At 42.7% G+C, this 70,481-nt stretch overlaps 1 protein-coding gene across 1 annotated transcript; it reads right to left on the bottom strand.

The window, feature by feature from the left end:
- Positions 1–9,796: 9,796 nt before the first annotated feature.
- On the bottom strand, positions 9,797–37,578 carry ALDH1A3 (aldehyde dehydrogenase 1 family member A3). The gene is made up of 13 exons (XM_066592868.1): positions 37,410–37,578; positions 32,815–32,919; positions 27,158–27,298; positions 26,828–26,957; positions 24,352–24,413; positions 24,123–24,251; positions 23,222–23,335; positions 22,229–22,331; positions 20,024–20,208; positions 19,641–19,805; positions 17,148–17,305; positions 15,076–15,150; positions 9,797–13,992 (listed from the first exon to the last, which is right to left on the bottom strand). The coding sequence occupies exons 1-13, from the start codon at positions 37,503–37,505 to the stop codon at positions 13,920–13,922; spliced, it is 1,536 nt and encodes a 511-aa protein (XP_066448965.1). The 5' UTR covers positions 37,506–37,578; the 3' UTR covers positions 9,797–13,919.
- Between the last annotated feature and the right edge of the window lie 32,903 nt (positions 37,579–70,481).

The following is a 70,481-nucleotide window of genomic DNA, read 5'->3' as shown; positions in this document are numbered from 1 at the left end:
CCAATAGCTGATCTACAACACCTAGATCATCTATGACCCAGATCACCTATGCCTCCCCCCTTTTGAACCGCAATACTCAATGGAAAAAGAGTCATTGCGTTCAAACTAGTAAACCAAGAGGCACAAAAACAAGCACTTTGTAGGTCAAGGTGACATTGTATGCAGCGAAGTCTGAGCGAAAATCTCCTTAAAAAAAAATTTTTTTTTATTTCAGGTCGCAGTTAGCATTTTTTAACACAAGGGGGCGCCACACAATTCAAATTTTACGTCACCCAGTGTAATAGTATTTCAGGGTATGGCCAGCGTTTAGCTTTTACTCTCCTGTCGGAATATAATTATAGCTTCAGTGTAGACTGACACTAGAATATACAAAAGGCTTAAAGAAAAACTAAAGAATACGGATGACTTAACATCCTACTCTGGGCAATTCAGTCCCTCTTTCTTCACATAAAAAGTAAAATTACTTCACCAAATTGCATGAAAAAGTTTGCTGGGTGACTATAGGGAAATTATTCCATCTGTAGGAGCCTTCCATAACATCATCTGTCTGAGCATCCATTGGAGAAGCGGGCAGTGGAAAACAGAGCCCCTGGGAACATGAGAGAGCGTCCCCTGTCATGTATTCCCGGCCTCTGCCCCCCATGCATCAACTCCAATCTTCCATGCGCTATAAACCAGCTTAGTCATCTACTATGTCCCAAGCTGCATCTCCACAAAGGTTTGTTTCCCTGAACTTATCACACATCCAAAGTGGCCACATCTTGGAGCGTAACAAAGTCTGGTCAAACAAAACCTTACTTCAGACAATCATGATGTTAGCACTGGATACAGTGGCATTGGGAAATATAGGCTTCCCAAATGCAGCAAAATGGCCGCCAGAGGCAGAAAGGGGCGGGGCTACAAATCTCCCAAGTGAGGCAAAATGGCTGCCGGAGGAACGGGCGGGGCCAGGGGCAGCAGCACTCCCAGGTGAGGCAAAATGGCTGCTGAGTAGCAGCACTTCCAGGTGAGGCAAGATGGCTGCTGGAGGAGGAAGGGGCGGGGCCAGGTCCTGTCCCGGATGGGGAGGGACCGGAAGTAACATCACACACCCTGAAAGTGAGCACATGGGGGGAAGTAACTTCAGGGTGGGGGCAGGCCTCACTACATTTACTGCAGAGTCACACTATGTTGGATTGTAAACATTGCAAGCACGGCCGCCATTACAGGGAGGGGCCGCAGTCAACACAAAGACATTACATTGTTCATAAGCAATACACATACCCCCCTACATGCTTTCCCCTCTTCAATCTCTTAACTACATTATACCTCCTTCTAGCAATCTAAAAACACATTTCTTTCTGCTAGGCTTCCTGCTCATCTTCTGAAAACTTTCTACAACCTATCTTACCTGTCCATGACCTAACATTTCTTTCTGCAACTTTTCCTGGTCCTTCTCTTTGTATAACATTTCTACATGTTCAGTAAACTCTGCTGCCTTCAGCAACCAGATGACAAGCTCTCTGACCTTTGGCCTTGCTCACTTTGCTCAACTCTATGCTACCTGCTTATTCTAGCCTATTCGAAGTTTCTGCACACAGTACTGTTTCTCTTGTAAAATCTGCTTTCTTCAAATCCTTCCCATATAACCTCTTTCCCACTCAGATTACAATGCACATTAATTCTACAAAACACAGGGAACGACAAAGTAAACAGAAAGGGTTAATTGGAAAAAGCTTTCAGCTCACTCTTATCAGCAGCCCTCCCCCCAACAATAAACACTGCACATTCTTTCTATAATACCAGACAGACGGGATTACTGGAGAATACCCACAACGGCTCAAGGTATATATATATCTCATCCACCTTTATATCAACCCAAGGTATATATCTCATCTACCTTTATATCAACCCAAGGTCTACTAGCAATCCCGAAGAGCACTTCCTGTACACGTCTTAGACAGGACATTTAGCTATACACAGAGACTGACGATTATTTTCAATGACCAAAACCTCAATAATATTCTGGAGAAATCAGCCGTCACAAAGCACGACTATACTTCATACGTATATACCTTTCCACATATGAGAACATAACACGCTCAATCATAAAGTTAAGTATACGTATCATAAATCTTCCTAACCTCACACTAGTTTTACCTAGGAGCACGTGTCACTGGCGTGTTCCCTCAGACTTAAACAGCCGAGTCCGCCCTCCCGACACATTAACCCTCACAGAATTTATCTCTTGGTCTTGTATACACAATTTTTAACCGTCTCAGACATAACAGCATACACAGCGTACAAAATACCCCTAGACAGGTAACGTGGTGATTTTCCCGAGTGGACAGAACTAGAGTTATTACCTGTCTTTCAGTGAAGGTCCAGTCTGGCTCAGGAACAGGCAGAAAAGCAGTCAGAACCCAGCTTTGACACAGGTAGATAAAGCAATCTTACCGTGTTCTGTAGATTTTCGGGCCCCTGAGTTCTGCGTGCCATCTGCCGATCTCTGTACGTTCCAGGCTGTGACCTCACAGATCCACTCGCTCACCCAGGGACTCCAATTGTGCTGGATTACGGTTTTCTCCAGCAGGCTTTGGGGTATTTTGTCGCTTTCCAAATTGTGTGGAAGCAGTATGCGCACACTGACCAAGTCAAACACAAGGTATGAATCTCATGTTAAAAATGGCTCTCCGTCCAGAAACAGCCAGACAGGGCCTTTTATTGTACAGACACACAATGGGCGTGCAACAGGTTACATCAGTAACATATAGGATTCTCATTTGTCGGATCATACAGAATCCCCCACCTCTCTGCCCACCTCTCTGCCCACCCTCTCTCACGTCCGCCATAGTATGGACTTTGTATTCTTTAGCATGCAGACAACCTTAAGGAATTCTGTGTAGTTGACAAGATGTGTTTAACTAGCTTGTGTTTGAAGAGTGGAAGGGGGCCTAGGTAAACACACAGGATATACACGACACTATGGCCCTTTAACTTCTTAGAAACTGGTTGAGCAACTTCGATGTATTTAGAGCAAATACATCACCCATCCATTGGCTAGCAAATACCATGATTAGATTGTGTGTGTCCTTTGAACTCCTCAGAGCTGAAAGTCATTACAATAGCAAAATACATTTGGGTTATATACAAATAGCGATAGACATTTTATACTAAATAATTATCATGTCTATCACAAGTTTATTTTTTTCATTTCATGCCTATATTCATATATTTTAGAATCCCAGAAAACACCCTTAAAGGCTCCTGTCCATTTGCAATTGTGCAAAGCGTTGCTCGTTGCGATAATCGCGGCGCACCCTCCTGTCCACGAGCGGAGAATCATAGTGATTCTCCGCTCGCGGGACTCAAATCGCGGCATGCTGTGATTTGCCACGATTCTCAGCAGTGAGCCAATCTTTCAGATAGGCTCACCGCACAGAACTGATATTTCGCCTCGCCCGTGGACAGGGGGCCTAAGGCTAATTCCACATGGGCGGTCACGATTTTGCCACGAGAAGCTTGTGGCAAAATTGCATCTTTATTCACTGCAATTTGTGAGCACGATAAGTTGGCACGATTTCTTTATCGCAAAAGTCAATCAGACTTTGTAAGGTCAAAATCGCATCACAATGCGTGTTTGCAGCATTGCAATGCGATAAAAAGAAGCCTCCATAGGAATACATGAGAGAGAAAAAAAAAATCGCACATTGCAGAAAGATAGAGCATGCCACGATTTTGTATTCTCTCAACATCGCATTAGTAAAAACAGCGCAGATGGAAAGGAAACCACTGTAAATCATTGGTTTAATAAACTACTTTTTTACTGACTTAGGGCTCTTTCACACAGGCATATTTTTCCTTAGTATTTTGTAAGCCAAAATCAGGAGAGGGTCCAAAATACGGAAGAAATGCAAATCTTTCCATTCTACTTTGTCTTTGTATATTCCACTCCTTGTTTTGGCTCACAAAATACTGAGGAAAAATACGCCCGTGTGAATAAGCCCTAAGGGCACTTTCATATGACACTTTTTATGTTCATTTTTTTGTGAGCCAAAACCAGGAGTGGGTCCAAAATACGGAGGACGTGCAAATCTTTCCATTATACCTTCTCTTCACTCCTGGTTTTTGATCAGAAAAAAACTGCACATAAATACTGTCGTGTGAAAGCGCCCTAAGGGCTCCTGCACACTGGCAATCACGATATCGCTGCGTTTTTTTAATCAAAAATGTCAATAGGACTATCTCATGTTAAAAACACATCGCACAAAAATCAGAAAGCACAAACTTGCGATTTTTGTGCGATGCGTTTTTAACATTAGAAAGTCCTATTGATATTTGCGTTAAAAAAACGCAGCGATATCGTGATCGCCAGTATGCAGGAGCCCTAACGCATCAGGTGACAGTTGCACGATTTTCTCACCCGTGTGAAACCACCCTAAAGCCTCGGTCAGACGGGCGTTTTTTGCCGCGAATTATGGATCGCATGACGGATGCGCATCCGCAAATCATGTGACCAGGGCCGAAAAATCGCCGGAAAAATCTGCTCCTAGCCGCATTTCCTTTGAAACGGGCCGGAGCACAGGAGCGCTGTCCAGCCCATTGAATTCAATGGAGCCGGCAATACAGCTGGCTCCATTGAAAGCAATGGGCTGCCGGCGAGTGCAGGATAAATTTTCGGGAAGGGCTTAAAAATATAAGCCCTTCCCTGAAAATCATCCAAAAATGTGTAAAAATAAAAAAAATATATATATACTCACCTTGTCCCCGCAGACGGAGTTCAGCCGCGGCCGGCCGTTCTCCTGAACTGCTCTGAGTAGTATTCAGCAGCCGGGGATTTAAAATCCCCGCCTGCTGAATGGGCTGCCTCTGATTGGTCACAGCCCTCACCAATCAGAGGCAGCTCTCACTCACCCATTAATGAATTCATGAATGGATAAGTGAGTGCTGCCTCTGATTGGCTCAGCACAGAGACTAATTAGGGGCAGCTCTCAGCTGTCATTCACTCACTCACCCATTCATGAATTCATGAATGGGTGAGTGAGAGCTGTCTCTGATTGGTGATGTATATGTACGTCGTAGCCACCAATGTCTTAGAGCAAACTGTCACAGCTGGGGCAGAGGATCGTGGAGCTCTCCAATTGTTTTTAATGGGGCCAGCGCTGCTCCTGCTGGGCCCCATTGATAACAATGGGCGATATCGCAGAAAATTAGCAGATGCTGCGATTTTTTTTCCCTGCATAGCATCATAACGCGGTACTATGTAGGAAAACATCACTAATGTGAATGAACCATTCAAAAGAATGGGTTTCATATTTGTGCGAGATTTTTGTGTCTCTCAACCCACAAATCTCATATGATTTTCTTTCCAGTGTGAAGGCGTCCTAAAGGGATTTTCTGGTAGGTGCACTTTTAAAAACACAATGACTGCTTGGAGGATAATAAGCCAACGTGCCCATGCCAAAATAGCTGATTTCGCTCAGGGAATCTGCGGCCAGTGAGACATTTTCCTGCAGGAGACATTCAGCGTTTATGGAGAGACACGGCTCTTTGCCATTCAATACCAAAAAGTTACTGAATAAAATGGAAAGGAAGCCAACATAGCAAATAAAGCAGAGTGGTTTTGGCTACGGACTAAAAGCCTTTGAATATGGGTGAGAGCTTAGAAAAAGTCCAAAACAGGGAGCATGATTAGTGGCAACTACTTGCACAGGGCCAGTGGTGCAATGGATAACGCATGTGACTACCTGGCTTGCAAATATAGCCATGATCATATAGTAGTTAGTACTCTGTGTGAGAACCAGGAATCCTAACCACTAGACCACATGAGAAACATTGCTAAAGGCCTCTTTACATAGGATGAGTGTCGGGCAAATAATACTCGCTCCTGTACTGTTACACAGGAGCGAGTATCACGTCACAGCCAACAGGGAAGTGGGGCGGCTGGGGGAGTGTTCTCTCCCCCCCACCTCCATTCACAGTGTAGCAATACTGAACGACTGCTGTTTACCCTGAACGGCTTATTGTTCAGTTTTCAAGCATGCTAAAACCAGTCTCTGCATGTATTTACACAGGACGACTATCGTTCAAAATCTGCAGGGTTTTGAACTACCACTAATGATAATCATCCCGCGAAAAAAGGGCCTTTACACTGTTTGCTAAAAAGTGTAAAAAATAAAATAAAAAATTGTGAAGCTGATTCCCACTGCAATGTCAAGGAATGTGGAAACTGTAGAACAATCACTCTGATTCTCCACACCAGCAAGGTGCTTCTGAAAATTATCCAGAAGCTCTTGGGCAATATCCTTGACCAGGAACTTCCTGATGTTCAAGCTGGATTCCACAAGGGCAGTAGGACCTGTGACCACATTGCAGACCTGAGTTAGATCATTGAAAAGGTAAGAGTATCAGAAGAAGTTCTACCTGTGTTTCATTGATTATACCAAGGCTTTTGACTGCGTTGAGCTTGATAAGCTTTGGAAAGCACTGAGGGAGGTAGGAGTACCAGCACACCTGATCGCATTGATCAGGTGCCTCTACAGCCATCAAGAAGCCATAGTGAGAACCAAGTATAGGGATAAAGAATGGATCAAGTTCAAAAACGGAACAAGACAAGGATGCATTCTTCCTCCTTTTCTTTTCAACCTCTATGCAGAAGTGAACATGAGGCAGCTGGACTTAGATTACTGATGGCTCTTCCAACTATTTTTTACCCAATACGCTGATCATTGAAGATACGCAGATGATGTGACCCTGATACCAGAAACAGAAAAGCATCTGAAGATGCTGATCCTGAAGCTAAAAGAAGAAAGTGAGAAGATGGGACTTCACCTGTACATCTGCAGCATCCAAGTAGCGGGCCCACAGCCGAGGAGATGGTGACGTAGATAAAGACCTTGCCCCGGGAGGCTCTGCATCTCCTCCACTGAGGGTAGCTTGGGACCCAACCAAGTTACTGCTGGGGGACATCACAGGGAAAAGTAATCAGAGGTTACCTGTAATCTTCTTGTCACTCGTGACGCCACCATTTAATCCTCTGTGGTGAATCTTGATGGTAGAATAAAATAGTTCACACACAGGGAGAACATTCTGGACAAAACCGGGAACAGTCGGTAGCGTCCGTTTACTATAACTTTAGCAAAGTCCACTTTACAATAACAGTTTGGCACAATTACAACTAGAGAAGGCAGTGTGACAGGGAGGATTCTCGGGGTATTGCAGACAATCAACAGGGCTAGTTATCTATGTGATCCCACTCCCGGTGACACTCTCTCTCTCTCCAACTCTATACCAGTTAACATTCACACTTCTGGTGCCTTTCTCTCACCAAGCAGCGGTCCTTCTTCCCCACTCATTGCTTAGTGGTAGCACTGGCATATCCTGGGTAGATTGGTCCAAGGCCAAGCAGAAGAGAATCGCTCAGCTTCTTCCATTCTGTCCACACACAGACCAATTTGTGTCTTTGGGGTTCACTAACGTCTTGCAGACTTAGATTAGCACAGACTAGACTCTTGCAAGACTCTCTCAGACTCTCCAGCATAGACTCCCTAGCATGGACTGCTTTGCTCTCTCACACCTGACTCTCTTGCAAACACATATATATCACATAGTCACATGACACACAACATGATACATTTTCCAGACATAACCCAGACATTAAGACCTCCTGTCCTCAGGCGATATGTCACTGCGTTAGCCGCAGCAATAATCCGGCCGTGGGTAACACAGTGAACACTTTCCATAGACTTAACTATGGAAAGCGCAGCCTGATGTCCACAAGCGAAGAATAATAGCGATTCTCCGCTCATGGGATTTAAATCGCATCATGCTGCGATTCTCCGTGGTGAGCCTATCTATCAGATAGGCTCACTGCGGAGACCTGTAATTTCTCCCCCCTGCTCCCCCGCGGTGGAATATCGCTAGCGATATTCCACCTCGCCCGTGGACAGGAGGCCTAACCCATTCAGTGCTGCAGAGGTGCAATACACATAATCCAAATGCACACTACATATAAGACACTGACATGGCACGAGACAGACATATAACATTATGGAGGGGCCCCACTAACTCTGGGCCACTACACATCAAGAAGATAAAGATCTGCCAATTAGGAAGTCCACATATAGGTCAACAATGAGTAAATCAAATTGGTTAATAGTTTCATATTCCTTCATGGATCATAGTGGCAGCTCGACAGGTGAGAAAAAGCATCCATTAGCACTGAGGCGTACGGCCATGGTGAGTATGGACACAATATAGAAGTGCAAGGATGTCTCAGTCACCATCAAACGAAGGTTAATCACAGTCATTGTCTTCTAGATTGCAACATATGGCTGTGAGACGTGGACATTGAGAATAGCAGACAGAAGAAAAATTGACGCTTTCAAACTGTGGTGTTCGAGAAAACCTCTGCGAATCCCCTGAAAAGCTATGGTCACCAACAAAGCTGTCCTGGACCGTATCAACCGAAAGGTGTCCCTGGAAGGCAAGATCACGAGACAGAGAGTGACTTACTTTGGACACGTGATGAGGTCGAATTTGCTGGAAAAATATGCTACTTGGAACGATCAGTGGTAAAAAGAAACAGGGAAGAAAAAAGACTCGTTGGCTGGACACCATGAAGAAGGACATGGGAATGGACATCAGGCAATTGAAAGCAGCCAAAGAGTATAGAAAACTATGGAGAGGACTGGTCTACAGAGTATCCAAGAGTCAGACATGACTGAACTGATGGAATTAGAAAATTAGAATTAGGCCGGCTGCACACGAGCGCCCCCCAGAGACCCCATACTTACCAGCGGATCCGTCGTTCTGGGTCCCGCATGACGCTTCCCCGCCCACCGCCGCCGCGTCACATGACACGCCCACCGCGTCATATGACGCAGCCGGCCGTGTCATGTGACGCGCCGGCCGCATCATATGACGCGGCAGCGGTAGGCGGGGAAGCGTTTTCACGCTATCTTCCGCTGTGCTACAGCGGGAGATAGCATGAACGGACAGCTTCCATTGACTGCAATGGAAGCCGGCCGCGCGTACACCCGCAGCAAATAGAGCATGCCGCAGGTGAGGACGGGAGATTTCACGGTGCGGAATTCCACGGTGGAATTCCGCACTGTGTGCCCTGAGCTATTAGGTTCAATAGAACCTAATAGCTGCGGGCAACGCAGCGGATTTTCGCCGCGAATTACGCGTCAGAAATCCGTTCGTGGGAAGGAGGCCTTAGGTGCAGCTTGCAGAAATATTCTGCAGGTGTAGAAGGCCCTTTACTGTAGCACGATTCAGCTGAAGCAACATATTATCCATTGATATAAGGTACCTTTATATGAAATAACAGTCAGGCGGCCCATCAGTGCCAATGATACTCACTCCTGTGCCTTCCCACAGGAGCAATAGTCGTTCAATAAATGGAGGCAAAGTGGGCCGGAGATCTCTTCCGATTCTCATTCAAATCGCTGCATGCACCTACACGGGATGATAATTGTCCCATGTAAAAGGGCCTTGAGGCTCTCATCGTCACCCAATGGAAGGCTCTTAATTGTAAGTCCTAGTCTCTAGTACCTTAGCATGGTTAGATGGGCAAATGCAAGAAATATTCTAGCACAAAGGGATTCCCCACTCTCGGAAAGAGAAGGGGTGTTTAACTCCAGTTCAGGAGGAGTTTCAATACATATAATGGCCAAACCATACATTGTATGCCAAGATCACACAGGATAGTTCCCAAATGTATTCTCTCCGCATGTAGCCCTGATTCCAATGATGATATAATAAATACATGAAACTCAGTTGTTAAAACATTGTATAGTATTTATTTTGCACTATGAAAATACAAAAACATAGTTGATTAATTGCATTCTATTCCATAAATATATAATCTTTATATTTCACTGGTTCATAGAAAAAAAAAAGTGGAATACAGTCTATCTTATCACAATATAAAATATTCTGTACCCAGAATTTACATATTAACAGCAACATTTCTGGATATTTAACAATATTGCTGGTAGAATATATACATGTCTGCTGGCGGTGTGGTGCATACTGTCTGGTTGTAAGGAAATCAGGAATGAAAATCTAACCATTACATATATATTTCTCTTTTGGATGCATTCCCAATATTCCAAAGGAAAATGCTATTGCAACACTGATGTAACCAGACCTTGTCGAAGTGATGTTGCTAATAGTGGAGATGCCTGGCATCCCTGAACTGGGCACTGTACCCTCCTAGCAATGGTGGGCTCTACAGCTGCACAACATCCTTCTCCTGTGCTGATCTCCTATAGCACCAGAGCAGGAAGGGCATTAGGGCTCAGTTCAGGGTTTCTTTCTCTCTGCTCCGTTTTTGGAAGAGAAAAACTGAAATAAAATAGATCTGTTTTTTCCCCTATTGATTTTAATGAGGTTTTAAAAAAGGGAATGCAAACGGAAAGGCTTCAATCTGCTTCCATTCTGTTAGGTTTGCATTTTTTTGGACGAGAAAATACCACATTCTGTAAAAAAACAAACTGGAAACCTGACGGAATGGAAGCAAATGGAAGCCTTTCCATTTGCTTTTCGTTTTTTGGAAGCCCTATTAAAATGAACGGGGAAAAAACAAAGTTTTTTTCCCGTTTTTTTTCAGTACTTCTCCTCCAAAAAGACAGAAACCTTTAACTGAGCCCTGACGCAAGTATTAAAGCAGCCTTTCATGCATCGGCTGCTAAAAACGGACTGATCATATGCAGCTTTCTGGCTGCTTGCATTGACAGCAGTTTGAAAAAGTGGAAAAGGTAAGCGTGCTGTGCTTTAGCATTAATAGGCCTTATTCACACGGGCTACAAAGTTGCAAGATTTGGTAGCGCTACAAAAACGGATGTATGTCAAGATCATAGTTTCCAATGGGCTCATTCACATGAGAGATGTTTTGTAGCCTGAAAGAACCCATTGGAAACCATGGACTTCACATGTAGCGCTACAAAATCACACGACTTTGTAGCCAGTGTGAATAAGGCCGGCTAGCACTATTGGCGCTACTGGGATAAAGGCATTATAGACATTACTAGGGGAGCCCTACTATGGACACTGCTATAAATATTGTCAGTATAATTTGGAGGGTACGATCAGCAGTGGTTTAGAGGTTTGACTAAAAAATGAATGGGTGAAGCTTACAGTACATCTGAAATGATAAATCTTATGTCCACCACATCTACCAATTTGTTATCTCCACATTGGGGAAAGGTGTATCAGGGCTGAATTTCATCTCATAGCTGGAGGTAACAATGACATTTCATTTGCATGGCAGGACTGTTGGAATGACAGGATAGAAGAAACGCAAAGGTGTGTTCCAATAAACGTGGGCAGAACAAATGCAAATTGTTTGAACCTGCTTTTGAAATTCCGTTTTGGAATAGGTTGTACTATCTATATTTCCAAAAATGTAAACCTCAGAGTAGAAAAAAAAGCAGAAAACAAGTTTTGAGTGACGAAGAATTGATCAACACATGAAATCAACAGTGAGGTCAGGGTGGACTATGATATTTTCCATATTAGATATAGATTGTATATTTCATATAGAAACATTACAAGGTTATGTGAGGAGCAGGGGAGCCCTAAAGTTCACATTACTCAGTAAACAATCACCCCCGGTAAGGCTGGATTCACAAGAACATAGAGCCAGTTGATTTCAATGGGTTTGTTCACATGCACGTACAAAAAAAACAGCATGCTCTATTTTCCTGTACATTCATGCAGGGAAAGAACATTTCTTGAACTCATTAAACTAATTGGCCTTTTCAATGGCTGAGAGCATTGGCGCATGCTTTTTAGTGTGTGCATTAGCGCACACGAATAGTACAGCAAAAAACGGAGTTGCGCGCGCAAATACGTAATGCCCGATGCACAAATGTGTGCATGCTCATGTGAATACAGACTAACTGTACAGAATTTGGTTTTCATATTCAGATCACTTTTTATTAGAGACACCTGCTCTTTTCCAATTGTGGGCCTTTCCTTTATGGAAATTAGACAAGTGACCTTAAATTCAGCATAAAATAAATTCAGCAAGTTTTCCATGGATTTAAAGGTGTATTCTGGTTCCAGCAAGTTATCCCCTATCCATGGGATAGGGATACCTAGATCATTGATGGTGGTCCAACTACTGGGACCACCACTGATCATGAGAATGAGGGCCCAGTCAGTACCCTAATGAAGACAGTGTGGGAACCACAGGTTGCGCAGGCGCACTGTGCTCCATTCATTTCAATGAAAGCGCTGAAGATTCCTGAAGCAGTATGAACTGATGAACCCTTCCTGTCAGCTGATCAGAGCATGTCAGTACCTCCGCGATCACAAAAAGCTTCCATCCGCACAGGCCAAAGTTCCTGCTGAACAATTTCAACACCTAGTACTCGTTTAATGAAATGCTGCGATTGTGAAAGCAAAAAGAAGTCCAACCCACTCCTAGAGGAGTATCTAAAAAAGTGGCCATTATTTAATGGATATTCTTACTTTTGTTTAAAACCATCAACGAGATTTTTGTCACAGCTACATAAGTTGTAAATACTCAATAAACAAAAAAAATAGAATAAAGGGAATCAAGAATTATACACAGTCTGTACAAAAGCAGATGCCACCGCTGTGCACCTATGGTTTACACACTCCTGGTCCTTCCACTACTACCGTTTTGCCTTAAGTGAGAGTTAGGTTAATTAAGGAAATTAGACACACGACTTTATGTAACTTGTATCTCATGTATTTGAGAGAAGTTCCTGGATGCCATTCCCCAACTTGTTATATTCAAAGGGGTATTCTGGTCAGTGGGTAAAATTACAAGCTTTCACCCATCCACTGGATAGGTGAAAACTGATAGGTCGTGGGGGCCCAACTGCTGGAACCTCCAATGATCCCGAGGATCGGTGGGACCAGTGCCCCCACTATTTCACAGTGGAGGATTCCTTCTCACTTTTCTGTAGTGGTTAATGAGCCGCTAGTCACACATGCGCAGTCGCAGCTCCATTCCTCTCACTGGCACAGATATAATGCTAAGCGTTATGCTCAACTATTTTCCTCAACTCCATTGAAATGTATGGAGTGGTGCTGTTCCATTGATTTCGATGAGACTGATGGAAATAGATGAGCGCTGTGTTCGGCTACCTCTGTCTATCCATTGAAATGAATGGAGAGGTAGTGCGCATGTGCTGCGGCAGCTCCATCTTCACCCAGTGGATGGGTGAAAACTTGTAATTTTACCTACTGACCCCAATAAGCCTTTAAGTCCTTAATTAAGAAACATAGCGGTTCTCTAGGTTTTTTTCTATATTCACAAGTAAATGCCAAAAAACCTTTTTAAGTGATAGTCTCAAAAATCACGTTTATGTTTTATCTGTCACAAAACAGTGTGGTTGATGGGGGTGTGCTGGAGGTTGGGATCACTACTGATCCCGAAAACAATCTTATGGCCAAGTGGGCACACTCCAGTGAAGTATATGGGAATTATGGAAACCTTCTAGGCATAGTCTATTTCCCACATATATCGCATCCGCCCTGCTTTCTAAATTATCTTTATCAAAAACCATCAAAATGCATATGGTATCATGAGGAAGGCATATCAGAGTTCAGTAAGCAAGCAACAGGTAAGTTTTGGGATGAAATTATGCAAACTATACTCCATATTTTCCAAAGCCGTGTCCATGTCATGATGAGGCACTCAGATGTTATGTGCTGTGAAGACACATTATTTAAAAAAATGCAATATAGGTGAAGCGGGTGTATAAGACACCGTCATACCATCTGCTGAGTCACAAGGATTAAAATAATTCCATAGCCAGGAGTCAGATAGGTGAAGACGACATTTCTGGAATGTTTCATGATAAAATATTCCTCTTATTAAATGAGTTCTTTATATCTTTGTGTCCTGCTGGCGCAGAATAATGTACCAACTCCACGTCATTCTTGCTCTGTTCTCTTCACAGTGTCTTCGGTGATAATTTGATTGTCACAGTTTTAACTTCTGTGTACTCTGCCAGAGCGTATTCACCGCTGCAAGAAAAATTGTTGGTCGTAAGAGTATTGCACAGCCAAACTATTGAAATCCACATCGCCATATTATTAACAAGCTAATTAATGAGCAACAACATCTCCAGTGTCCATAATATGCTCATTCTCAATGCAATCATGTTTGCCAATACACAACTGTACATATCAGTTATGCAATATCTGTACCAGGGTCACCTCAACCATCACGGACCATGTATGGTACTGCAGACTACTTATAGACCCCCTCAGGTCAAGATGCTACTGCAACCTCAGTATCCTCTATAGATACACCATTGTCACCATTTTTGACTGTGTATGCCAAATAATACACTTAGAGAAAGACAAGGTTCTTGGCAATCTAATACACCAGGTTGGATAGCATAAAACTGAACAAAAGTGAACCCATTTTTCTGGGTATAAGGTAGCAGAGTACCTCTTTATATTTTTCACTCTTACTGATTATATAATTTTTGCCCCCACCGTCTGTTATGACTTATCCTCCCTTTAACTACGTAGAACTGTTTTAGCAATATGACATAGTCACCACTAATTTGCTTTTGCTTTTCATTTAACCTTTTCCAATCCAATTTGTATCCTGGTTTTCCCAGGGGGCTTATTCTTTTTCTGCCTGTTATACAACAGCGCTATCTGCTGGCTAAAGCCAGTACTGCATGAGGTGACACGGTGGATAGGCTCTCACAGCAGAGAGGCTGGCAATATACAGTAAGAGAACCCCAACGGATGTCTTTCAACATCGGAGCTGTACAGCCTTAAATCATAATGTCTTCAGAGGTCAGACAGTGGGTTGGGAAGGGTTAATGGCTCATTCAGCTTGAAAATGGAAAATGACAGCGGCATCTTATATATGAGTTAAAATGTTCTGACCAAAATGAAAAGAAGAAAGATCATTATCATGAAATAAGCTGACTGACCTCTTTCCAATATACATTATTCAGAATATGATTCATTACATTATATTTGGAAAACCCAATTATACTGTAATTTATGTTAAAGATGCCCTTTTGTAGCTCCCATGTGCACTATATAAAACCAGTATCCTCCCATTGCTTGAATAATTGAACTTACAGTTCTCTGCCATTTCCTGACATCTTGAAGCCTCCAAATGGGGTTTGTGCATGGAGCGCGTTGTAACAATTAACCCTGCAAAGCAAGTTAAAAGGTACGTTCAGAGGCTTATATGTGGAATGATCCTTTCACCTGGCCACTCATGGCCGTTTTAATGTGTATAGTGGTTAATGTAACACAATTCTGCCTCACTTTGTGTGAGGATGTACCCACAATCAAGGTTTTACAGAAAAAAATGTCAACCATACTGATGTAGCAAAGTTAAAGGTCTTTTTCACATCTGCGTCCGATAGGGCTCAAAATACCGGAAAGAAAAATTGCTTCATGCTGCACTTGTTCTTCCACCCAAATGACAGGCAGTTGGATGAAAAGCGGACGGACCGTATTATAGTCGTGGGGTCTGTCTTGTGCTGTTCGGTTCTGACCAGAGACTGGACCGTTCGGTCATAGGGATTCCCCCTTCCTGCTCCCACGAACGGAGCAGGAAGTCGGAATCCCCAACGCTGGTGTGAAACTATCTTAACTTTTGTGTGATAAATTTCTTAACGCATTAAATCTCAAGTTGAATTCTGCTGCATCTGTATGCAGAGAATTGTCTCATTAAAACAGTCCCTTTATAGAAATTAGCCAACCAGGCAATCATCAGAGTGAGAGACAATCTTTTTTACCGGCTTTCCACTATGCGTAATAGACCAGGTGCCCTAGCTGCAGACATCCTTCTATGACATCAATATACCCTGACTGGCATATGGAAAGGAATTTAAGGGTTTTTCTGACAGCAAAAAAAATTGTATAGGCAGGAAATAGGTTAAGATTTTTTTTAAAAAGCCACGCTCACTGGTCAGAGGTCTCCCTGGTCTAGTATAGGATTCTGGTCCCTGCTAGCCTGACTCTGGAAGACCAGATAAAGCTGCACTTGTCACATGCCATTAAATGTGCATGTGACCACTCAGCCAATCACTGGCTCACCAGGAATCTCTGACAGGTTAGTATGGTTTATTATTATTTTTTTAACCCATTCCCTGTCCATACATTTTTTTACCATTAGAATACCAAGAGCCTTGTGTAGTGCAGAGTGTAAAGACAGCAGAAATGTAGTCCTAAGTTCTTGCTCACGACCTGAAGGTTGCAGGTTCAATCCCTGCTTGGTTCAGGTATCTGGCTCAAGGTTGCCTCATCTTTCCAAGTACAGTAAAATGAGAGGGTAAAAGATGACTGGGAAGGTAACGTAAAACCACTATGCAAAAACAGTCTGACAATAAAATGTCACCCGAGAAGTCAGTCGTGACTTGGTGCTTGCGTCAGGAGACTTTACCTAACACATACTTGGATCAAGAATTTTGGGTGAAAATATTAGATGTTGAGTCCCCATTGTGGAGACCTGCTGTAGATGTAAAATGGAATGAACAAAACGAACCTTAATAAACTTTATGTTCTGACTAACAAAAGGCTCTCCAGGAAACTATTTTTATTCAAGGACTCCTTTGCATTGCAGCTTACATAGTAAGGTAGAATGTTCCACAGGGGCTGCCTGGTTTCCTTCCACATCCTACAGTGAGACAGGCACAGCTGCTACTCAGTGTGAAGACCCTGCTGAAGAATAGCTGAGGGCCTTCATTTACGAAGACTGGCACTTTTTATGAGCAGGTATAGGTTTGCACCAGAAATTTGCTCCATCTTCATTTAGTTGATGTTTTTGACTTAGACAATGTCTTCTCAGAAACCATGCCCAATTTTTTTCACTCTTCAGATCTGAAGAGCTGCTAAATTTTGCAAAAATGGACCACATGTCACATTTACAACATTATTCTAGCACATTTTCTGCCCCCCAAAAATCAATTAAACTATTTAGTAAATGTGGGTCAATATTTCCTAGACCACAAAAGTATGGCTTGTGGCTAAGTGTGAGACTGGAATTCACTATTGTAAAAGCAGACTGTAAAATGATTTTAGACCTATTAGAAAGATGACTAATACTGAGTCAATAAATTATAGAATATTGAATAAAAATACTAAAAAGAGAAAAATGCATACACCAGTAAATATATAGAAAAAATATCCCAAATACACACCACACTGTTCCGGATTGTAGGGCAGAGGCGATGCTGAGTGCTTTGTCCAAGTTTTCGGTGAACACAGCAGCAGTCAGTCCATATTCTGTGTTGTTTGCTCTCTTTATCACTTCCTCTATGCTCTTGAATTTTAGAATGGACTGAACAGGTCCAAAAATCTGCAGAAAGCACCAACGTAAACTATTACATGGATTTAAGTCCTACCGTTCCAAGAATTACACTACCTAATACCACTGGAATTTACGATGTTTTCACACAGGAGCGATACTCGTTTCATGAATGGAGGTGGAGCTACCAGAGATCTCATCTGTCCGCCTGCCTGCATTGACTGCAAACAGGCAGTCATTCAAATATAAACAACAGCCTGTTTACACGGATGGCTAGTCGCTTGGTTTAAATCTAAATCCCACAATTCTCGTTTGCCAGAGCGAACGATCTGGTGACGTCATGACCAGCTCGTCCGCGCTCAGGCAGCGTGTTTAGACCGCATTTAGAATTGTTCAGTTCTGTGCACTAATCGTTTAGTAATTCAAATTCCTTTATAAAACACTAAATGATCAGTGTTTAAACTACATGATAAGTAAAAGAGCCGGCGCCGATTGTTATGCCGGCTGAAACTGAGTAACGAATGAGAAGCGCGTGATTCACGTTCGTCGTTGGCTGCATTTAAACTGAACGTTATCATTCAATTTTGCTTGTTTGAACGATTTTCTAAACGATAATTTTTCTATCTAAGTGCAGCTTAAAAATAAGTCAATAAAGTATATAAGTCATTGAGGCTTTTGCAATCTGCAGCTATTCTTTTGCTACTGGGTCTGAGGCGTAACAATAGCGCTTGCAGAGGGTGTGGTCGCACCCAAAGTCTGAATCTTAAGAGGTCCATAAGGTCTCTCTTCCACATATGAAGAGATCATTGCTATAAATGAAGCAGTTTAGTTGGGGGCCCATTATAGATCTTACATTAGGGCTAGTAACTTCAAGTTACACCTCTGTCCAGAAACTATATTAGAGTAGCTCAACAAGCTACACTGTTTCCAAAAATTCCCATTCTTTTCTATGGAAGTTACAGAAACAGAGTAGTACCAGCTGTTTTGGTACTCCTGGCTACCCCTGGCAGCAGCAGTCAGCAAAGACAAGGTCAGGGCACCCCCATTCTGGCAACAGGTGCGAGTCCCAGAGGTGGGACCTGCATCTATCCGACATTTGTAGCATATCCTGTGACTATGCCAAACTGTAAGCATCCGAGAAGGGAGTATCCCTTTAACAATATATGCAGTTTGAAACGTTAAATTCAGTGACAGATCCTCTTTAACCCCTTCCTACTGCAGCCCCTTTTTTTTTTTTTTTCATTTTTATTTATCCTTCCCACTATCAAAAAATTATATGTTTTTAATTTTTCCAGTGACATGATGGCTTGTTTTTTGACAGGATTGCTTTTATTCTTCAATGGTACCATTTAACGTACCATATAATGTAATGGAAAACTTTTAAAGATTTCTAAGTGGGGCGAGATGGAAAAAATGCATTTGCACCATTTTTGGGGGGTTTGTTTTTACAGATTTCATAGCACAATAAAAAAGATGTCACCTTTATTCTGGGGGTCATTATAATTACAGTGATCCTAAATCTTTATGGCTTTTTAAAGTTTTACTACTTAAAAAAATGAAATTAAAAAATTTGCTTGATCATTTTTTATTTAATTTTTTTCTCAGAGACAAGATGACCAAAAAAAAGCTGAATTCTGGCATTGTGTTTTTTCTGCTGGTGTTCACTGTGTGAGATTAATAATGTGATGCTTTAATAAACTGCACCTTTATGGATACATTATTACCAGTTTTACCTTTTTCATGCTAAAACTGGGAAAAGGCGGCTTTAACCTTTTAATATTTTTATTTTTTAAATAAAATTTTTTTTATTTTACTTATTTTAATATTGTTTTCTGTCCCCAGATCATTTGATTGCTCACACAGTATAATGCAAGACCATAGTATTGCATTATACTGTATTTTTTACCAACATTCTATTAAGACATGCCACAGGTACGTCTTAACCCTTTTCAATCCAATTTGTATCCTGGTTTTCCTAGGGGGCTTACTCTTTTTCTGTTGTTATACAATGGCGCTATATGCTGGCTAAAGCCAGTACTGCATGCGGTGACACATTGGATAGGCTCCAACAGCAGAGAGGCTGGCAATATACAGTAAGAGAACCACGACGGATGTCTTCCAACATCAAAGCTGTAAAGCCTTAAATCATAACGTCTTCAGAGGTCAGACAGTGGATTGGAAAGGGTTAATAGGCAATCATTCACATCAGCCTAGGGGGCCTTGAGAATGCAGAAAACACCTAAGTAGATACTTTATAAGCTGGGATAGAGGCATCTGGCAACCTCCCACTTTTCTATTGAAACAAAATGTGCATGCATATAAAAGAAGCCATCAATTGGTTGACTACCAACTATAACCTTGTCAGATAAACATTATACTAAATTACCTCTTCTTTTGCTATCCTCATGTCATCAGTTACTTCAGAAAATACAGTGGGCTTAATAAAAAATCCTCGTTCTCCAACGGCAGAGCCACCACACTCTAATTTTGCACCTTGCTCCTTTCCACTCTGTATAAATTCCAACACCTTGTTGAACTGTTCTTCATCAATCTGAGGATCATAGAGACAGATGTGTTCATTACACAAATTCCATCCATCTACATTTTGTACAGTATCAGCACCAATCTAAGGTATCTGAGCGTAGTTTTATACTCTTTTCTTAATATATTATTTTATAACTACATAGCAGAAAGCTAATAGTAAAATGGTCAAGCAAAATACTAATACAAAATACTAATCCAATACATCATTGCTCTTTATGTCTGTACCTGAGGACCCTGTTGAGTTTTAGGGTCAAGAGGATCCCCAAGAAGCCGTCTTTTTGCATATTCCACACTCCGCCTGACAAATTCTGGATACACGGATTCCTCTACGAAGACCCGGGAAGCTGCTGTGCAGCACTGGCCTTGGTTAAAGAAGACGCCTTGATGAGCACATTCTACAGCCTGTTCCACTGCCAAAAAATATAGGATTTTTAACATAGTGAGAGTTACATTATTGTATAGCAATTAGACAATTCTGAGATGTGCCATTTTAAATACAGGTATATTGCCCACTGTAAATTACAGAAAGCAGACAGGGTGTACAGTCATGGGTACGGGTGTATGGACAACCCTTATTAGTGGATTTTGCTGTTTCAGTCAACCTATAGAACCACCACTATTTTTTCCTTGTTAATTGTCTACATAGAAACTTAATTTCAACTCTTAGGACCATGCAGCTGGAGGGAGGGGGACTAGCAGCGGGGAAAAGTAAGTAATCTTAGAATTCTGTTATATCATTTAAGGGGTTGTAAGGCCAAATACATTTCAGAGGGCTCAGAATGGCGTAAAATAGGTTAAACTTACCTTACCAACCACTCCAGTTGCCAGACTTCTTGGGGCTTCTGGCAGTGTCTATTTCCTGGGCTCTCTAAACATGAACATGTGACCACTGCAGCCTATTACTGGCTGCAGTGAGAGCCAGCAATTGGGAGCAATGGTTACATGTCCTTGTTGAGAGGATCAGGAAGTAGAGATCAGCACGGAACCCAAGGAGCATTAGAACGAGAATGGCAGGGATCGGTAAGGTGAGTATGACTTACTTATTATCTTAGACCATTCTGAGCATTCTTTTTGTAGTTTTTAAGGGTCTGGATAACTCCTTTAATTTCGAACATGGAGCATACATGTGTTCTGTTAAGCTAATTATGAGTGAAAAACATTCCTTATCAAATACACCATCCGGCCAAAAGTAATTGGACACCTGAGCAAGAATCAAAAGTAGTATTTATTTACATATGTTATCATATAGTGGGGCCCCCTGTGGCACTAAGGACAGCCTGCAAATGTCTGGTAAGTTCTCTAAAAGAAAATGCACTGGCCTGTCTACAATGGTGCAAGGAGCGTCATCATTGGACAGTTGAGCAATGGAAGAATGTTCTATGGATCTATGGAGTGGTGAATCACGCTACTCCATTTTCAAATCAGATGGATGTACCTGAGTATGAGGATGTCTTGGGAATGCCTTTTGCCTTAGTGTGTTGTGCCAACAGGTAAGTGCAGCGGATGTTGCGTTATGGTCTGGGGATGTTTTACAGGGCATGGTCCATTTGTTTCAGTAGCAAGAATCATGAACATGGAGATATACCTTGATATTCTAGACCAAGCCTGCAGAACTCTTGGAGCCGCAGATAGGTTTTTAGCGGCTGACTTTGTAAGCAAACCATTAAATACCTATCTATTCTATAGTTTAATAACTTAACGTTTGAAAACAATTTACATTTACAATATAGTGAAGAACCTAAGAAAAGCCACAAGCAGAATCACATATAACATTTTACCCTGCAACGCTGTTTTTGAAGTAGGTTTGAGGAGATATATTTTCCATGATTGGACTGGCCTGCACAAAGTCCCAACCTGAACCCTACTGAACATCTTTGGGATGAACTGGAACGCCGGGTCAGGAAATATTAATAGTGTCTATCCTTTTTGAGAGAACTTGTCAGATGTTTGCAGGATGAATTAAGGGAAATACCAGCTGAAGTGTATCCGACGTTAGTAGAAAGTATGCCATGGAGAGTATCCCATGTCAATAGGCCCAAATGAGGCCCCACAAAGCATTTACATATGTGAATAATTACTACCTTTAGTTCTTGCTCAGGTGTTCAATTGCTTTTAGTAGGATAGTCTGAACAAATTCTCTGGAAGTAAACATTGAGCAGTTTCAAAATGTTTATGTTGCTAACAAAGGGATGTAAAGTTAAAGGGGTTGGACCATACCAGTGGGGATGTGACTACATACTTGACCGCTGCACCATTCATACGGGGAAACATGGGACCTGGTTCTTGTAATTAGTGAGTGTCACAGTGGTCGGACCCCAACAAATCAGACATTTATCCGCTATCTTCTAGCTGGGAGATTAGTTTAAATCTTAGGACAACCTCCTTAAAAATGGAACAAATAAAAGAGATTCACAATACATTAGAACTTACAATTAGCATCAGCAAAGACAATGCAGGGGTTTTTCCCCCCGAGTTCCAGAGTGACGCGTTTCAGATTGCTTGCAGAGGCTGCTTCTTTAATCAATTTTCCAACCTGAATGCAAAAGTCCACAAATAAGGTCATAATTTATTCTTCAGCACTACTTCTAACATTCACTACTGTGATGAAAGCCCTAGATGGCGCTGTAGCTTTATACAAAGACATTCATATATGAAGGGCTGCGAGAAAAACAGAAAGCTAATGAAAACCTGTATGTTCTCCTGACGTGTCTGCTTTAGAAAATACCTATATTCTACATGAACTTATTATTTCCACTAAAGGAACTATTATTTAGAATTGCAGTTATAAGACAATGAAAATCTACCAAGCATTATTCAAAGGACTAAAACTAATAATGTAGCTGCACTACCACTTTTGACCACTAGAGGCAATAACATATTTAGTTGATTTTATTGTACAGTGCAGCTGCATTATGTAAGTTACAGAGGACACTGCACAGAGCACATTTTCTCAACTTTTTACAGTGTGATATCCCATCTGTGGTTTTGACGGTCGCTCAATAGGTAAACAATGAAGTCAAAAAGTAAATAGTGAATTTAGCTGTACTGTGTATGTATACAATAAATGAATCATATTGTTTGTCATAGATTTATGTCGAACTTTCTTAGCATAATAATTAGTAACAGTGGGCAAGAACACAGTATATCACCTAATCAACTACTAATTTCTTGTTTTCTTTTATTCCCAAATTATAAATCCTGCATTTGGCCTGGAACACATAAAGGACCAGGTAAAGTAAAGTCCATGCTGAACCCTGTTTCTCTTGGTCTGCCAATCTCAGGAATATTATGATGTACAAGAACTCCCAAACTCATGGTAAAGCTATGGAATTATGAGGTAACGAAAATCTAACAGGTATTTTTCATTAGTGGATTCATGGTACACATTAGTTCAGCTTTAGGTTTTTAATTTCCACTACTTACTTCTGTAGAGCCAGTGAATGCAACTTTGTCAATGTCAGGGTGGTGAGATATGGCAGACCCAGCTGTGGGCCCATAACCTGGCACTATATTGACTACACCAGGAGGGAACCCAGCCTGCAAAATGATTTAAAAAAAGTGTAAATTCCATTTGCCTCTATTAGATAGTCTAAAGAAGTAATAATTCATATTAACTGTATTACCAAAGGATATCACAGAAAGCTGGCTAAAGACTTGTTCACACTGCCAGTATGTCATTCCATTTTTCAGCTCCATTGTAGGTCCCAAACAGTGGTAGAACTGGAACTGCTGGATCTGGCATATGTCAGTCCCAAATGGTGCCAGAGATACCCCATTGTTTAATGGAAATCACATCTTAGATCTTTAAAAGGGTATTCCGGAACTAAAACTACTGATAACTTATCCTAAGGATAGGTCATCAATACTTGATTGTTAGGGGCTTACCGCTTGGGATTTCCGATGATCATCTGATCGTTTGGCCCAATGTACAGCAGGCCAGATGTCTTCATAAGTGGTCTTATGAAGGAAGGAAGTGGAATAACCTGTTACACTCCCATTGAAACCAATAGGAGTGCTGCCTCCTATTACACGTCTGGCTCCTCATTGCGGTCAGGGTTAGATGTACATTCCTGACCACAATGAGAGGCAGAAATGTAATAGGAGGCAGCTGTGCCATTGGTTTCAATGGGAGTGAAGCTGGCTTTTACACTTCCTCCCCTGACCACATCTAACAATGTCTGGCCCATTGAATACCCCTTTATTTTCACAAAAGGGTCAACTTTCTATGATATGTATTAGATAATCTGCCATTATGCTGCTACAGATATCCAATATATAGCCTTGTGAAGCATTTACATTGACACGTACAGACATATAGGCCTACCTCTTTAATTAATGATCCCATATAGAGTGATGTGAGTGGAGTCTGCTCAGCTGGCTTTATCACCAAAGTATTCCCACAACACAGGGCTGGGCCCATCTTCCAGATGAGCATCATCAGGGGAAAGTTCCACTGTAAGGATCATATACATTAATAGATTAAAAGATAAATAGGACTGATATTTCACTATGATTGATACCAGGAGATATTCACATATGCAATGGATACTCACAGGTGTGATGGCTCCACAAACTCCGATAGGCTCATGCACGGTAAAGCAGAGATAACTTTCATCTAAAAGAACATGATATAATATGATACAAAGAAATCTTCACTTCACTATAAAGGTAAACAATTGTGATAAAAGTTTGTGAATAGTTGGCAGGAGATGAAAGCTGCCACCGTGTATGAAGAAGAAGCCGACTTTTCACATGGCTTGTACTTCAGTTTCTTACTGCTAGAGGGAGTGATTTTACCATCATGGGAATAGTAGAAAATAGGACCTTTGTTCTGAGTATGTTACCATGTAACAACTGTGACAATTGTTTTTTTTTCAGTGAGGATAATCTCTTGGCAAGACATTAAAACAAAATGCTACAATATAATATGCTAAGAAAAATGGCTGTAAACTATGTAATGATATTGCTAGTTCTTGACTGTCAACTAAAGTAAAGTTATTGAAGTATACCTGGCATTTCGGTTGACTTATCAGAATAAGCTGTATTGTGTATGCACATGTGGAACTGGCATTGCGTATTTGCACACACATGTGTGTGATTTACTGTACTTTTTGCGTGCACAGGAAAACACTTTTCTTTAAATGGGCAAATAAGTTAATTAGTTCATTATGTGCTATTCTCGTACACAAATGCGCAGAAAATAGAGCATGCTGCTTGTTTATTTGCACAAACAAAATGCACATGCAATATACACTTACGTGAAGTAACCCATTGAAATCAATGGGTTCTATTCACTGCATATTGTGTACACAAATGTGTTCGTGTGACACAGCCCTAGGCTATTGAATGACAGCTGAGAGCTGCCCCTGATTGGTCCCTGCGCTGAGCCAATCAGAGGCAGCACTCACTCACCCATTCATGAATTCATGAATGGGTGAGTGAGAGCTGCCTCTGATTGGTGAGGGCTGTGACCAATCAGAGGCAGCCCATTCAGCAGGCAGGGATTTTAAATCCCCGGCTGCTGAATACTACACAGAGCAGTTCAGGAGAACTGCCGGCCGGCCGCCGCTGAACTCCGGCTGCAGGAACAATGTATATATATTTTTTTTATTTTTACACATTTTAGGATGATTTTCAGGGAAGGGCTTATATTTTTAAGCCCTTCCTGAAAATTCATCCCGCGCTCGCCGGCAGCCCATTGCTTTCAATGGAGCCGGCTGTATTACCGGCTCCATTGAATTCAATGGGCGAACATCGTTCTTCTCTGTCACCGCTGTTACAGCGGTGGCAGAGGAGAATGATCTTTGTAGTATATGTTTTTAATGGGGTCCGCACTGCTGCCGCCGGCCCCATTGAGCGCATATATAAAACACAAGGAATCGTAGATCGCAGATAGGCGCGATCTGCGATTCCTCGTGTCTGGCCCGTTTTGCCGAAAACGCTGCCTGCTGCAGATTTTTCGGCGATTTTTCGGCCCCGGTCACGCGATTTGCGGATGCGCATCCGTCATGCGATCCGCAAATCACGGCAAAAAACGGTCGTCTGACCGAGGCCTTAGGGTGTATTCACACGGGCGAAATTACATGCGTGTTCTGTCCTCATCTGAGACGGGCAGAAGTCACATGATAAAAAAAACATTTATTTGAATGGGTTCATTCACAGGAGCAAATTTTCACATGGACTGATGGTCCGAGTTTGAAGAATTGTTACATGTCCTATTTTGGTGCACAGCAACTCGCTCTCGGCCGTGTGAATACAGTCTGATTGTCAGTTTTCCTTGAGATACTGTATGTAAACTAGCTGCTTTGATGTCTCTGATACGCAGAAAGTAGAAGAGATCCTGCTACCCTATCTGTCACATACACAAAGAAGCAACAACAGCAGCATAGACAACATTATAGAGAAGTACTGAGCAGTGTAGATGTGAATCCAGTAACTCTGAGATAGTAAAACACTTAGTAATGGCTGCAACGACATGTCTGTGCGTCTCTCCTTCTCTCTCATTCAGCTTCTCCTCCCTCCAGCCTCCATAGGTTTCTATGGGCAGCACATAATCTGATCTGTCACTGAGCTGTCAAGCCCCTTTTACATGGGACGGCGGTCTGATGTTAAAGCGCCCAACAGGATTTACACAAGAGGATCACTGCTCATTGTCTTCTTGTTTCAGAAAAAGGGTTATTGTCACCCAAGCTATTAAAATAAGTATCTCCTGTTTACTCCGCACCTCTGTGACTATCAGGACTGGATGATATTGTTAAAATTCTAGCTCCTAGACACCCCCGCAAAAAAAGAAAGAATAAAATGAGTAAGTACTGTGCATCAGTTCTAGTATACACAATTCTAATAGGTGACAGGACTAGTGGCAACAGGGATTGTAATAATATTACAGTATGCAAATCTAATGCACAGTAATGTATAAATCTTGTTGTATATACTGTACCGTACATTGTAACAATGCAAGTACCAAAAGTCCCAGGATAGAGAAGACAGAAGCAATACATGACGTCATAAACCAAAACAAGAACTTACCCACCGGGATTGTCCTCCCCTGTATTTTGTCAGACCACCCAGCAAAGTAGCGTAGGGTCCGGATACAGCCCTCAAGGTCTATGAGGAAGGCATGAAGGAATGGTTTTCCAGTATCCATTGTTTCTAAAGTCTGTAAAATAATAGTTGTGGCTATAAACAAGATTGCTGGAATAAGACTTATGTCTTATCAACCAAATAACAGAATTTCATGACTTCACTATTTTCCCCATTGTATTCCTAGGTTATAGCTACATCCCACTTCTATATAATTCCTTGTAACATGCCATAATAAAAGCTCAAGTAACATTGGTATGTAATGAACGGTCTTACAGCTAGAATAACTCTGTCTCTCTCTAAAAGGTCCGCCAGCTTATGAAGAAGTTTCCCTCTGCCACTTGCATCCAGTCTCCTCCACGGGGATCCCTTACAGAACGCTGCTCTTGCCGCTTCCACTGCCTTGTCCACATCTGCCTGTTGAAGATACCACAAAACATCAAAAAGCTGCAGTAGAAGTTGCTCCTATAAGCATTATTTGTATAATGAAAAGTTATAACATTTTCAGAAAACTATTGTCTAGTGATGAGCGAGCATACTCGCTAAGGGCAATTGCTCGTGCGAGCATTGCCCTTAGCGAGTACCTGCCTGCTCGAGAGAAAAGGCTCGGGGGAGAGCGGGGAGGAACGGAGGGGAGATCTCTCTCTCCCCCCCTCCCCCCTGCTGACTGCCGCAACTCACCGCTCCCCCGCGCCGCCACCCGAACCTTTTCTCTCGAGCGGGCAGGTACTCGCTAAGGGCAATGCTCGTTTGCGCAATTGCCCTTAGCGAGTATACTCGCTCATCTCTACTATTGTCCAAATAGTCACTCAAAATAATGCTAGAGCATACAGACAATGTTCACTTGTTTTCAACTTTGCGATTGCTGAACAAATTGTTAGGAGCATTTACAAGGGTCAAAATATTGTTTTTTAAATACTTAGGGGGCGTGAAGTTCTTTAGACCCCTCCCCAATACAGGCTCATTTGTTGATCAGTCCACTGAATGCACAAAATACATGCAATAGGTCTTCGAGTTGGGGAGGGGTTGAAAGAACTTCACGCCCCCAACTAGTTGACAAACGATATTTTCAATGTCAACACTCCAAGAAAATAAACAAGGAGCAGCATCGACAATGGAGTAACAGGAGATTTAACAAGGGAGTCATATTGTTTTATTTTAGAACATTTCCTATTTCTACCATACTTTAATTGCTTAAACTTGTGGATAACCATGTTAAGGAAATTAGACTAAGCTCCAATGGGCGAATATCAATGAGAGGCAAACTATTCTCTGAAAACACATATTTATGTTTAAATGTAGAGATGAGCGAGTACCAAAATGCTCTGGTGCTCGTTATTTGAGTCGAGCTTTTCATAATATTCGAGAGCTCTATTCGAGTAACGAATCCCATTGAAGTCAATGGGAGACCCGAGCATTTTTGTATTTGACCTACCGGGTGCCGAGTTTCTCTCTCTCTCTCTCTCTCTCATCCCCCATCCCCCCAAGGTGGTAGAAGTCTTGGCACACATGCCCATTGAGTCCTCTCTATAGTCCATCCCTGAAAGACAGTCTATAGGATTGGCTACTGTACTGCATCTCTTGCTCTCAGAGGTACTTCAGCTCGGTCCTTCAAGAGTGTTTTGGCAATGAGCAACCATGAACAAAGCTAAACTGTTCTATGTTAGCAGACGTCTCTATTCTACTCTAAGCTGATTCTCCATCCAAGTGCTGATTTGTATCATGGATAAAAGGAGAGAACTGAATACAGTTGACATGTGCAATTGAAAACTGAGAGCTGATCTGTCCCTGGAGGGCAGGGCTGTTTCTCCAAGAGGTAAAAGTACCTTTGTGTTATTAAAAAACATACAAGCACATTAAGTGAGGATGACAGAACACCGTCATATTATGATTAGAGATGAGCGAACGCGTTCGTCCGAGCTTGCTATTCGTGCGAATATTAGGGTGTTCGGGATGTTCGTTATTCGTAACGAACACCATGCGGTGTTCTGGTAAATTAAACTTTCTTCCCTGAGACGTTAGCGCTTTTTTTTGGCCAATATAAAGACAGGGAAGGCATTACAACTTCCCCCTGCAACGTTTAAGCCCTATACCACCCCCCTGCTGTGAGTGGCTGGGGAGATAAGGTGTCCGCCTGATATGAAAGTCTGCCCCTCCCGCTGCTCGCTATGGATGCATTCTATATGCGCTCAATGGGGCCAGCGGCAGCAGCGCTGACCCCATTGAGAACATATAGAAGACAAATCCTTCTTCTCTGGCACAGCTGTAACAGCTGTAGCAGAGAAGAACGATGTTTGCCCATTGAATTCAATGGAACCGGCAATACAGCCGACTCCACTGAATGCAATGGGCTGCCGGCGATCGCAGGATGAATGGTCGGAAAGGGGTTAAATATATAACCCCTTTCCTGCAATTCATCCAGAAATGTGTTACACTAAAAATATATACCGGCGTATAAGGCGACCGGGCGTATAAGACGACCCCCCAACTGTCACCTTATACGCCGGTAATACAGTGGAGAAAAGAATAAAAAGCATTACTTACGTTTTTAGATGATCTGCGGCGCTCCTGCAGGCTGTCGCTCCCTCCTAATCCACGGCAGAGTATTCCTTTCTCCACGAAAGACTTTAAATCCCTGCCTCCAGAAAGACACGTGCCTTCAGCCAATCACAGCCAATGACAATGATGTCATTGAATGGCTGTGATTGGCTGTGTTTCTGGAGGCGGGGATTTCAAGGCTTGAAATCCCCGCCTCCAGAAACACAGCCAATCACAGCCATTCAATGACATCATTGTCATTGGCTGTGATTGGCTGAAGGCACATGTGCTTCTGGAGGCAGGGATTTAAAGTCTTTCGTGGAGAAAGCTTGTCTGCCGTGGACCAGGAGGGAGTGACAGCCTGCAGGAGCGCCGCAGATCATCTAAAAACGTAAGTAATGCTTTTTATTCTTTGCTCCACTGTATTACCGGCGTATAAGGTGACAGTTGGGGGGTCGTCTTATACGCCCCGTCGCCTTATACGCCGGTATATATTTTTAGTGTAACACATTTCTGGATGAATTGCAGGAAAGGGGTTATATATTTAACCCCTTTCCGACCATTCATCCTGCGATCGCCGGCAGCCCATTGCATTCAGTGGAGTCGGCTGTATTGCCGGTTCCATTGAATTCAATGGGCAAACATCGTTCTTCTCTGCTACAGCTGTTACAGCTGTGCCAGAGGAGGACGATCTTTATGCCGACAGTGGGGGGGGGGGGGGGGCACTCTTGCCGCTATTGTGGCTTAATAGTGGGACCTGTGAACTTGAGATGCAGCCCACCATGTAGCCCCTCGCCTGCCCTATCCGTCACTGTGTCATTCCCATCACTTTCCTGAATTGCCCAGATTTTCACACATGAAAACCTTAGCGAGCATCGGCGAAATACAAAAATGTTCCGGTCGCCCATTGACTTCAATGGGGTTCGTTGTTCGAAACGAACCCTCGAGCATCACGGGAAGTTCGTTACGAATAACGAACACCCGAACATTTTGGTGTTCGCTCATCTCTAATTATGATCAATGTTCACCTAACTATATTTCCCTTAGTAACTCCTTTGCAAGTAAAAGTGCCCATAAACCTTCAACCACAGTCAGCCAAACAATTGTAATTCTTCCCACTTCTCCATGCACAGTCAAACATTCACATGTTTTCCATGGGAACATTGGAGAAAGTTGCTTCCAGACAGCTCTGAAAGCAGCTAATCTTCAGGAAGAAAAAAGTATCAAGCGTTGATAATCAATCTGCCTGATCTTTCTTCCCCCCTAACATCATCTGTCGAGGGAGAGTCAGAAGGCCCTCATACACATCAGATAGCCAATTCTGCCAAAAAACGGTGGGTTTAGACAATTTTTTTTATCTAATTGTGTAGGAGGCCCTTAAGTCAAGGGATGACCATGCTCAAAGTCTGCAGAGGCTTATTGCACCACTCCTCAACTTGCTCTATTCCAACTTCTCCTTCGTAATTAACAATATATCAGAAAAACAATAGTAACTAGATGCATTCAGACTACTTAGCAAAGAATCAACTCAATGTTAAGGTGGTTTTAGACGACCATATTGGCCCGCGCAATACACAGAGGATACAATCCAGTGATGTCAATGGGTTTGTTCTCATGAATGATTCTCTTGCGCACATTTCATGCGTGAGCAAAAAAAAGGCCCCCTGTAGAAGTCTATGGGAGGAGCACAAATGGATGCTCAATATGCGCAGAAATACGCAATATGCTGTGCAATTTAACAGGAAAACGAACACATCTGGACCTCATTAGGCTAAATAGCTTTTAAATCACGGAAGCGGTGTGTCGCGTGCACTTGTAAACTTGCCCTGCATGCGCAAAAACTAGCTCTATGTGCGCAAATCAATCTTGTTCACTGCGCAAATAGAGTGCACTAAAGCGTGCACAATTACTTATATGGTCATCTGAAACCGCACTTATGTCCAAGTCAGATGCCAAAAACCTTGTCTGGATTGAATGTAACAGTTGTCCAAAAGGACAGATATACACACTATAAGAAAACTCGGAAAACAAATTATTAATACCGAAACTAAACAATGGAGAAAGGGAAATCTCACCCTATCAAACTAGTATCGGAAAACCCTGCCTAAAGCAGGATGATCGCCTTGACAAAGGCGGCCCCACATCCAGAATCTGGGGGCTAGCAAGAGTGTCCCTATATGTAGACATATTGACAGATGTTAATAACAATAGTCATAATAGGTTCTAGGAAGAAGATATAAAACCAAATAAGTAAGAAGACCAGTCCCTTATCTGACTGTGAGATGACACCACAAGGATGTGCATCAGACCTAAACCTTACCATACAGAGGAGCTGGAATCTATATACTACAACAAGTGTTGACTGGCTAGCTGGGGAAACCACCTTCCCACCAACCAAACCCCAAACCTGCAGAGGGATGCTTATATTTAGCACTGGGCACCGAATGACAGGGCGTATGCTCTGAAGCTGCGGTCACAGGGGTTGGGCTGATGTCATGCCACTCTGGACCTGTTTTGGTGCCCCGGTCACCATACTGTGACACTTAAGTTAGATTATTTAGTTATTATCACTATGGTCAAGACTGGAAATTCTGTTTTTCCTGCAACATGGGCTCATCTCAGGTTCCATAATATCACATTCATATCTCCTTTTGGGGTCTCCAGCATGGTTCCAGATGAAACAGCGCACCATGCTGTGTATATCATCTGGGAAAATGCCATAGGGCATAACAAAAGCCAGATGGACCCAATTAGAGTCAATGAGGTCCGTTCTGCGCTATGACAGAATCAAACAGCACCGATCCGTTCAGGCAAGGATTCTGTTTCCTGTTCAGAAACCTGAACTGAAGCCCAAATGCAGATGTCAATGTGGCGGTATACAGAGTAACAACTCCATGTCACTGTACCTTCAGCACCTGCACAGAGGATCACCAACTACCTTGTCATCTGTAAAAGTTAATACTCCCTCTGCTAGATATTATAAAATCGACTAGAGGAAGTAGTAATTTATACAGATGAAAACCTCTTTGTGCAGATGTTAATAGTGTTGTCTTATGGAAGAAGCAGGTGGGAAGAAATCCTGAGAATACTAAACCAAGGGACCTGAATAAAAACAGAGGTTGCATTTTGCCATCTTCACCAGAGACCAACACACCTGCTTAAGAAAACCTGCCTTAGCCCCCCTTATATAACCTCCAGGAAAGGATAATATACTATCTTGCACGTGGGCCATAAATAATTTACAACTGGACAACCTCTTCATATGCTAGTCATTGTTAAATTGATCACAATGTCTATACATCTATGAATTGTTGAAGGACTGCACCTAATGGAAAGGATTGTGTGAACATGATACCATACTGATCATGTATGAGAGCCATGGTTCTTTCTCTCACCTTGTCAGCCTCCTGCACATCACATATCTTCTTGCCAGTGGCTGGGTTGCACACGGGGAACGTTCTTCCACTCACTGATTGGTGCCAGTCATTGTTAAGAAATATCTGAATGAGTAAACAGAAGTGGTGGCTCTTAGATACTGAATATGAAGATGTGCGATAATCATATGATATGTCAGGTACACAGGAATATGCTACAAACATTTAAGAAGCAGCACTACTGAATGCAATAACAAGGCAATGACATATCATGTATCATACAGAATACAATGCACATTCAGACTGCCTGCTTCTAAATAATTAACCAACTGCTGTATTGTTCCTACATGCTACCAAATAATGGCCGTGCACATAACTGTACATTGCGCAGACCTTAAGGCCCCCTGCACACGGCCGGAAATTCCGCTGCGGAATTTTCCGCAGAATTTCCGCCCATGGCCGCTGTCATAGGATTGCATTAGGAAATGCAATCCTAGGCAGACAGCCGCCATTTATCCGCGTGAAATCACGGGCGGAAAATAAATCGCGGCATGCTCTATTTCTGTGCGGGGCTCGCAGAGGCCTGCACAGAAATGCCACTCCCCGGCTGACGGCTCCGCTCTGCGCCCGAACATCAAAGAGCTGGAGCCGCAGGAGAGGTGAGTGCTGCGCTGGTCCTTGCAGGGGCTCAGGTCTGGTTCCGCTGCTAGAATTCTCACAGCGGGATCCAACCCGGCCGTCTGCAGGCGGCCAAAGGCTTTTTCAGACAGGTGTATTTGCGTGCGCAAAATACAGAGAATAGAGCCCATTGATTTCAATCAGTTCGTTCTCATTACCTATTTTTGCACACGCATTTCTCACGAACGCAAATTTCTGCATATTTGCATATCAAAGATCCCCACAGAAGTGTATAGGAGATGCGCTAATGTGTGAGCAAATCTGCAATATGCTGCAAAAATTTATGAAAAATAGAAAACATCTGGACCTCATTAGGCTGAATAGCCTTTTAAATCAATAGTAGGGGTATGTGTCACGCGTACATATGTACATGCCCTGCGTGCATAAAAATGCACAGCATTATGCGCTGATACATGCGCAAATCAACCTGGTTCACTGCGCAAATGCTGAGGCGAGTATATTTGTGCTTACGCTCGTCTGAGGAAAGCCTAAATCAAACTTTTTGAAATTGAACTTGTATGTGATGTGAATGCACCCAAAAAGTTCCTTTAAATTAAGAAGTAACCATATTGTTGGATCTCTGGCCCATCTGGTCTGATCCCACAGAAGAGTTACTATAGCACAAACAGCTCAGAAAGTTACTACCTCCTATAGGAAGGTGTCAGACAACACAGGGCATCACGGTTTGCTGCACATGGGGCTTTGCAGCAGTTGAGCAGTCTGAGTGACAATGCTGACCCCTGTATAACACTGGAGGCGCCAACAAAAGGCAACCGAGCATCGGATCTGAACCATGGAGCAGGGGCAGAAGGTGGCTGGTCTGATGAATCACGGTTTCTTTTACATCATGTGTACGGCCGGGTTCCTGTGCATTGCTTTCCTGGGGAAGAGATGGCACCAGGACACACTATGTGTGGAAGACAAAATCACTCCCTTTAAGGGCTCCTTCACACGATCGTATTTGTGCAAGAATTTGCAGAGAATAGAACCCATTGATTTCAATGGGTTTGCTCCCATATCCTTTTTTTGCGTGCATTGGAAAAAAACACAGCATGCTCTACTGTTGTGCACATTTGTGCAGAAAAGGCCCCCATAGAAGTCTACGTTGGATGCACAAATGTATGTGCAATACACAAGCAGATGCAGGAATAAGGGCAGCTTAACAGGAGTGTATACGCAAAAACGCTTGCCTCAGTGCCACATATTTGGTCTATGAACAAGGTTGATGAGGTTGATTTGCACGCATGTCTGAGCATAGTTCTGCACTTTTTGCGCACGCAGGTCCAGTTCTCACACATGTGCGATAAACCCTTTCCACGCTATTTAGCCTAACGAGGTCCAGATGTGTTCTTTTCCCCACCATTATACGCAGTGTTTCACTCCTCCCCTTGCGTATTTGCGCACCTGCCATAGACTTCTATTGGGACCATTGTTGCACAATACACAGAAAGATAGAAAAAGTCCTATTTTTTTGTGCTCGATTGAAATGCGCAGAAAACAGGCTCATAAGAACGAATCCATGACATCAATGGGTTCCATTCTCTGTGTTTTGCGTGCCTATATTTTATGTGCCAATACGGTCATATCAACTAGCCCTGACAGCGCAATTCTGCGAGAAAAGAACACATCTGGAACCCATTAGGCTAAATAGCCATTTAAATCAGGGCGTGTTTGTCTGCCGCGTACAAACGAATATACCCTGTGGGCGCAAAGAGTACAGTAAAATACACCTATACATGACTCATTCATGGGGCAAATACGTTACGTTGAGTCGCACGCAATTGCGCATATACTTGTGTGAAGGAGCCCTAAAAGTTAAGAGGCTGCAGGGAATTCAAAATATCCAACGGGGTTATGTGACAGCATCAAAATATAGGCTGTCAGGCTGAAAAACACGAAGAACGTGAATCCTTTGCAGATTCTGTAATTCCCTACCAGACTGATCACACAGGTAATGGGAATTGGTCTGAAAGTAAGCTTACCAATGCCCTTTTCTCTGGTTGGACAGGCAGGTGATATCACAGTCTGGTATCAGCATGGTTTATTTACACTTGGAATGACTTTACAATCAGTTTGGTTGTCTTAAGATAAAAGAACAATAACTTTTTAGTAGGTTAGGGCTTTGCCAGATGAATGTATGGAAAGTACACTCAAAGCAATGGAGCGTATTTGCACATGAACAAGGTTTCAAGATAGCAATAATCAGGCTGCTATGAGTCTGCTCATAGTACTGTAATCTTTGTGATCACAATACCAGTTCACACGCATGTTACTTTCGATGGAATAGAATGGATATTTAAAGCCTAGTAAGGGACAGCTGTCTTCTTTTCCCTGCGTTTTACGCAGGATCACACCCTTCCCCTTGCTTTTTTTAAACCTGACATAGACTTCTATAGTAGCTTGCTGCATAACACGCAGAAAGATAGGGCAGGTCCTATGTTTTCTCGAGCGCAGGAATTGTGTGCGAGAAACACGCTCATGAGAATGAATGAACCCATTGAAATCAATGCGTTCCACTCGTCACGTTTTACAGGTGTGAGTTTAACGTGCGCAAACACTTTTGTCTCTTCAAGTCCTTAAAGATGAATTTCAGTGCTGTGCTATCATAAATCAGGGCTTAAACAGACGGGCGCATGCGCTCATACACTCGTTGCTACGGAGCATATTAACGCATGAACTGGGGTTTTTTTTTGACTATTCAAACTCTATGGTGCGCAAATTTGAGAAAAAAAAAGCGGTAAGATAGGTCCTACCCTATCTTTCTTGCACATAAAAAAACTGTGTGAGAAAGATAGGGCAAGTCCCATCTTTTCTTGCGCATAGTACTAATGCGCGAGAATCCGGCTAGTGAAAACGAAACCATTGAAATGATGTCTCGTTTCGAAAATCACATTTGAAAGTGGGACAAAATCACCCCATCTGTTTAAGCCCTCAAGCTAAAATTTGTCCCATCTGTACATAGCAGTTTATACCATTCTACTCCTTGATACATTACTCTATGTGCTGTATTGTAACCATTTGTAATGTAGCCAAATGAGGTACCATGTCTATACTGCTTGTTACCCCCATTTGTAGTTATATATTCATTACCTCTTATACAGAGACACACATATCTTATATACAACCAAGCAACACCGATGTGTATCTGACAGATTGCAGGTTATCCAGATTGAACACACCAATATGGATTTTCAATAGTTGATACATAAGCATATACAAAATGACATCAATCCAATGAAAGTCTTCTGGCATGGATACTAAATTCCGAATAATCATATGCTTATCAAAAATGTTAGATTACTTATTATAGATTGTGTGTATATTGTTCATTATAGATAAATAGCCTTAGGAGTCCAGATCACACAGTATGAAAAGCATTTTTCTAACATGTCTCAGTCTATAGATGTAGCAGAGCTGATTTTGCCAATGCAGTAGAGCTGAGCTTGTTAATTGGTACAGTTCACTTTGTTAAATGTGGTATCTGCAGCTTTCATGGAGTTACTGAAGTCTTATCACAATACAGAAATGGATATATGTAGTATTTAGTCCAAATATAGTTTTTTTTTATATTGCTGTACTTCCTCCCGATAAAATATAATTCTGAAGATCCATTCTTTGTTAATACACCTGCCACAAATAGCACTGAAAATACACTCTTCTATTACTGTATTCTCCTAAGATTTTATTTATGTATATATGTATTTATTTATATTCTAATATACACATAATACATATACAATGAAGATCATCTTAACAGAACATGCTGAGCAAATACAGTATATACAATGTAACATATAGATAAGACAGATGATTAGATCTGGAGCAGTGATTGTTATCTGCCAGTATATCTGTCCTGTAGTATTTATAATATCACATAGGATCCTCTATAGTTATCATGGGTAATGATGCTCATATAGTATGCAGCCTGCAGGTGTTACCTGAGTGTGCTGGATCTCCAGGTTGGGGATGGGTCTGGGCAGCACAGGGGTCTTCTTGTCGGGCAGTCCATTCTCTATGGTGCCATTGGTTGTCATGATAGGCAGGATATATGTGTCCTTATTACCCTGGTGCTTGTGTTGCTGGGTGTCCTGGTCTGTGGACTGAAGGGGAGCTCCTCTCCCTTTAATAACTCAAGTTCAGAGGCATCCTGGCATAGGAGGAGGACAGGGATGTGATTGGATGGAGGAGCTGCCCCTCCACACCCTCCACCAGCCCCTCACAACTTCCTAATATCATAGATCCCACACCAGGGACATGAGTGTATATACTGCCTCTGGGCTGTGCTGCTGCTGGGATCTGGTGAGATCACTTGTGTCTGCACCATCAGTCACAGAAGTCCTAGCATTTCTCACACTATTCCCATGTAGAGCTGTATACAGGTCTTCATGGGGCTTCTGTAAAACTGAGCAGATTTGCCTCGAGCTTTAGAATTCATTTTCGCAGTTAAGTATTGGAATTGCAACATTTCCACACTATTCTTGTGGAGTCTTTGAAGGAGGAAAATCGCAACTGTGAAAACAGTTGTTTTTTTTTTACAGATACCGTATTATCTCTTAATACTAAATTAGTTTTCCAAGAACATAGATCAGTTGCTCTTCCTTTTGGAGGAGTTTCTAGTTCAGCTGACATAAGCTAACATGCAGCTAACATGCATACTTTTTTCCATAGAGCATTGTGTGAAATTAAGGGGAATCTGTCACCTACTTACATAGCTCTGTAATCTAATATGGATCTGTATTAGGGCTTATTCACACGAGCATAGGCGCATTTACGTTCGCACGTCCACGGCGTATGATCGCCGGAAAGGTCGTTTTCCAGCGATCACAGCCATAGCTAGTTAGCGTAATCTCGCCTGTTCATACTTTCAGAACTATCTTTTTGGCCACCGTATATGCGTTGCGCATATTTCGGTCGCGTATGTTCTATTTTCAGCGGGTCTCCGTTTTTACGCGCTGTGTAATCGCCCGTGTGAATGAATACATTGGACACCAATCCCTCAGATGGTTGTGTGTAAAAACGCGCCGTATATGTGCTTGTGTGAATAAGCCCTTATGGACATATTTAAATTTGCTCATCTGAAATCAGCTCATCTGAAGTCTCCATATACCCTCTGGGTCTTATTAATGAGAACCAGTCCCCCTCTGATCTGTATCTGAGGCATCTCATCCAGCCAAGCAGGACTCTGTTCTGTACTGAAAAGGGTCAGGGACCCTAAGGCCCTCTGTCCACGGGCGAGGCAGAATATCGCTGGCAATATTCCGCCGCCGGGAAGCAGGGGAGAGAACTGTTAGTTCTCTTCGATGAGCCTATCTAACAGATAACAGATAGGCTCACCATGGAGAATTGCGTCAAATGGCCGATTGATGGATTTCTGCGCATGCATCGTATTTTTTGCCAATACGCAGCAGCCACCCATGTGAATGGCAGAGAATACGCGTCGATCGTGATAATTCTTCATTTATGCAATAATACGGCGTGTACGGGTAAATGTAAAAAGCTATATGGTCATGTGAATGAGGCCTTAGGGGTATGTTCCTGGAAAATCTCCTTAAGTATACCCTAATATTGCCTGTGCAAATGTATAGACTACAACACTAACATGCAGTCATGTCCCAAATACAATAAAGATCTATGGAAAAGTTGTTTTTTTTTAAGTGGGGTTTCTAGTATTATAATTTTGATGGCCAATCCTCAGGATAGATCAGCAACATCAGATCTGACACTAGGTGACCTGGCAGGATAAATATCATAATACTATGGAAAAAAAAACTTTAAAATGATAGAAAAAAATGTAGAAAAACAAAACTTATATATAAAAAAGTCACAAAATGCAAAAAAACTTTCTAAATAAATTTTTTTACAGAGATACCACCCCCCTGCACTATTTTCAATGAGGAGAGGTGGGACGGGGACGGAGCTAATTCCCAGAACTTAGCCCCACCCCTGTTCCACCTCCTCTCATTGCAAATAGTGCAGATGGGGTGGATAGGGGGCAGAGAGGGGGTGGAGAGGGGGCGGGAGCTCAGAGCACTGCTCCTGGCTCTTCCAGCCCCCTCCCCCTGCAGAGAGAGACGCTGTATATCGGCCGGCGTGAAAACCCGGCCGATATTCAGTCGTCTGAATGCACCCTCAAAGAGTAGCTAGTGTTCAAAAACTTCTTAAATGTCATAGTAATATGTCAGAAGTTTTGATCATTGGGGATCTGAACCCTGAGACCACCACTGATCAATAAAACGAAGGAGCTGAAGTAATCCAGTCAGTGCTTGCTAATCCTTTCAGCTGTGATCAGTTTTGCATAGCTGTCATCATCATCTTACAATACTCTGCCTTCATCTCTGAGATATCTTCAATTGTTAGCTACTAGAGATGAGCGAACGTACTCAGTATGGCCGATTTCGCAATCGAGCACCGCGATTTTCGAGTACTTCACTACTCGGGTGAAAAGTACTCGGGGGCGCTGTGGGTGAGCGGGGGGTTGCAGAGGGGAGTGGGGGGGAAAGGGAGAGAGAGCTCCCCCCTGTTCCGCGGTGCTACCCCCCCGCTGCACCACACCACATCCCGCCCCACAGCGCCCCCGAGTACTTTTCATCCGAGTAGTGAAGTACTCGAAAATCGCTGTGCTCGATTGCGAAATCGGCCTTACCGAGTACGTTCGCTCATCTCTATTAACTACCCTTTAAATATAACAAGCAGGTTGTTATAGGAATATGAAATAGCTATTAACTGATAACTGGACCAGCTTTTGTTTAAAAATAGTTTGTTTTCCTGAGACTGGGGTTCACTCATATGGGCGTATGCTTGCTACATATTTATATAATACTCACCACCTCCCGTAGTAACCTAATATGTATCTCCTCCCTTTCAGTTTCATCCCATTGCTTCTAGTCTTTCCTTGTACAAATGAGAATAGGGCTGATCCCTCTGCACTGTGACAGCCCTTCAGATGTTTGTAGACAGCTATTAAGTCTCCTCTCAGCCTTCTTTCCTGCAAGCTAAGCATTCCCAGATCCTTTAACCGTTCCTCATAGGACATGATTTGCCAACTGCTCACCGTCTTGGTAACTGTTCTCTGATCTTGCTCCAGTTTGTCTATGTCTTTTTTAAATCAGGGTGCTCAGAACAGGACACAGTATTCCAGATAAGGTCTGACTAAGGAAGAGTAGAGGGGGATAATGACCTCATGTGATCTAGACTCTATGCTTCTCTTAATACATGCCAGAATTGTGTTTGCCTTTTTGCTGCTGCATCACACTGTTGACTCATGTTCAGTCTGTGATCTATTAGTATACCCAAGTCTTTTTCCCGTGCTGCTGCTTAGCTCAATTCCTCACATTCTGTATGTGCTTTTTTCATTTTTCTTGCTCACATGCAGGACCTTGCATTTCTCTTAGTTAAATACCATTCTCTTAGTAACTGCCCACTTTTCAAGCTTTTCTAGATCTTTTTGAATACTCTCTCTTCTCTAGTATTAGCTACCCCTCCTAGCTTTGTGTCATTTGCAAATTTGATCTGTTTCCCCTCAATTACCTCTTCTAGATCATTTATAAAAATGTTGAACAACACCGGGCTAGGACAGAGCCTTGTGGTACCCCACTTGATACATTCTTTCACTTGGAGGTGCAGCCATTTATGACCACTCTTTGAGTATGATCACTCAGCCAGTTCTGAGTCCACCTAACAGTTGGCTTGTCAATCCCATATTTGGTTATTTTTTCAATAAGTATGGTATGGTATGGTATAACTTTGTTAAATGCTTTACTAAAGTCAAAATATACTATATCTACCACATTTCCCTGATCAACCCAGTCGGTGATTCTGTCATAGAAGGAAATTAGATTTGCCTAGTATGACTTCTTTGTTACAAACACATGCTGAGTCTGTTTAATTACATGCTGTTTAATACTTTGTTCCAAGATCTTTCCCAGTATAAAAGTCAGACTCACAGGCCTGTAGTTTCCTGGATCCACCTTCTTCCCTTTTTTGAAAATAGAGACAACATTTGCCCTTTTCCAATCTTCTGAGACTTCTCCTATTCTCCAGGAATTTTCAAAGATTATGGCGAGGGGTTCAGCAATTACCTCTGCTGCTTCCTTTAGTATCATAGGATGTAATTCATCTGGATCTGGAGACTTGAACATTAAAATTAGCTAAGTGTTCCCTCACCATCTCTCCGCTTATAGAAAGCCTGCATTCTTTTTTCCCCACCAGCGCAGGAAATATGAGTTCATGTTACATCTACTTTCTGAGAGAAAACAGATACAAAATAGGAATTTAAAATTCGCCAAGTGTTCCCTCACCATCTCTCTGCTTATAGAAAGCCTGCATTCTTTTTTCCCTACCAGCACAGGAAATATTAGTTGATGTTACATCTGAGAGAAAACAGATACAAATTAAGAATTTAAAAGTGTATTATTATTACACGCTTCATTTATATGTGGTACCAGCATTCTTCCCTAAACAGTGCCATCTAATTGTTCATCTGTGGTTTCCCTGGATAGCCTATAATGGGTATATTACCTGCTTAATACACACCAAAAAAGGTCATGCTGGTTGTTTTCTCATGTGAGTAATACGTGCATGAGAGAAGGGCTGCTCTGAATGGTCAAATGTAAATCACTGCATTTTTAGCACTGCATATTATACACGTAAAAAATACATGCATAACACACAGCAAACATACACCCATGTGAGTGAGCCCATAGGCTAATTTCACATGGGCGAGCGCGATATCTGGCTGTAAAACTCGGCCTTATATCGCGCTCTGAAATGTGTGATGTCCCCGCAAATGCAAGGTGTTTTTGTGTTAAAACAGACTCCCATCACTTTAGGGAGGTAGCGATCTTCCAGCGTGGCTGTTCAGCAGAGTTTTACATTGCTTTCAATGGGAAACCTCGCGTGCACCTTGCTCAGAATATAATGGCCCCGTTGAAAAGAACGGGCGAGGCATTCCGGGGGAACGCCAAAAGATAGGATATGCTTGGATTTTTTACCACACCGCGATGTAGGAAAAAATCACTCATGTATATACCCCAATTCAAAAGAATGGGGTTCATATTTGGGACAAATTTGTGCGTTTTCTCGCAACGCACAACTCTCGTGCGATTTTCTCGGCTGTGTGAAAGAGGCCTTAGAGCTAACTTATTCTATTCCGATACAATATCTAAAAATATACACTTGGTCTCACAAACAACAAGGTATCATTCAGCTACTGTGGTGTAACCTGAAATGTAACCTTTGCCGGAATGTAAGAGGGGCAAAATGAAATAAAATTGCCACAAATTATACAACTAATTTAACAGTGAGATTCAGAGGTTTTGCTCATATATATCTTATGCTTTAATTCATCACTATTTACAATATCTCTGCTTGCCGTTTGTGAATGAGAACATTATTATGTATATCCAGGGGCTGAAATCCCCTACAAACCCAATACAGAGAGTTTACTAAAATTGTAAACAGTCTAGATCAGTGGTTCCCAAAGTGGTCTATATGGACCCCCAGGGGTCGATTTTGACTTGCTGGGGGTCCAGGTCAGCAAGAAAATAATTGGGGGTGCATGAGATGTAAATGGGGGGCCACAGTGGACTCTGTTTAGACATTCTGTAAATGACATAATACATCTTACACAGATTGTGTACATAATAATAGACATAGAAACTACTTACCTCTTTGATATTTCATAAATTGTCTATTTTGTCTATTGCGCAAAACTTCTACCTATGAAGTTTCTACTGCGGATCGTTTTCACGTAATCCGCCAGAGTCCAAGAAGTTTTGCGTGAACTATACCCATCTGCTTTGCGGTCTGCTATGTTCATGTGCAAGTATTTACAAGTTTTCATACCGGCAGCTACGCATTGCGCCATACCTGTGGCTTATCCTGCATTAGGGACTATCACAAGAACATTTTCAATAGCTTTTCCATCTTCATACCTCGTGGAAAGGGGTTTTAGCGCGGTCGCCAATCTTCTTACGAAAAAAAGAAATTGATTGCAAATCACTAGACATGGAGATTTGGGACTCTACCTCACTAATGTGAAGCCAAATATTGAACACTTGCTATCAGAGCATCTGGCTTACCCCTCCCATTAACAGCATTATTTGTGGATCCGCCTCCGGATTCCACAGCACATACCGCCCATAACATGTTTTTGAAAAATGCTTTTTCCTGCACACGAGCGGAAACCAATTGCGATTTTCCTCTCGCGGAGGAAAAATTGCAGCATGTTTCATTTGAAAGCAGATTCCGCGTGGACAGCTTCCATTAAAGTCAATGGAAGCCGTCCAAACCATGGATGACTTTGCAGAAAGGTCGTGGATTCCACGTCATCGCCTGGCAATGACGAGGGAAAAGCAGGCGTTTAAAAAAAATCGGTATTGCGCATGTCTGACGGCGAGCATCCGCAGTACAGAAAAGAAGAAGAAATTACAGATATGCATGGATGCCGGCTGGGCACAGGGTCGGATGCTGCTGAGGGCTTCTGCATGCGGAATCTGACCTGGTCTTGTGCAGCTGGCCTTAGGAAGGCAGGAGTCTACGGAAAGCAAAAAAAAATCGGTAAATGGTCTACGGGGCAAAAAAGTTTGGAAACCTCTGGTTTAGATGATCATCTGTGAACTAAACGGCCTGGACACAATTCTGATACATTTTACCTATGTGTATTAATTGTAACAAACTATCAGGACAGAAAAGGGATTTGTGCAGATCTATTTTGCTCACAGAGGATTTCCAAGACTGGATACAATTGCATCCACCCATGAGACGTGAGCCGGACTCGGTCTGTGCAGGTTGAGATGAAGAATAAAATGGCTCAGCTGATGCCAGCACAGTGCAAATTCACTTTTGAGTTGAGTGATTTGAGACAGACTAACCGCTAAAGACAGGCTAATATATATTTGTAGAGAATTCTAGTACAATTGAAGAAAACATATTCGAGGGTTGACAATGGATAGAATAAAGGGAAGGGGTGAGGGTAAACTTTACATCATATCCGTCTTGTGGATTTAGGCATCTAGATTTGTACAGTAGCCAATATACATTTGTAGACCTGTTAATAGACAATGAAGCTGTATTTTCCTCCAAAGTAGTCACAGCAGTGTCCTCCCTCTTTCGCCAAGTTGTACATTAGCCTTGTTTTTAAGTAGCTATAGATGTGTTTTTCCCTTTCACTTCCATTAGTTACAGCAGTGCCCCGCAAGTGATCAATGTAGTGCCCCTTGGTCTTGATTACAGGAGTGGCTTTTTCTCTCCACCTGTGTTAATAGCAATAGCCTTTCCTCCCCTGGTATACATATAGGGTCACAGCACTCCCTTTACCCCTTCCCCTAGTAGTCACATCAGTTCCCACTTTCCCAGTGACAGCAATATGCCCCCTTCTCCCAATAGTAAAGCAGTGTCTTCCCCCTTTTTTCGCAGTACTCACAGCAGTGCCAATATGCCCTCTGTTGGCAGCAAACTACTAAGCAGCTTATTCTTGGCTGCTACAAGTGCTGCTGCTTTCTGACAGATGCTGTGAGATCTCTGCTGGGTCGGAGTAGTCTGTGATGGGCTTTGATGGGATGAAGGGTTGCTGCCACTCAGTGTGCTTGAGGCAAAGCTACCCATATGTGCTAGACTTTCACACCTAATGGGAAATCGCACACTGGATGTGTACAAAGCCCACTATATTAGTCACTGCTTTATTAACAACTGAGCAATTCTCTTGAAAAAAATGTTACTAAGAAGAATTTTCATTAACCTGGGTTTGAAGGTTTATCATTTTTTGGTGTTAAAATAACGTTTCGTAAAAAATCATGAAGTTGTCGGACATATTCGGTTATCTGAAAGTCCAAAAAGGGTTAAACTACTGGGTACTAATTGCACCAATTATGCAACTTACGAAAACTGGACTGTACACTGCTTCCATAAATGGCTAAAAAGGCAATATAGCATGAAAGAGTACATGAACTTCTGTATATTCTCTCCAGATTACTATTGCCATAGACTTTATTGGGGATGGACCTATCTTTGGCCGAAAAACGTCGGCCGGTCCCATAGAAACCTATGGGAGCTGCCGGAAAAGGGATGGGGCTGGAGATTAGCAGACTAGCTCCCACCCTGCCCTCTCCCCTTGCTGGCAGCCGGTAGGGGACAGAGAGGGGGTGGGAGTTAAACACACTAGCTCCAGCCCCATCCTGTCCCCTTCCTTTAGCGGCAAGCGTCGGGGAGGGGAAGGAAGTTTAGCAGAGCTAAACTCTCTCTCCCCCACCCAACGGTATTCTGGGCTGTGGCATATATGTGCCACAGCCCTGGCCATCTGATTGGGCAATAAAACGAGAGATGCAATCGTGACTTGGTTGCAGCTACCTCTCGTTCATGCAATTTTCGTCCGTGATGCGGCCAAAAATCGCATCGCCCATGTGAAGGAGCCCTTAAGGTGGTTGTGTTTTAAGTGTATCTGATTGATGGCAAAAGCCTTCTTAAATGCGGATGTCAATTTTCCATACTAACTAATAAGCCTATATTTGGAGATGGATACTATGTTATCAGAATAGATGTGGCGTTTATTATAAAACTGAAGGTACAAAAATGTAAGCAAAAATCTGACAGTTTACTGTAAGCGGCACTGTTGTTGTTTCATAAAACCACTACTATGTACAAGCTACAAGGCTTTATGCCTGCAGTAGCTAAATGTCCTTCATGTAATCTTAATGTGAACAACTGTTTAGCCCTGGGAGAAGTGCTCCTTCTTTAAGTACATAATTCAAGGTTTTACTTGACCCCTAAAAGTCAGTGTCTAACTCAAACCAAAACATTCCAATGCTGTGTTAAGTATGTTAGTTCATCAATGATGGGTCAGTAATGGGCAATTAGTATGTAAAATTGTTCTTGTTGGCATATGGCCAGAATCCCGCATTAAAAGTCCCTTCCACGGGAAAAAATGGGTTCTCTCTCTACCTCTTGGTAAGAATATCCATGGTCACATTTTCTTATCCTTTTTTTTATTTCTCTCTTTAAAAGGAACCTGTCATATCCCCACAGCACCATAAACAAAGTTTTTATACTCACCCACTCGCAATCCAGCGCTGTTGCCCTCCAAAGATTTTCCTGGAAAATCTGGCTCTTTTCAGACTCCCGTGCATGCGCTGTCGTATACTATATTAGTCTATGGGAGAAGCCCAGCACAACTTGTTCTGGTTTCCATATCAGTCTCCCTATTGTATTGTACTCTGGTAGATCATTCCAAGTCTTTGTACATTATTCCCAGTTGGTGAAATTAAGATGCAAAATGTGGCTCAGATGTATGGTTAAGGGCAAGTTTTAGTGCTGCGTCCTGTAGGGTGACCCCAAACACATGGCATATGCTGAGGAGCTGGGAGGGCAAGATGCTGGCTTGTCACGGTGGCACTTACCAGACTCCCTCCCAGAGGGACACACGTAGCCTCTGCCAGAACAGCGCTGGGCCTCTTCCGGACACCCTCGGCATGGGGATGCCCAATAAACTGGAGGACAGGGACAGCAGATGTCACGGGTGACGCCACCATTCCGTTACCTACCGGTATGACCCTCAGTGATAAATAATGGAGCCGCAGACAAAAGTAACGTACCTCAGGTCCCTGGGAACGGTCAGGGCCTGGCAAAACTTTACTAAACACAAGTTCCAGATGATGGTACAATTTACAAAAAATTGGCAATGCAGGTAAAGAAGCGGACTTGAAAGTGCCTCCACCCGGTGATCCCAGTCTTCAGGCCAGATGTGAAAATAAATGGGTGTACCTCTACGCAGTCATCCCCTAGATAAGGATGGGCCGTGTAGGAAAAATAATCACTGAGTACCTTTACACTAGGTCTGGCTGTATGCACCTTCTCTTACTTACGGTCTCTCTCTTGCTTACTTCGCTTGATTTCTCTCCTCCACAGTTCCTGGTTTCTGGACCCTCAGGAACTGTTCCTCTTCTTCCATACTTTACCACATGAGGGTTAAAGGTACCCCATGTGGCTGGCACTCCGAAGACTCTACACTCACTTAATCTACTCTCTCCCCCTCTCTCAGACACACCTAAAAGACTCATTTTTGTAGTCTCACTCATACCCGCGTGACTGACAAATTGATACATTACAAGCTTCACCCAGTCAATGGGTGAAGCTTGTAAGTCTAAGTCAATGTCAGTGCATAATGAGAAGTGTTTCACGGTTTATGGAATTCAGGCAATTAGTGTATAGCAAATCAGGGCAAACCCAATATTTATAGATGGCTAATCGCAGCATATATATTCAAATGCGCAATTTTGTAATAAAACTACTGACAGATTTGGAGATGACGTATCTCTGAATTGCTTGGACAGGATTAAAAACCCTAACACATGTGTGATAATCGCACTGATGAAATTATGCCTGAGATGAACGGTCTGAGATTTTGAGCATCTCCCTGTGATGTTGCAGAGCTCTCTGCATTGGCGATAGAACTCCTTCTTGTCTCCAAGTTTTTTTGGACATAAGTGAGAAAACAGATCTCGTGAGTATAAATCAACAAGATAAAAATTAGCTAGGAAGGAAGTCGTCATTCTCCTTTATTTTCATTCCAAAATACACCTGCTTCCTAATTCCAGCTGTTTCTATGAATTCAGTAGCATCTGGTGTTGTCAGATCTATGTGGCTTCCTGGCAGAGCAGACTGAATAACTAGATTGCCCGATTTTATATAATAGTTCACGTGACATTTTACTTGGTTGGCGGGAGACATAACGGGGTTCTTGGGGATAACATATAAACAAAGCTGAAATAATAGAGTTCTACATTTGCTCTTATTTCTTAGGATGCTTTCTGGTAAAATTCTGTCTTTTAACATTGATTTAGAGACTGTTTTTAGAGTAGGACATTAGGCTATATTTGCTCCACTCTCTCCAAAACAGTCCTGCGTCTCCCCCTGAGGTGTGCTACAGGTGCTTCCCCAAAATTAGCACTGCTACTATGTCCTGATACCTGCTGCTGCTCCCTCACCGGTCTCTGTTCCTGGTTGCATTCTGTATTTTGGCTCCTTTGTGATCAGAGTATAGCTAGGGGTTCAATACAGGGTGGTGAAATATCCTGAATGTAACCCCAACCCAGCTAGTGCATGTTTACAACTGCAGAGGTGTATCCTAATCATAGTGGTTCTACAAATGATATTACCACCATACAATGACTATATAGAAGTCCCATGCTGGTGCTCTGCAGTTCGTATGAATGAATACAATAAAATAATATTTAGTGACTCACAATGTAAGGCCGGTGGCACACAAACGGATTTGCTGTGGATCCACAGGAAATGCGATTGTTACATGTTATGTAAGAGCACTTTTTCCTACACACTCGCGGAATCAAATTACAATTTCCACGAGCAGAGGAAAAATCGCAGCATGCTCTATTTTCGTGCGGATTCCGCACGGACATCTTCCATTGAAGTCAATGGAAGCTGTCCGACGTGCGGCCCTTCCGCAATGTCAATTGGTCGTGGAATTCTGTGTCATTGCCTAGCGATGGCGCAGGAAAAAAAAATTGAAAGAAAAACTCTGTACTGCGCATGTCTGACAGCCAGCCATCCGGAACATCCGCAATACAGATAATGACAGTACGTGCAGACGCCAGCTGGGCACAGTGCCGGATTCCGCTGTGGGCTCCCGCATGCTGAATCCGACGTGTTGGTGTGCCACCGGCCTAACACTCTCTCTGACTGGAGTCATGCACTTTTTCCTCCTGGAGTAGACCTCCATGAAGACTTCTTCCACTTGTAAAGCTGTATGCAGGAACCCTGATATTACTGGATGTACTGTTGATGGGTTATAATGTTTTACTATATGCTTCTTTAAGGGGGAGGGCAGCAGTGGGGAGAACGACGGCTGGTACCCAGCTGCATGTCTCCCCCGCTCCTAAGGAGCAGATATCCTTGAAGTGGACTCAGTCCTAAAAGGTGAAGCTTCAGCAGTCTGAAGGGGATGTCAAGATGAAGGAACCACTCACTACTTGTACCCACGAACCCGAATGACCCTCTTTCAGGAAGTATTAAAGGGGTTGTCCCGCGGCAGAAATCAAATTTTTTTCTCCTCCCAGTCCCCCTGCTAAAGCAAACATAGTACACTACCCTTGGAAAGCGTTATAAAAGAGCGTTTCTACTTACCAGTACCTCGTTTCGTGAACTTTTAAAATTTCTTCTTTAAAGATGGCCGCCGGTCCTTTCCCAATGATGCACCGCGGTTTTCTCCCATGGTGCACCGCGGGTCTTCTCCCATGGTGCACCGTGGATGTCTTGCGTTCCACTGCCGATTACAGCCACCTAATTGGCTGATCGGCACCACGTGACGGGGCGGAGCTACGATGACGACGCGCAGACCAGCTCTCCGGCGCGAGCACACAGCAGAAGACCGGACTGCGCAAGCGCGTCTAAAGAAGCAAGAAGACACCGAAATTAGACGGCTCCATGGAGACGGGGACGCCAGCAACGGAGTGGGTAAGTGAATAACTTTTGTATGGCTCATATTTAATGCACGATGTATATTACAAAGTGCATTAATATGGCCATACAGAAGTGCATAACCCCACTTGCTTTCGCGGGACAACCCCTTTAAACTCTCCTACCTGGTGAGCTAAACTGGAGTTCTTGATTTGAAAAAAAAACTTTTATTGTTTGCAACTAACTCTTCAAGAGGAACGCCTCGGTAAAGTTAACCAGTGTCAAAGCAATAAACATAAGGCATGGTGCGCCTCTTCCTGTATTCAGCGCACTGGGCACTGGGGGAAATCTTACTAAGCCCGACGCAGGAAATGGCAGGCTTAGTAAATTGTGTGTATTCACTAATGGTCCTTGTAAAAAAATCACAGCATGTCCTATTCATGTCCAAAGCATGTCGGCCAGATTCATTCCTTAAAGTCAATGGGTACCATAAGGCATCCATCTGCAATTGCATCCTGGACATCCTTCACAATAAGACATCCAAGCTCTGGGTCGAACTTAAGCATGAGAGTATCCCCTCGCAAATCATGGCCCTCTTCTGGCTCTCGCCAACCGCATCTCGCAGAGTCACATCTATACCACCTCTGATGAGTCGGCTACTGGACATTTGGAATAGTTTTGCAAACCGCTTGGGACTAGTTTCCAGACCAGGACCCCTAACTCCCCTGTCCGGGAACCCAGATTTTCCCCTACTAAACGAGAACCTCTCTCAACTACCAGAGGGGACTAGCCCTCTCTTGCGGATTAGAGATGTCATTTCCACGTCAGGGGTTAGGCCTATGAATGAGAGCTTGGGAGATGGGGCCTCCAGACCTGGAGCGTGGCTAAGATACCTGCAAATAAGACATTTTGTTCAGACCCAGGGTCCCACGGAAGCTCTCGGTGCTCCTCTTTCCCAGTTTGAGAGGCTCTGTGTGGCTCCCACGCCGACAAGGTCCGGGGTCTCGGTAATGTACCATCTCCTTGTATCGGCAGAGACACATAATGACTCTATTGCTTATACAGGAAAATGGGAGAGAGAACTGGGGAAAACCTTTTCAGAGGAAAACTGGCTTAAGTCCTTTGTCTTAACTCACACTATAACAACCTCATCTAAATTTCAAGAAACCAACTACAAACTACTCTCACAGTGGTATAGAACACCTACAACTCTGACCAGAATATATCCCCAGACACCTGCTGGCGCTGCTCCTGGGGAAGAGGTAGTCTCCTCCACATTTGGTGGGAGTGCCCGCTGATCTCCCCCCTATGGAGCGATATAACTAACCTTTATAACGCTATCTTCAGGGACTCGGTGGTCCTCACACCGGAGGCAGCACTACTATCTATACTCCCTGGCTCCATAGCCAAAAACAAAAAAAGACCACTCAAATTCTTCCTAATAGCCATGAGACAAATAATTCCGCGGCTCTGGAAATCTCCCCTATCCCCCTCGAGGATTCAATGGCTGGAGACTGTGGACCATATAGCACAAATAGAGGATATAATGGCTCGAGACGAGAACAAAAGAGAGAGGTATTATTCAATCTGGTCATCTTGGATACTATTCCGCAACTCCAAAGAACTGAAGACCTGGCTCCAATCGGGCGTTGCTCCAACCTGAATCCACTATCCTCATGACTCACGCTGCTCAAACACAAGCTGCTTTAGCATGGCCATTAGTGCTCCCCACTCCCCTTCCTCACCCCACCCCTCTGACCCTTCGCCTTCCCCCTACCCTACTCCACCCTCTATCATCTACCTATTACTTTTTCTTTTACCACTATTCTTCACTATGTTAATTTAGTTATTTTCCTTGGTAGTTCATACGAAATGTTATTCAAACGACTTATATGACAAAAAAGCACAAGAGTCTCTGAAGCTATGTGTCAACCAAGATAATATGCTAATTTCTTTAATCTGTTCTTGTGTGCAAACTCAATAAAAATATTGTGAACAATAAAGTCAATGGGTATGTTAAAAAAAAACCGTGTGCACTGCAATCTGTTTATTTTTTTCATGCATACATTGACTTTACTGAGATTTTAAGTTACATCAATTGGGCTGCCTTTTTTTTTTACATTTGTGAAAAATGGATGACACTCATACGTAAAAAATGCAAAACTGATGTAAAAAGCACATACAATTGCAGTGAAATCGATCAGGCTTTCCACTTGCTGGTGTGAATATGGCCTAAGCCTAGGGCAATGCAATGATATTGCTCTATTCAATATCACTTCAGCAAGGGATTCTGCTAAAGTAGCATACACAATTCATAAATGTGAGGAATCCTCCTGCTTTCTTTCAGTTAAGAGACTGTCTACACTTGTACTTTCTTGAGAGAGCATACATAATCGTATTTCTGGTATACACTTTGATCCATTTTTAATATGAAAAATGTATATGATTTTCACTGGAAACTCTTTTGTTCTTAATAAGGTTTTATACTTCAGTACTTTTTTTCCTTTAAAGGCATTTGGTCACAAAAACCGTATACATTAAGCGTATGAAAATGTACAGCCATACGTTTCCATATCTTTTACCTTGACAGAACACTGGGGTGCCATAGAGAACTTGGTGTAAGTCTTAATAAATGTGCTTAAATGGCTGTACAAACATCTAGTTCAGCTATGATAGCGCATTGTACAGTTAAGAAAAAAAGGCCGTTGATATTCTTCGAAAAAAGTAAAAAAATATTTCAGTGAAAACTTAATATGAGAAAAGCTGCTCAAAACTTAAGTTTCTCCTATATTTTTCAAGTCTAGAAATTGCTGCGACCTCTGCACCCCTGCCTGTACTGAGGATGAAGGGGCCGTGCCGCTGGTTTAGCGCTGCAGCCATTTCACAGCTTTTCCTGCACAGCGGTGCTCCCAGCCGCCTTCTTCAGCACAGCTCCTTTCAAGTGAATAAATCAGCTCTGTGGCCCCGACATTGTCAGTATCGGTGGGGGTCCCAGAGGTCGGAGCTGAAGCGATCAGAAGTTCTCAGCAGGCAAGTTATTCTGTGATGAAAAGTTGGGTTTCCGCTGGAGGTCAAGTAAGTAATAGGAATGATCTATAAACATTTACCAATTATGTATTAATGTTTTCATAACACTTCTTGTGCTTTACAATCAGGATCAGTTTTTATAAATCTGCTGTTTTGTCATCAACAAGCAGAAAGCCAATATCTCCAGCAAGCAATACCACACTGTGATCCGAGGCATTTGGCAATAAGCTGATGTGGTCAGACTAAGCTTTTCAGCTACAGTCACCAAAGGTAGGTGCCCCAACTAGGAATCATGAGGGTGTTTCTGAGATTTTTATGTCAGCCATTGGCACTAGAAAAACTGAGCAGGCAGAGAGAATAATAGATTTCAGTAAATATCAATATATTTTAAAGTCAATGTTACACAGACAATGGAGCTTTATACTACTTTTACATCTGTGTTGGAACCGCCATTCGGAGGTTCCATCGCAGATCCAGTACAAAATGCTGGAAGAAATAACGCTGCATGCAGAGCTTTATTATTTGGTAAAGTGTCGGTCAGCTGAACAGAAACAGAACAGAGCCCATTATAGTCAATGGCGTCCGTGCAGTTCTGTTTGACTGATCTGTGCGGCCAGAGGATTCCCCTTTCCAGCTCCCATAGGGGAACCACCAATGCAGATATGAAAGCGGCCTTAGGCCTCTTTCACATGAGCTACAAAATCTTGCTACTAAACGCATGTTTGTGAAGCCCATGGTTTCCAATGGGTTCTTTCAGGCTGCAAAACATCTCATGTGAAAGAACCCATTAGAAACCATAAACTTCACATAAATGCCTTTTGTAGCGATGATTTTGTAGCCTGTGTGGATGCGACCTAAACAAGTCAGATAAAACAAAGAGATAATATTCAAAAAATAACAATCAAAAATACTTTAGAATTAACTTTGTTTGACAGTGAAACCACCATTAATTGCATTGAAAATTGGTCTCTTACGGGGTAGAAGTTTATGGAACTAAAAACTTGTCCCAAAAAAACTAGTTTCGATATTGGGCTGCTCTTCTTAAAGGCTATGTACACCTTTTGCACTCTTTTTTCTTTTAATCAATGTGTTTTTGGAAATGAAGCTTTTTTTGTAATTGATTTTCATTAAAAACTTCTCATTGCTTTGTTTCTATGCTTGTATTGTTTTCTAAGGTACTACAGACTGGAGGACTGAAATCTTAGTAAATTCTGTCAGAGTAAACTGACAGCTTCTCCTCTAGTCTGCTTCACTGTTGTCAATGTGCATTCACTGCCTTTCCACTATTATAGAGGGCAGTGTGACAGTGCCAGGGGATGACGAAGATCAGAAGAATGGAGAGCAGAGAAAGCTACTATTACAGAGGGCTGTAATTTACTTCTAGTGAATCTTCTGTTCTTATCAACAGTGAGGAGGAATAGAAAAACAGCTAGAGAGAGGATAAGATAGAAGAAGAGATAGCTGTGTAGTATTGAATGGGTGTAGTTATGCTACACAGTTTCTAAAAGAGGGGAGGAGAGGGAGCTTGTGTGCCTTCATAAGAGAGAACAGCTGATCAGTGCAGGGAACATCCCCCCCCCCCCAGCCAGAAACCTGAATGTAGGACAGCCTGCAAACAAAGTATGAGGCTTTCTAATTGCATAAGAAGGAAAGCTCAATGCAAAAAAAACAAACAAACAGAAAAGAGTATTTTTTTTTCTGCAAGGACTTAGTAAGATATGTGTGTATTGATTTTCATGCAGAAAGGTTTCTATACCCATTAAAGAGGTGGTATTTTGAAGAAATTTCACTGAATTTATTTGCAGTTGCTTATATAATGTCAAAGTGTTCCACTGAACTGTACAAAGATTATTACCATTCAGATCAGTTCCTGACAACAATTAGGATTTGGATCTAAATTTCCTTATCTCAAACACATAGTAGAATCAATTTCATAGGAAGTCAATTAACCTATCAATATATTTTTTGGAGAATCTGATAAATTGTATAAACACAAGGAGGACAGGCAAATTACTTCCAGAAAGCACAATATTCTAGTAAGAATCTATTGTATACTGTATATTTTAATACAGATGAGTGCTATATTCTACACTCAAAATAGGGCTCACATGGCATGTTTATTGATGCCATAACCATCTCGTTTCCATCATCAGCATTTTCCTACTGTGTCTTCTTGGATCTCGATTGGATGTGGTTGGTCATTGAGGATGGAGGGATTGGGTCCAAGAGCTCAGTCCTGAAAGATGTTGGCACTGGTGAAGTCTAATATGGTTTACCACATGGAAACAAGAGCTTTTGTCCCTAGTCACAGAGCGTTTCCCAGCGTAGGATCTGTCTTAACACACTGTTCTCATTGTTTCCCCTCCATTGCCTCTTGTCACTTCTCCTTGTCAGAGTTTAATTAGGACAACGAGCTTTCACAGGCTCATTTGTCACTTCACCAGCTTTCTAACACTTCCTAACGATGGGAGGTTTAGAGAGCCTTGTGAGTGTGCATGAAGATGAGAGTTGGGAGCCATACAGGAGAAATTTATATAGAAGGGGGCAGAGGGCGCCACTTAACAGGGTCAACAAGGTCGATTATCAAAGTCTACTAACCGCAGAACCGCTACCACCTGCATTCTCCTCATTCATTCTTTGTATTTGCATTCAAATGTAAAAAAAAAAAAAGTCACCAAAACATTGAGAATACCAACACTGGATCGCAGAGACAAGATTTATTATATTGTTTGAAATCAGAATATATAAGTACATCTTCTAGTATTATTTCCATGCTGAAACTGGAGAGATGCAGCATTATAAGCATTGTACTCTACTGTATGTTATCACTAGAAGGTACCTTTCACACAGGACGGAATATTCTGCAACAGTGTTGCAGAATACGCCCTCCTGCGGAATATTCAGCCCCAAAATACCCACTGCTAATGCGCTGATTTTGGTGCAGAATTAAAAATCCTGCCAGCAATTACGCATCAAAATCCGTGCAGATTTGGGTGAGGAATTCAGGGATTGCATATCATGGGGCATATTGTGTAATGGTGATGGCATGTAGTTTTGAGAGGACAGAGTGTTGGGAGTTATGACACAGCAAGTGAATGAGTAAAACCTCACACCGGGAGTCACCACTGAGAGACAGCGGTTAGGTGTTTAAGAGGATGTTCGCCATCACCAGTTGTTAACTGCTTTTGTACCATTTGACCTGCGAACCTGAAGCTGTGACCACCGGACTGGCTTTCTTTGTTCAGTAAAGTTTTGCAAGCATGTGGCAAACTTCTGCGGGACTTCCTTTGGTGTTTCCCTCAGACCATACTGATATCACGGCCAAACATTCCAGTCACTACATCTTCCTCCCTCTATCCGAGTCTCTACATACATAAAGACTTTACTCCTCATGCCTCCTGCTTTCCATTTTTGCCATTGCAAACACTCCTAAACACTAGTAGAAATATCTACACAAAAGTCCACATGAGCCATGAAATTTGTGCAAACCTTGCTTTTCGGGCTAAAACCGACAGAAACATACAAAAATACGCTCGCCGCTATGAAGCATATTAGGGCATAAACCAGTCAAATTTTTTTTACCGTTCAAATTTTGCATTATTGCACGCCGGGGAAATAAAATGCAGGAAGATAGGTCCTGCCTAGAGATGAGCGAGTATACTCGCTAAGGCACATTACTCGAGCGAGTAGTGCCTTAGCCGAGTATCTGCCCGCTCGTCTCTAAAGATTCGTCGGGTTGGCGGGCAGCGGGGAGCGGCGGGGGAGAGCGGGGAGGAACGGAGGGGAGATCTCTCTCTCCCTCTCTCCCCCCCGCTCCCCGCCGCAACTAACCTGTCACCCGCGCCGGCCCCCGAATCTTTAGAGACGAGCGGAGAGATACTCGGCTAAGGCACTACTCGCTCAACTAATCTGCCTTAGCGAGTATACTCGCTCATCTCTAGGCAGGACCTATCTTTTCTCGTACGTAGAAAAACTCAGTGCAAGAAAGATAGGGTAAGTCCAATTTTTTTCACACGTAGTATTAACGAGCAAGAATCGCCCTAGTCATTGAAATCGTTGTTTTAGTTTCGCCATATTGATGTCACGGTTGCAAAACATGATGACATCACATTCATTATAAGCTTTGCTCATTGTTATTACCTTTGTGAGATATGCTAGTCTAGGATATGATATAACATTGCGGACAGCAGGTGACCCATCTTCAGGACCCTGTCCTATGCCTACAGTGAAGGGGCTGCAGCACTGGTTTAGCACTATATTCCCTGTATGATTTTGAATCAAGCTGTGCTGCAGTTTCCTGAAGAGCGGGCAGCTGGGGAGCACTGGGAACTACAGCACAGCTCAATGTAAGAGAAAGAGGTTGTGCTTCAGTTTCCCAGAATCAGTGAGGGAATGACTGGCAGTCCAAATGCGAAATGCTATCACTTTCTATAATGGGAAAACCCCTTCAAAGCGGTTTCATTTCAATATAATACACTGCCTTGTAAAGAGCATTTGTACAATATGGTAAAATATGCAATCTGGGGCTCATCTGTCAAAGAAATCAGAATGAAAGTAGTTATCTTGAAAATAATGTTCTTTTATTATTAAACAATAAACACATTTTGACTATAAAGTCCTTGAAAAAACACATATATGCTACTGTAACACTGCAATTGCCTTATGCACTTGGACATATGTTAAGCATATCCTTAGGCAACCATGCATCTAAAGGACGCCAAAAGTCAGTATACCATTTTCTTGCTGTATGCAATAATGCAGCAGACTGCCGCGCAAGAAATACATTTTTAACATGTGTGCCTATGGGCAACAGATGCCGCTGTATCCATATACTGCATCTGTCAATAGTTTACTTCAAAGGCTCCATTGGGTGACCATCTTGATAAAAACCCTGCAAGGGACATTGAAAACGTTGTATGAAAAGCCCTTACAGTATAGCCTCAAGTGGTGTTCAACATGCGAGCTGAATGCTGGAGGACACACATGCGCAGTCATTCTTCCCACAACCAGATCTCTGCATAGTTACACTCTGTTCACTACACAGCGGCCAATAGAAATAGTTTTCTGCCTGCTTGTTAGTAAAAAGGGAACCTAATTGTCATATTGCCAGCTGCCAGAGGGGGAAGGAGTCTGATACAGCTCATAGCTTGCTTGCAGCAACACCAAGAGGGACACATGGAAGCAAAGTATTATGAAAAGGTATTTTTATGCTAGAATTAATGCAAATGATCTTAAACAGCTATTCCAGTCTTTCAGTACCTTTGTTATGAAAATGATTCATAGGATAATTACACCTTCAATACCTGGAAGTAATCTGATCACAATAATGTAAACAGTTTCGGTTTGTGTGGGTTATATCCAGCTTTCGCTTTGCTCACAGTTCTGGGAAGCTTCCACATGATGCTTTTTTAGCTTTGAAATTATGTCACACACTAAAAGTCCTTAAAGGGACCCTGTCAAGTTCTATGAACACCATAAACTTGCCGGCTCAGATTGGCTGAGACAGTCAATGAAGGTCTGTGATTGGGCATCGAGCCAGTGCCGAGACCCAATCACAGAAATCTATTGCTGGAGGCGGGGTTCTTAAACCTGGCCTGCAGCAATAGACTTGTCAGTGCAGTGGAAGCCCAGATCAGCGGCAGAGACCAGCGGCCACAACCCGGACGGCAGTGGCTAGGTGAGTATTTTTGTTTACCTTTATCTAGTGTAGCTCAGACTGATTTTTGGGGTAGGGTTTATATTGCAAGCCCTCCCCCTGAAAATTGGTGTGCGGTTAACGCTGCCAAGAACGTGGCACCAAGTGTTGCCGCGTTTTTAGCCGTGCTGAAACCGCTTTCCATTCATTTTAATGGGCAAGACAGAGCTGAAAACGCCCAAAAATAGAACATGCAACGCTGTCAAAGCGCAGCGTTGAAGACGCTGCGTTTTCAGCCCTGTGTGAACAGCCCAATTGAAAGAATGGGTGCTAAACGCTGTACAGAAACGCCTGTTTGAGTGAGGCCTAAAGGCTATTTATCCCAATGAATTCCAGATGTGTTCTTTTTTCTGCGCAATTGTGGAGCGTATTTCGGCAATTGCAAGGGTATTGAGTGCGCATGTGCATATGGGGACCTTTGGTGTGCAAACGCACACAAAAATAGAGCATGCTGCGTTTTTTCCTCACAGGCGAAACGTGCGGGGAAAAGGCTGGTGAGAATGAACCTATTGAAATCAATGGGTTCTATTCTCTCTGCATATGTAAATATGGTCGTATGAAGCTGCCCTTAAACAGTGGCAAAGAGTCTGTGAGCAGGGAAGCCAGCAGCGGTTGGAGCACACGGAGTGTTAGGGTGTGTTGTACTGAACCAGACGTAGCAGCTATGGAGCATAAGGCAGACGCAGTAAGCGAGAGTTACCAACACGTTTAGGGCTCATTCACATGAGCGCGCTTTTAGCGCATTAGAGGCGCTTGAAAAGATCGCGTCTATTAGGACCAATGGTTTCCTATAGAAGTTTCACATGAAAGAATTTTAGACGCGCAAAATACTCACACCTAACAAAGATAAGACATGCGACTCCAATACTCGCATCTAAGGTTCGTGGTGCCTGAAAAGATAGGACCTGACCTATCGTTGGTGCGTGATATGTGGGAGTTTCCATAGACTCCTATGGGAGCAGGATAACATGCGTCACACACTTCCGATCATGTGAAAGGGCAATTTCACAGCTAATCAAGCTTGAGACTTAATAGCTGGAAATCACCCGTTCTCGCAATCTTCAGTGCAATATAGCCGCAATCTTTTCACGCGCCTATACTGCGCTAAAAACACGCTTGTGTGAACGAGGCTTTACACATTGACAGGTACACAGAGTGTCCTGTCTGGTAATAAGCAGAGGCAGTCAGATCTACAGTAGTATTGACATACAGCACCCAGTTGTAATTAGTATATAGCACCAGGGAAGTTGGGGTTGCATGTCACAGCCAATGACTGACTGTAGTTCACTTGTACAATTGCCCTGTCGTCACTGCTTTCCCATATGGATACAGGGTTTGAGAAGGACGATCTTCCTGATGGACGCAGTATATGGGACCTGCACGTCCTTTAAAAGATACAATATGTACAATACGAGTGACAAGAGACCAGTGACTAAACTGCAGGGATGAGAAATAAAGGATATTATGTACCAAGGATAAACGTACATCATGTGCAGCCTATGGAGTAAGAAAAGGACTCACACATCAAATTAGTAGCTGGAGAACAAAGACCCCACATATTGTCTAAGTACTCCTGCGGTATACACAGAGCTATCATATAAATGTAATATTTAAAAAGCTGAGCTTTCTACATAAAATATATAACATTTTTATCAATAACATTGTTTCCACAAGCAAAATAATAAAACACAGGAGGGAATTAAAGGACAACAAATTGCTACTGTCTGCAATTATGCTAATAAGTATTCTAGACGTGGATTGGGATTCTAGATGTAATTAGTCGTCCAACTCATTGTACGGTACATATTTATTGTATGCAATCCCCAGGCTCTGACCTCAGCCAATGGGTGGGAGTATACAAATCCGTTTAAAGAAGTGTGAGGCTAGTGATACTTGCTGCGTGTGAAGCAATTAGTAAATATTTGAAATTGAACCAATATAAACACAAATACACATCCTACGCTCTCTAATTGGGAGGGTCTGGGATCAGCCAACTATTGTTATGGGTTAATGGCAGGATGAAACACTCTATTATTCTGTTAATTAAAAGAAATTCCTTTTGTGGAGAGCCATAACTAGCTCGGCCTTGACCAAAATAAGAAATAAAAATAAATTGTAATATATAGTCTACATGTAGATATGATATATACTATATATACCGTGACTTGGGGTTATACCATGATCATTTCTTGAGAATACATATATATAATATTACTCCGCAAGTCACTTGAACTTCAGGGAAGTCGATCTATCCAGCTAGGCAACAGAAGTGATTGTGAATCCATTTCACCTGCTTTGGTGCAAATTAAAGTGACAAGAGGTGCATCAGAAAGGTAACAGCAAGACAACACCCAAGAAGGGAATGGTTTTGCAGGTGGTGGCCACAGACAGTTACTCTCTCCTTATCCTTCCTCACTGATTCTTCTCTAGTTCGCGCATTCATCCATATGCGACATGACCAGAAGTTTTGCTGTTTAGGCAAGGAAATGCACCCGCAGTACCAAACAGATACCCACTCTGGGCAGAGCAGATAGATAGATATGCAAAGCCAAGTCAGGGATCAAAAACCAAGTCCCGCAATCAGTCCAACAAAAATAAATACTTGGCAGCATAGGTTGGTGCAAAGCAGCAGAAGAGCTTTATTCTCCCATAAGGTGATAACCAGCTACGTTTGGCCCTCCACGGTATGTACTCCTCTATGTAAGGAGGAACAAGAGGAGCACTGCCAGAGCTCTACAAGATGATCTCCAGAGGAAAACTGGTCTGCATGTTTCTGACCAAACGTTATGGGAGGAGTATAAGGGCCTGACATTGTGGTGTGAGACCTGTGCTCATAGTCCAGCACCATGCAGCTCGATTAGAATTTGCCAAAGACAACCAGAATTGGCAGGTTCACCATTGGTGTCCTATTCTCTTTGTAGAGATGCCAGGGGGTAAAGGCTGCGGTGTTCCCTGCTCTTCCAGAGGAGGCCCGGCCATTGAGACAATCCATGTCTTTTCTGGGAATGGGAGGTTTACCTCTATCTAGGTCATTGGCTGAGTCACAATTGGGGCCATAATGCCCTTATCCTCATAGGTTGGTACCTGCATCAGTAGACTATCATGGCCAGGTTCTAGCCACACCGGATTGGGATTTGGCATGGACAAATATCACAGTAATAATCCTGTGGCACAGCTGTGCACCACAGGCTTCTCAGGACCAGACATTACTGCTGCGATAACTTTTATTAAACAAGGAACTATGTCAAATGGCTATATCCGGGTGGTAAAATTAAATAATGATACCATGGACTGGGTGGGTATGGTATACCAGACTAAACAGTTGTTTCCCCGTGTAATGGGTGTAGAAGACAATTGAAAAGCAGTTCCTTGTACCAAGGAAGGGACAAAAGTCTCTGGTTGGCCGAGCCGCACAATAATCCAGGTACCAGGTATAGTAACAGTCTTTGTAAAGCAGCAACGGCAACACCTGCAGCAGATGTTACACAGAGCGGAGGGAGCCATTGTGGAGCTGGATGTCTGTGGCGGAAGTATAGTAAGGGCAACACTCACAGTTTCCTAGGGCTAGTTGCTTCTCCACCTCTGACGAAACACCTGTAGGGCAAAATTATAAGCTTGACTTTTGGCAATGTACAAAGAAGCAAGCACATAACTTTACATAAAACATAAAATTTCTGCACTGATTATTTTCCTATTATATCTGTGTAATGGCCAGAGCCCTCCTTGTCTGATGCAGATCTCCAAATCCTCAGTATCAACATTTAAAAGTTAAAGGGGGTCTCCAAGTTAATTTAAAAAAAATCTATTTTCTAGATTCCCAAACATGATAAAACAGTGAATACTCACCTCTCCCGGCTCCCTGCATGTCCAACATCACAGCAGCCTGTCTCCTGCTCAATCGCTGAGCTCTGTGATACGCTGCAGCAGCCTGTGATGTCCTGTACACAAGCTGCTACAGCCTGTAAAGAGCATGTCACAGGGTGGGAGCGGAGACTGCAGCGCGGGACATGTGGGGAGCCAGGAGGGGTGAGTATTAACTAGGACAACTTCTTTAACATGTTGGTTTTTTGCATTTGCCACTGGATGCAGCTTGTGAGTTTACTGCATACTTTTATATATTTGTATGGCTTTTTATATATGGAAAGGTATTTATTAAAACCCATTATTGCACATTTAGCATGAACATAGTACCTATACGGATTTGCACACTTAGGGGCTTTATAATTCTTCTGTCCTGTGTTCTTGTAACAAATGTAACAAAAAATGAATCTGTTGCAATCTGTTTTAATTTCGCAGTCTGCACTTTTGTTCCGGTGTGAAAAATGGGATAGAGACAGAAAATACAGAAATGGATTGCATCTGAAAGTCTTCAGTTTCAATACATTTTTATGAACTGGAAAACTAAAAGGTTTTCTTTCCGTTTTACTGTTTTCACGACAGAACAGAAAAAAACGGAATGCAAAACACAAGTATGAAAAAGCGCTAAGAAGGTGTTGCTGAAGTTGGTGGAGGACAACAATTCTATGGTATATACCTGGAATAATACACATATGTCTAATTGCTATATTCTTGTACAAAACGATGCCCCCTGGTGGTCAAAACTACCAGGGAATCCCAGTCCTTGCAACTGTTTAACCGTATTATCTCAACTTATATGATTCTATCAATCATTTTTATACTTTGCTATTATCCTAAAAAGGAAGAGTAGGAAATATGGAGTAGATATAACAATGTATATTGTCTCCTGTGGTCACTGCAAAGTCCTACAGCCTGTCTGTGAGACCACAGTAATGACCATGGACTTTGCACCAGATCTCTGGGGACTTGCAGTGGAAAGGAATAGTGGGAGCTCTGGTTTTGGCTGTAGTTCAGCCATGTTCTCCCATGCGTGTAGCAGCTGCTATACCCTCCGAAAAAACAGCCGCAGCCAGGGCTCACCCAGGTGTTTGGGTCCAGAACAAAGGACCTTTTCACTGTCCTGGGAGGATACTGAAGTCGTGCTGCTTGAATAGGTTGTTCCCAGCTGGTTGTGTTGCTGTGTGTGTATACAGTCAGTCCTCTTTTAGCAGACATGAGTAATTTGACTAAAATACTCATTGCTGTGAAACTAAAAAAGTAATGGGGATTGTTAACCCGTCTGCCACCTGGAGCCAGTCTAGTAATAGTCAAAGCCCCCGTATCCGTATGTCAAGTATTTCTAGTCGTCTATGGTAGGAGAATATCTGCCAAGACCTTACTAGTGCTTTTCCTCCTATATTCATTGATAACAAATGATCTTAAAACATTTAACCCCTTAAGGACACAGCCAATTTTGACTTTAAAAACTGACTGCCCTTTTAACAAACTTTTGATATGTCAGAGGAATGTCAAAAGTTTATAAAAAGTGCAATTACCCTTTAATGACCAGTGGAATTCTATTGGTTTTGTCTCCCTAAATTCCGACAGTCATAGCCTTTTTATTTATATTTTGTAAGTTGAGTATTTAGGCTACTTTCTAGGTAGATACGTTTGCAGCTTAGTTTACACTGACTTATACTATGGGGGAAGATTGGAAAAAAAGCCATTTTTGGTCTGTTTTTGTAAACACTTTACATAAATGATGTTATACTTGCTATGAGGGTTGTTACTACTATAGTGATACAACATTTATCTCATTTAGGGTGCATTCACACGAACGTATATCGGCTCGGTTTTCACGCCGAGCCGATATACGTTGTCCTCGTGTGCAGGGGGGGGGGGGGGATGGAAGAGCCAGGAGCAGGAACTGAGCTCCCGCCCCCTCTCTGCCTCCTCTCCGCCCCTCTGCACTATTTGCAATGAAAGGAGGTGGGGCGGGGCAAAGTTCCGCGAATTAGCCCCGCCCCACCTCTCCCCATTGCAAATAGTGCAGAGGGGCGGAGAGGAGGCAGAGAGGGGGCAGGAGCTCAGTTCCTGCTCCTGGCTCTTCCATCCTCCCCCCCCCTGCACACGAGGACGACGTATATCGGCTCGGCGTGAAAACAGAGCTGATATACGTTCGTGTGAATCCAGCCTTACTGTTACGTGATATTTATTAATAAATGCTAGTCTACGCATTATATAGCCATTTTTATGGCGTTGTTATATAGAGATCAGAACAGAAATCTGTCTAATGATCTTTTTTTATATGCTCCCTGACCTACTGACCGCAATCCCTGCTAGCCATCATAAACTGCTCCTGTAATCATATTTGATCCTGCCGTCGCATAGCTAAATGTCTGACTGTTGTCTGTATATAGCATCCCTCACTCTCTATCACGCGATACAGTGCACATCTCCAGCCCCTTTACCTTCTGTATCACCCCATTACTTGTAGTATGTAAGCTCGTTGGAGCAGGACCCTCACCCCTATTGTTTCCATCAACTGATTACTATGTAACTGTGGTTCTGTAATGTTTGTACTTTTGTCTTTCTGTATCCCGCTGTGGCCTTAGTCAGATGGGTGATTTTTCGCGCGATTTGCGGATCGCATGACGGATGCGCATCCGCAAATCGCGTGACCGGTGCGCGCAAGTCGCCCGCAAATCGGCCGAAAATCTGCTCCTAGCCGCGTTTCATTAGAAACGGGCTGGAGCTGTCCAGCGCATTGCATTCAATGGAGACAGCAATACAGCCATCTCCATTGAAAGCAATGCGCTGCGGGCGAGCCCGGGATGAATTGTCGGTAAGGGCTTAAATATATAAGCCCTTCCCTGCAATCCATCCTAAAATGTGTTAAAATAAAAAAAAATTGTATACTCACCTTCTGCCGGCAGCCGGAGCTCCGTGCGGCCGTCCTGCAGTGGGTGTGAAGGGGGTGTGAGTCAGACCTGCCCCCTGATTGGCTCAGCACTGAGCCAATCAGAAGCATGCCTCACTCACACCCATTCATGAATTCATGAATGGATGTGAGTCAGACCTGCCTCTGATTGGCTCAGAGCTGAGAGGCAGCAGTCACTCACCCATTCATGAATTCATGAATGGGTGTGTGAGTGTTTTCAGCCTCTGATTGGTCAGGGCTGTGACCAATCAGAGGCAGATCATTCAGCAGGCGGGGATTTTAAAGCCCCGCCGGCTGAATAGTGCCAAGAAGCAGTTCAGGAGAACTGACAGCGGCCGCGGCTGGACTCCGGCTGCAGCGGAAAGGTGAGTATACAATTTTTTTTTATTTTAACACATTTTAGAATGAATTGCAGGGAAGGGTTTATATATTTAACCCCTTCCCGACAATTCACCCCGCGCACGCCGGCAGCCCATTGAATTCAATGGGCTAACATCGTTCTTCTCTGTCACAGCTTTTACAGCTGTGGCAGAGAAGAATGATTTGTCTTCTATATGTTCTCAGTGGGGTCGGCGCTGCTGCCGCCGGCCCCATTGAGCGCATATAGAGAAGAGAACAGGAATCGCAGATCGCAGATAGGTGCGATCTGCGATTTTTTGTTCTATAATTTATCGGACGAGCGCATAAAAAGTGCTCATGTGTCCGATACCATTGCAAAGCAATGGTTTTATAAAATCGCCGGCCGCATGCGCATGCGCAAATCGCGCGAAAAATCGCCCGTCTGACTAAGGCCTGTCTATGTAAGTGCTGCGGAATATGTTGGCGCTATACAAATAAAGATTATTATTATTATTATTATTATTCATGGACCTGTACAGAGAATTTAAAAGGGGTATGTCCATCTGAGACTTTCATGAGACATTCACATGTAGATCCCTCCTCCTCTGCGACCTGCACCTATGTCTAGTTTTGGTGATTAATGTTCTCCATCCAGCTGAATGGAGTGGCCGGGGATGATCAGGACTTACGAAACAAGCTGAGTGGGCATCACTATGCTGTTTCAGCAACTCCTAAAGAAGTCAATAGGAATTACTCAACGAGCGTAGGAAAGCAAGCTATGCTGTAACTCTTTACTTTTAGAGACAGTGTAGCTCGCTGTGCTACTATGTTTCTGTACCCCCCATTGACTTCTACTTCTACTGCTCTATCTTTCTGCATATTGCGCATCAAAGGCCTGCATGGAGGTCTGTGGGAGGTGTGGAAATACGTGTGCAAGTACGTAACATGCTGCACAATTCCATGGGAAAAAAGCGCATGTGAACAGGCCCTGCATTCACGAAAAGTATAGTACTATGTGCCGATACGCGTGCAAATCTACATTCCCGGCGCACATATGAATGGCTGTGATTAGTTTATCGAGCGCTGCAGTGATTGACTGAGCCGTAGCGCTCGAGAACCAATCAGAGCCAGCGCTTCCTGGCGGGTTTTTTTGAACCTGCAAACCAGGAAGCACTGACTGAAGACTACAAACAAGTACCGGAGCTGAAGAAGAGAAGTGCGTCGGAGTGGTCTGCGCCAGTTAGGTGATGTATTGTGTTTTTTTCTGTTTTTTTTAATGCAGTTAGGGCTTATTTTCTCAATAGGGCATATATTACAAGCCTCATCCCTCCACAAAAGTCCCGGCAAAAGAGTAGCTGGGACATTGTAGCGTCACAAAATCGCGATATCGCCACAAGAAAACGCAGCAATATTGCACAGAGCACAGATGCGATTTTCTCGCTGCGATGTCGCTGTTGTCCGTGTGAAAGAGGTCTTTGAAGAGGTGGTATCTGCACTAAAAATCCAGTGCTATAAGTGACACGCTACGGATTAAAATTTTGCATCACATGTCAATTTCTGCATTGGAGTTTTAGTACAGAGTGTGGGCGAGATTTGAAAATCTATCGATAGAAATAAATTGCAGCATACTGTATTTCCCTGTATTCATAGGCAGAGTGAGCCCTATACACTTGTATGGGCAGTGTATGATATGCTGTCCATATGCAATACATTGCATATAGGCAGCATTTCCATACACATCCCCTCTCTTAACAGAATGGGGAATTAAAAAAAAATCACACTGCACGTGTCCATGTGATTCGTGGGCATGCACAGTGCCATACGTGGCCATATGCGGTCTCTGCCAGCAAAGCGGCTGGCTGCTGAATGTGTAAAATGCTGTTTTAAGCATACGGCCGTGGACATGAACCCTTACACTGCATGAGACTTATTTATCACTGTTTTTGCCCACTTGATAAATCCGCACATACTGTACTGGAACTAATACATTTCTCCCATTATTCATGCATGTCTTTCCATATACAATATTGTGAGACTCAACTTCTGTACTGATGTGGGTGATTCCAATAAAAGCATATTCTTAAAGAATGGGAAAAATCAATCTATGATATGGATTAGTTTTTTGTTCCTTTGTCAGTGTTCCCTGCCAACCCTGCTGTTTGCTTCCTCCTGTTTGTAATGATCTTTTGCCTATATAATGTGTAAATTGACTGCAAAGGCCAGTTATGGTCCTGCCATAGTGACATCACTGTAGTTGACTTGTAATATACTCACCATTCTCACAGGGGTGTTAGCACATAGTACAATGCCATACAAAGTCTGCCAGGGTGGCAGCAGGAAATCTGATTTCCTTATACAGTAGTCTTGCAATCCTAATAATGACTTTACTAAAGAACTGATCGTAACTGTATTCTGCAATGTAAGTAAAGACGGACTAACACTATAATAAATACTTATTTTGTAGTGATAAGGTTTGGATCACTTTTTATCTATTAAGATATTTAGCAACGAAATAAAAAAACTGAATTAATAGTGGAATATAAACCACATCCTTGTTATACACCAATTCTCTGAAAACACCCAGCAACATAAATAGTAGATATTGTCATTCTTGTATATATACACTAATAGGACATTTTATTAGAGACACCCATCTAGTAGTGTATTGGACCTCCTTTGCCTTTAGAACGGCAAGTCATTGTGGCGTCCATCCACAGGTGCCAAGAAAACGTTCCCCACACCATTACTCCAACAGGTTTAAAGGGGTTTTCTCCGAGTTATTTTTCTATATGGTTTCGGGCCCCCGATGCCCAAATCTGTATAAAAGTAATATACTCACCATGGAACTGGACCCCGCTTTGGCACTGCGGTGCCATGGCATCTGACAGGTGATGTTACCAGGTTTTCTGACCTGGTGACATCTCATAAACCTGTTACGTGGGCTTGAAATGTAGAAGCTCTCTGCAGTTTTACGGGACATCACTTGTGACATCCCTGTCAGGCCTTCTATTGACTGAAGTGGTCACATGGGTGAAGACGTAGAAGACTGGAGGAATATAGCTGGCGATGGGGAAGCAGTGCAACAGTAAGGAGGTGAGAATTCTTGTTGTTTTTTTTTAAATCTAACTTGTCCCTAGAACATCACCAATGAATGTAATAACCGGAAAACCTCTTTACTGGTTGGCACTTGACAGGAAGGGTTCATTGATTCTTACTGCTTGTGCCAAATTCTGGCCCTCCTGTCACCATGGTACAACAGAGATCTGGATTCATTGGACTAGACAATGTTTTTCCACTGCTCAGTGTTCCAATTTTTGCATTCTTTTTCCTACTGGACTCTTGTCTTTCCATTTCTCTTAGACAGCAATGACACATAAATTGGTCATCTGCTGTTATAGCCCATCCATGCTAAGGAATGATGAGTTGTGCATTCGGACACGTTAGTTGGCGCACCAGCATTGTATTCAGTTACAATTTGGTTGATTATGTGCCATCTGTTCTTCATAACGATTCTTGACATTCTCCTATGATCACTTTTGTTGACAAATTGATTACATTCACATGATCCCCTTTCGCTGGATGTTCTTCATCGATCATACCATTCTCGGTGTACCCACAGTGTTGTAAGAGAAAACCCCAAAAGAGTATAAAATACTGGCCCAGTTAGTCTAGCACTGATGATCAGCCCTCATTCAAAGTTACTCAGATTGCTCAATTTTCTCATTCTCTTGTGGATTTACACTGAAATTGAGCCCTAAAGAGCTTGCTCACTTGATTTTATGCTGCATTCCGGGGTCCTGTGCTTAAGTTCCATTTAGGCAAGCTCCAATCATTGAAAGACCCTATGTTGTGGCACATAGAATCCGCATGATTCTATGCAATATGTGTGCTGCCATCAAATATGGTGCCTCCAATAGCTACTGTATACTGCTTTAATGGCAATAGAACATTAGAGCATGAAATCAGGGTGCAGATTCAGATGAGTCAGATTCATAATATGGCAGTATTCATGAGCCCCAAAAGAGATCAAATCCAGTCCAGATATAGTGTATATTTGTGTCACCCTAGTGATGTCAGGCAGAAAGACTGAACCATTAGTTTGCAAGGTAAATTTAAAGTGTACCTGTCATTTCATGTGACTTGTTAGAATAATCTGTATTGTGTACATGAGACGTAACACTATTTCTGACCATTATATGACTTGTATCATACATTTTGTACCAGTTTTCCCTTCTGCAGGCTACATCTCTAATTCTGAGTGTTCCCTGAGCTGGAGGGCGTAGACGTGCTATGATGTCTACCCTATACAGCACACACAGGAAAGCAGGATCTCTTCTGTATCACTATGTAGCAAACACTCATAAGTGACAGCATCATGGAGGATATTATGCAGCAGTACTGAGCAGTGGAGATGTGATTTCAGTAGCTGTGACACAGTAAACACAGTAGCTTCTGTCTCCCCCCTCTTCTATGAGCAGCATGAGGCTACACTCCCTTCCCACATCCTGCTTTTCATCTTGATCTCTCTGTTACTAGAGGCAGACTTTATGTGGCAACTTTACAGACAACAAATTAGAATGAGAGAAGACCCCTAGGGGCCAGTACTTTGAAGTGTTTTTTTTTCAGCACAAAAGCATCATTTTAGGTAGAGTGATTTGCACTTTTTCTATTGATATAGTAAGGTTTAACTTGACGTTGTTATGTCCTTGTAGAGCGTAACATTAGCGTCCAACCCAAACATAAATCTATTCACCCAATTAAATG

The sequence above is a fragment of the Eleutherodactylus coqui genome, chromosome 2, assembly GCF_035609145.1.
Source record: "Eleutherodactylus coqui strain aEleCoq1 chromosome 2, aEleCoq1.hap1, whole genome shotgun sequence".
NCBI lineage: Eukaryota > Metazoa > Chordata > Amphibia > Anura > Eleutherodactylidae > Eleutherodactylus > Eleutherodactylus coqui.
This window is presented reverse-complemented; position numbering and strand designations above follow the sequence as displayed.

Bases quoted from the DNA above. Each gene is read 5' to 3' on its own strand.
- ALDH1A3 (XM_066592868.1), bottom strand. From the start codon at position 37,505: ATGACAACCAATGGCACCATAGAGAATGGACTGCCCGACAAGAAGACC. The intron at 24,414-26,827 runs GTAAGTTCTTGT...ATGTTCTTTTAG, and splicing joins GGGGAGGACAATCCCGGTGG to ATGAAAGTTATCTCTGCTTT. The intron at 24,252-24,351 runs GTGAGTATCCAT...TGATCCTTACAG, and splicing joins TTTGTGGAGCCATCACACCT to TGGAACTTTCCCCTGATGAT.